Below are 70,777 nucleotides of genomic sequence, written 5' to 3'. Positions count from 1 at the left end.
CCGTCTCCTGGGCCAGCTGCCTGCCTGCTATCGGGCCTGCACAACCTCATCCTCCTCAGGGTTCTCTGCCTCCTGACTGCCAGCTCCAGCCTGCTGCTGGCCACATCACGTGTTCTTTGGGGCCTGTGTCTCTCAGCCCTGGCTTTATCCCATTTCAGACTTGCTTGGCTCTCTTACATATAGCTGATTTTAAAAAAAACAAACAAAAAAACAGACACTATGGTCACCCTTTCACACTGGCCACTGAGCCTTCCCTTTTTTTCCCCAGAACAAATCAAATATTTTCTGAGCACTTGCTCTGGGCAAAGCCTTTTGTCCAAATCTTGGGATTATCAGTAGTCTAAGACTTGGTTCCTGCTTTAAGCAACTCAGTGTCTAATTGGAAAGAAAACACACACATAGAAAACATGCCAAAAAAAAAAAAAAGCATAGTTTTAGCTGTGCAGGTCAAATCATAAGTCCTCATAACTTCTCTGGCCTTCCAGTGCCCTATATCACTGCTCCCTTCTGCTTACCACATTCCAGCGAGGGTTCAAAAGCCCTGTTCCTTCCACCTCAGGCACATGCCCTATATCACTCTGCTGCACTGTCCCTGGGCCATCTCACAGCCTCCTTAACCTCCTATCTGGTGGTGGGGGAGGGGGGGGCAGGGGAGGTTCAGTGACCTAGGTGGCACCCCTGGACCAAACACAGCAGGAATGGGATGATAAATGCCCCCAGCTTTCACCATGGGCAGTACACACCTGGGGGCAACCAAACCCCAAAACCTTTCTCATCTATAAAGTGAAGGATTTGGAGTAGACACCTCTCAGGTCCCTTCCAGCTCTAGAAGCACTTCGGTTTTTAGACAAGAAAAATAGATCTCAGGAAGTCCTGCCCAAGGTCACACAGCTGATTAATGGCACATGGGGCAAGAACCTTATGTCCGTTTTCCCAGAACCATATCTATAAAGTCACTTCAAATAAAAGTCCCATATCACAATGCTTGGCACTAAGCTAATAACCCTCATCCTCTGTCCAAAACACATGTCTCACAGTCTCAGAACCTTGTAGAAAAGAATGAACATTTGGAGGCAATTTTGGCTCCCAGAACCCTTGTCCAGACAAGAGCTTCAAGGAGACATAAACAGAATTGCGTCTTTTTATTGTGACCTGCATTAGGTATGATAAAATACCCTTTTCCACTTATCTCAGGGCTTCTCTATATAGAAGCTATTCTTTTTATTAGATGAAACTCTCATTTATATTCTGAGAGGCTGTTTGCCCAGTTTATATAAGGTAATCAAAATATCAGAAGGATGGTTTATAGAAGGAAAAATATCCGTGCCCATGTGTAATTTATGGAATGCATATGCATAAGTGTACTGGATGGATTTGCACATAAAGGTTTGGATAGAGACCACAACGTGATGAATGGAATGAAAATAGCCTCTTGCTAGTATATCGCCTGAACAGCAGGCCTTAAAGGGTGTGTTGGTTGATTAAGAGTGCTTTGATAACAAATTGGGTTTAAGTAAGAAATCATGATATTATGTGACCGAAAAAAGTGCTGAACCCGGAGATTTCTTTGGGCTTCTGTTTCTTCATTTGTAAAATAAAGAAAACTAAGTAAAATATTTGTGATGGGTTTTTAAGCTCTGAATCTGTAATCCATTGATTTTTATATGTCCCACCTGTTGTGCGAAGCAGTAAAGCAACAATCATACTGGGTTCGAATGCTAGCACCACAACTGAGTAACTGGGGTCTCTTCCAACACCAACAGCCAATTCTCTGATTCTCCAGACACCAACATTCAACAATTCAGTTCACTTCTGACACTGACTACCCAGAGTCAACACAGACCCCACAGATTAAAGGGTCAATCCTACAAGACTGCCCCCCACTTCAGAGGCCAAACTTAAGTCCTGGCCACCTGTACTTCCAACCCACTGGCTATCAATCGAGGGAGTTCCTATGTCCTCCCCACATACACACACACATACCTGAGGTTCAATAATTTGCTAGAATGGCTCACAGAACTCAGGAACCCTTTTTACTTACATTTACTGGATTGTTATAAAGGATGCAACTCAGGAACAGCCCAATAGAAGAGATGCACAGAGCCAGGTGTGGGAGGCGGAGCTTCCATGCTGTCTCCAGGTGCATCACCCTCTCAGCGCCTCCCCTTACTCACCCACTGGAGCTCTCCAAACATCAAACATCGTTATTCAAGTGTTTTTACACAGCTCCGTCTCGAGCCTCTCCCCTTTCTGGGTGGGACCGAAAGTTCCAGTCCTCTGATCCCTGGGTCTTTCAGATGACCAGCCTCATCCTAAGTCACCTCATTAGTATAAACTCAGGTGTGATCAAAAGGGGCTACTTATGAAGAACAAAAGGCATTCCTATCACTTGGGAAATTCCAAGGATTTTAGGGGCTCTGGGCCAGGAAGTGAGAACAAATACCACATATTTATTATACCACACTAACCATGTGGCCTCGGCAAAGTTTCTTAACCTGCCATGCCTCAGTGTCCTCAGCTGTGAAATGGGTATGAAAGCAATAGTACTTCCCTCAAAGAGAAGATTAAATCCTCACGATTTACTAGAAGTACTATTTAAATGAGTCAACCCATGTAAAGAGGAGTAGGGTGGTAGCTCGTACATAGTAAGCTCTATATAAAGTTTAGTTGTCATGATTGATCCTATTAATTAGAACTGAAAGATACAGGAGAAGGTCAGTCTGAAACAGAGAAAAGTCAGAAAGACTCAGGAAACGCAGTGCTGATTATGCGCGTAGAAAGCAATTCAAATTAACTGCTAACAAAGTGTTGCCACATAGAGGCCTTGCCAGGTTTTCATTAATACCTTGGTAGAGTCACCAGTAGTTGTTAGCACACTGATAACTTATAAGCAAACTGAAGGTTAAAGTTAGTGAAAATACTTTGTCCTCTTAAATAGTATTAAGCATAGCTTCTCGTTGTCTTGTTTATAACAGACTGGTAGGTTCTGCCAAGGACAAGAGAATTGTGCCTCCATTTATTATTCAATTGTGCCTAGACAGTGGGCACTCAACTGTGGGCTGCATTAAATGAAGTATAATGCACCGATTAAAGGAGGTGATGGTCCCACTGTACTCTGCTCTGTAGACGGACCTCTTCTGGACCGCTTCTATCTAGTTCTGAGCATCCTGTTCTAATATAATACAAACCTGGGGAAGTGAGGTGTGACCACTAGAGGGCAAGCTGATGAAAAAGGGTCTAGAGTAGGTGGACAAATGAGGGGCGTGTGCCTGGAAAATAAATGGATAGAGACATGATAGTAGCCTCCAAAAATTAGATTTAGTCTGTAAAGCTCCAGAAACCAACACCATGACCAACGGTAGCTATTTCGGGGAGGTTGGTTTAAAAAAACTCAGAGGGATTATAAAACCCATACAGAAAAGTGCACAAATATTAAATGTACACTTGAAGAATTTTCTCAAGGTCAACACACTGAATAACCACCACTCACGTCAAGAAACAGAACGTTAATGCCCCGAACTCCCCCTCCAGGCACTCTCCCCAAAAGGGTTAGAAATCACCAGATATCGAACACCAAAAATTTGTTGTGCTGCTTTCGAGCTTTTCATCCTCAAAGCACATGTTGTTCTACGCCTGACTTATTTTGTTCATCATTATGTCTATGAGGCTTACCTATGCTGTTGAACACTGCAAAGCTCATTCTCATTACGTACAGCAGTTTCCATCCTATCTGGATGGGCATTTGGACTATTTCTAATTCGGGGCTATTAGGAATAGTACCATTAGAAACAATCTCCTACATGTCGTTTACTGGACACACACACACACACACACACACACACACACACACATTTCCATTGGGTAAATACCTAAGAGTGGAATTTCTGGATCACAAGCTACATGTATTTTCAACATTAGTAGATGCTATCTCATGGTATCCCAAAGCAATTGTTTAAATTTTTACTCTTACTCTCAGTACATGAGGGTTCCGGTTGCTCTGCATCCTCACCGATACCCGAGGCTCGCTGGTCTTGTTCATTTTACTTGTTCGGTGAGTGTGTAGTTACAGCATGGCAGGTTTCATTCCATTTCCATGATGAGCAATAATGTTGAGCAGCAGCTCTCCCTCTGTTTAGTGGCCATTTTCCTATTTTCTTTTGTAAAGTGTCAGCACAAGTCTTTTGTCCACTTTTCTCCTGGGTTATCTTTTTCTTATTAATTGTAGCAGTTGCTTATATGTGCTAGAAAGGACTCCTCTGTTGAGTATGTTTTGCAATCATCTTCTCAAGGAGATAGATTCAGTCTGATACAAAGCATCTCCCTATCACTGGAAGAGTTCAAGGAGGGAGCAGGTAGGCACAAATCAGGGCTATTGGGGGAGAAAATCCTGCACTGGGTGGGTGGGCTAGATAATGATGCCCATATGTTATAACATTTTACAGTTCATCAAATCATTTACACAAATCATTACTTTGACTCTTTATACACCCTGGCAAAACAACAGTGACTCTGCTCATGTTCAAATACCTGTTTTATGTCTAAGATTGGCTTTCTAGGGGTTGCTCTAAGCCAACACAGTGGTCAGTCTGATTGAGCGAGTAAGGCCTCCACCTTTTCTTTCTGATGGAGCGAGAAGCATTACAGCCAGAGTTTAAGCCGTGTGCAAATCGGTCCCAGCCTTTACTTCCTGAGGTGCAATGCCTCACATTTGGCCAAGAACCAGCAGACTGCTAGGGCCTGCGCCAATCTCTCCTGAGCATGCATGTAGCTTCAGGCCTAGGCATCCTTCCAGACCAGCAAGAACATACAGGAGCTTATCAAAGCCCATTATGGCTGTCATGTTCCCCAAATCTCCCTGTTAAATTTCTGGCTGGTCTGTCTGTTGCTTGCCCTGACCAGTATCACGACCTCAGGCTATCTGACATGCTGCCCTTCCCTGGTGGCCACCAAGATCGCTGTTATTTTAACAATGCCCCAAGCAGGGATTTTTCCAAATTCTGCTCCCTATAAAGTGACCCACCCTCTGGCAGCAAGGCTACATACAGGTCCTCACAACCTGCCCTCGGAGAGCTGCTGCTCCATGCAGCTCAGAGGGATTCAGAAGAAAATGCCACAGACTCCCACCATTCTAACGAAGCTTTAGCAGGTTTTCTTGAATAAATGCTTCTCAATGTAGTGCATGCCTTTGGTCAACTTCCAGAGTTTTGAAATGGCTGTTTTTGACAATGCTTTCCATGTTATCATTGCCTTTTGAGGAGAGGATGTGCAGAGCTCCTACTCAGCCATTCCGAAGTCTCCTCCCATCCCTTGGAAGGAACTTCCTGGAAGGCCATGTAACACTTTATTTACACATCTTTGGCCAGAATTTAGGCACCTTGACAAGCACTGTCTGCAAGGGAGTATAAGAAATATAGTCTTTATTTGTGCAGAAGCATGCCCAGCCAAACTCACACACCTTCACAGATACACACACGTGTGTGTGCATGCACACATTAAGCAAAACAAAAAGTAAGTCCTGCTAATTTAAGAGAGGAGAGGAAATAAAGAATTGGTAGGCAATGAACAGCACCACACTATTATTTGTAGATTGGAAAAATAAATATTGTAAAGATGACAGCACCCCTGAACTAATCAATAAACCCAATACAATCTGAATGGAAATACTAGTGGTATAACCAAATGATACTAATATTAATCTGGAAAAAAAATGATATGATTGCTATGAAAAAAATTTAAAAAGATAAAAGATGTGATCAGTCCTACTAGGTAATAAAATAGCCAGGCCCTTTACAGCTTTCTTCTCTGCCATCAATAGGGCAGGAAAACAAGGAAAAATGTTTGCATCCATATGATGAAAGGCTAGTTCCCTTTACATAAAAATAAGTACAAAAAAGATGAACAGCATAATTTAACAATGATGTAATTTTTACTTTTTGTGTTTTAAAAAATGCTTTCACCATCCAAGTATCACACTTATTAGTAGAGAGTTAAACTAAATTGGGGTCAGGGAAAGACACTGGATGGAGAGGCCATATTTGCCAGTAATTTACTAGTCACAAAGTACAAAAAATAACCCAAATTTCCAAAAGACATAAAAGAGCTACATTAGTATGTACTCCTTAGAAGTTAAAATAATTATAAGGAAATTTTATGAACTACTTTGTATGTTTAAATTAGATAATTTAGATGAAGTCGACAAATTCCTAGAAAAACACAATTTACCAAAATAGACACAAGAAGAAATATAACATCTGAATTGACCTATGTTGATAAAAATATTAAATTACCAATAAAAAATAATTTTCCTACAAAGAAAGTCCAGGCAGCATCCCTGATGAATTCTATCAAACATTTAAAGAAGAAATACTATCAATCCTTTCCAAACTCTTTCAGAAAATAAAGGGGGAGAAAATACCTTTCCATGGCCAATAATATCCTGATACCAAACCCAGACAAAAACATCACAATAGACCTAGATCCAAGATATACAATAGACCACCATAGTGGCCATACATATTTATCCTACATATGCAAAGTTAGTTTTGGACCTGCAAAGAAATTAATACTCCATATTAATGGAATAAAACCCAAAAACTACATGTTTAACTCAATAGGCATAAAAAAGGCATCTGATAAAATCCAACACTTCATAAACAAACTAACAATAAACTAAGAATAGAAGGAAACATCCTCATTCTGCTAAAGGGAACCTGTGAAAAACCTACAGCTAACATCATACTTAATGGTCAAAGAATGAATGTTTTCCCTTAAAACTGGGAACAAGTCAAAAATGTCTTTTCTCACCATTTCTATTCAATATCATACAGCATATTGCACTAACCAGTACAGTAAGGCAAGAAAAGGAAATAAAAAGCACCCAGATTGGAAAGAAATAAATAAAACTGTCTTTATTTGCAAATGATATGATCCTGAAATAAAATATCCTATAGAAACTCAAAAACAAACAAACAAACAAAAACTACTAGAATAAGCAAGTTTAGCAAGATCACAGGATATAAGCTCAATACACAAAAATCAATTAAATTTCTAAATATTAACAATGAATAATCCAAATATAAAATAAAATAAAAATTCCATTCACAATAGTATCAAAAACAAATACTTAGAAATAAGTTTAAAACAAAAGAAGCAAAAGTCCTGCACACTAAAAACTACAAAACATTACTGAAGAAAATTAAAGGCAAAATTAAAGTGAATGGGAAAATAGAGCTTTTCAGGGATTGGAAGGCTCATTATTGTTAAGATGGCAGTTCTCCCCCAAATGACCTATAGATTCAACGAAATCTCTGTTAAAAATCTCAGAAATTGACAAGATGATTCTAACAATTATATGAAGTTTCAAGGACTCAGAATAGACAAAACAATTTTTGGAAAAAACAGTATTGGATGACTTACACTACCAATTTCAAAACTTACTAAATGGCTACAGTGATCAGCTACAGTGTTGTGTTGGTGTAAGGATACACAGATAAATCAATGGAACAGAGTAGAAGTGCCCAGAAATTACCCTTACATTAATGTTACACAGAGCTTAAACAATGGTCTTTTTCTTTTCTTTTTTTTCTTTTTTGCAAACACTCCCAATTTTGGATTAGAGATTAATTTTGGCCACAGGTGGCTTGAAAGAATCCATAGGAGGTAAAGTCACAGAGCTGGGATAAGAGTCAATGAATAGGCAGAGAATTAAAAAACAAACAAACAAAAAACTCTCAGAGAGTCTAGTAGACAAGTTGCTTAAATAAATTTTAAACCTTCAGGGAGAATACCAATTGACCCCAAAACATTTCCCTAAAAACTCTACAACTCTAAAAACAGCTTTTGGAAATGCAGTGCTTAAAAGCACCTTTGAGGGCGGACCGAGTGGCTCAGTTGGTTAATAGCTCGCTCGCTCAAGAGTGTGAGCTCTGAGCAACAGGGTCACCAGCTCAATTCCTGACCCAAGCTGAGCTGTCGCTGAGCTGCCAACAGGTGGCAGGATGGCTCAGCTATTGAAAAAAAAAAAAAAGCACCTTTGACCCAAAAATCCTATTCCAGGAAATTAATTGATCCTAAGGAAATAATTCAAATGAATGTTGTTGTTACAGTGTAATTTATAATAGTGACACATTTGAAACAAAGTCCAATGTTTAATAAATTATAGTACAGTAACTCAGTAAACTACTATATAGCCATTATACTTTGTAAATATGATATGTGAAGCAACATGGCAGTGTCTACAATGTAAAAATGAGTATCCATATGCATATCACTGAGAGAGTTCCCTGGGAGGAAACTCAAAGTGAAAATAATTATAATGTTGAATGTTAGGAATATGAGTGTGTTGATTTCTTTCTACCTTTCTTTTTAAACCAGTAAATGCACATATTTTACAGAGTGCCCAAGATTCCAAGGCCTAAATCCCCCATAAAACAGAGTCAGCATTTTAGGCAGCAGGTGGGATAAAGTCAGTCAGGTGGAGATGCTAATGTCATAATCCCAGCACGGGAATGGGAGCAGAACCACTGACCCCTGGATGAATGAACCACATCAAGCAAAAAGATGGAGATGCCCACAGGACAGTCTTTGCAATAAATTGTGATGATCTACTGGCTATCCATATACAAAAACAAAGGGAAAAAAATGAACTTAGACCATTATCATACTATCCCCCACCCCACCAAAAAAAGAGCTCAAAATAGACCATAGCATTCAATGTTTAGAGCTAAAACTCTGAAACCTGTGGAAGAAAAGAGGAGAATATCATTGTGACCTTGTGTTAAGCAAAGATTTCTTAGATATGTCTCCAAATGTATGGTCCAAAAAAAGAAGAAAAAGAAGATAGACCTCATCAAAATGTACTTTTGCTCTTCAAAAGACACCATTAAGAAAATGAAAAGACAAGCCTCAAACTGGGAAAAAATATTTACCAGTCATACAACTAATAAAGAATTTGTATCCGGAATATATAAAGAACTCTTTTAAATCAGTAATCAGAAGACAAACCAACCCAATTAGAAAATGGAGGAAAATATTTGAATAGACACTTCACAAAACAAGATCTATAAAGGGCTAATAAGCTCATGAAAAGATGATCAACATCATCAGTCATTAGGGAAATGCAATTTAAGAAATAAAACATATGTTCATAGCAGCCACACCTGGAAATAATCCATATGTTCCTCAATTAGTGAATGGAAAAATAAAATGTGGTATCTTCATACAATGGAATATTACAACAATAAAGAGGAATCAACTATCAATGCATTCACTATCTACACAGACCTCAAAAACATGCTAAGCAAAAGAAGCCAGGCACAAGAGACTACATATTGTGTAATTCCATTAATAGGAAATTTCAAGAAAAGGCAAAAAACTATAGAGACAGCAAACCATCAGTGGTTGCTTGGCACTGGGTAAAGGGTGGGGATTGACTGCAAACATGTCTGAGGGAACTTTTGGGGGATGATAGATGTGTTCTAAAACTGGATTGTGACGATGGTAACATAGCTCTCTAAATGTATCAAAAATCACTTACAGTGGATGCATTTTATGGTATGGAAATTATACCTCAACATAGCTGTTCAAAGTAGGTCTAAAAGAACAAATTTAAGTTGTCTAAAAATTTTACATAGAACACAGGCTAGAAATAAAATACTGTTTTATTTAGAAAAGACTCCACAGAAAGCTTCCCTGAATGTTCCATGGGGAATGATGTAATAAGTAATGCAAACGTGTAGAAGGAAAATGGGCATCTCCCGAAAGATATTGTATTTTAATGAATATAATGAAAAATTGGATTTCAAGATCAAGTGTGGGTAACAGAGGACTAAACAAAGGCAGCTGGCTTTCATTATTTAGGGTTTCTCAGAGTGTTTAAATATTTCTGTGTCTAATGACCCTCCAAGAAAGGGATCTAGACTGTAGACTTTCCCAAATTTCTCCAAAAACAGGTACACCACATAACACACTTCCATATATGAAATAACACTTTGCAGAGCAGAACCCAGGGGTAGAATCCCAAGTAGAATATTGACCAGAATTACCCAGTAATTTCCCAATTTCTTTTAACTCATTTGGCTGAGAACATCTCAAGATCAACAGCTCGAGGGGTGTCAACTATTTCCCAGCACAAATGCAGTTTACTCATCTGTTGCTCGGGCCTTAAGAACAGAGGTCCTATTTGACTTCCTTTCTACCTCTACATTCAGCACATCCATCCATCAGGAAATCTAGGTGGCTCTGCTTTTATAACACAGCCAGAATCTGACCTCTCTCTCAGCGCCCAGATACTGCTCTGATCCCAGATGCCTCTATTAGTTACTTAGCAGGGATCTAACAAAATACCCCAGAATTTAGTGGCTTAAAATTATAATAAACATTTATTATCTTTCTCAGTTTCTGGGGGTCAGGAATTCGGGAACATCTTGACTGAGCACTCAAGATGCAACCAAGGGCTACAGTCATCTTAAGGCTCAACTGGTGTGGGGGCTAAAGGGTCTTCTTCCAAGGTGGCTCACTCACATGGCTAGCAAGGTATGTTGCCTTTTGGAGACAGACTTCAGTGCCTGGTCACATGGGCCTCTCCAGAAGGCTTCTTGAGCATCCTATCCTTACAACATGGCAGCTGGTGGGCTTCCCTCCAGAGTGAGCAATCCAAGAGATGAAGACGGAAGCCGCAGTGTCTTTTATGACCTCGACTTGGAAGCTATGCCCTGTTGCTTCTGCAGCATCCTATTGGTCACACAGGGCAGGCATGATTTAGGGTGGAAGGGGACTGACTACACAAGGGCAGAAATACAGAAGGAGAGGGTCACTAGGGTCCATCTTAGAGACTGGCTACCACACTGCCATCACCCTCACGTGGGGTAATGTGATCGCTTCTTAACTGCATCCCTGTTTCTGTCTTCCTGGAGTCTATTCTCAGCATAGCAGCCAGCAACCCTCTGATATCATGTCGTTTCTCCCCTGTTTAAAACCCGGTAACAGCTTCCTACAGCCACGTAAAAGCCAGGCTTTACCATGGTTCCAAGGCCTCATCTGGCCCCCACGACCTTTCTGACTAATCTTCTTCCACTCCTGCCTCACTCACTCTCTCCTCATCCACTCTACTCCCGCACAAATGCTACACCTCAAATGCACAAGTGGACTTTTCCCCTGGCACCACTGCACTGGCCCTTTCCTCTGCCTGGGATGTTTTCCCCCGCAGATAACCACATGGCTGGTTCATTTAAATATGAGCTGCTCAAAAATATTTTTTCTGACCATTACCTATAAAATAAAATAGCACTCCTGCCATTTCCCGCTTTATAGTACTTAACACATGTCTCCTGGTTTCCTCCACTAGGATGTAAGCTCTGTGAGATCAAGAGGTTTGTTTTGCTTTTGATGAAGCCTTGGGATCCAGAATAGTGTCTGGCACATGAGAGGCACTCAGTAAATATTTGTTTAATGACTGTATAAGTGGGTTAATTAAAGTGGCTGACAGTTCCAACTCTGCCTGCAAAAATGCCCTGCTGATATTGTGCATTATGTCTACGAGAGAGAAGAGAAAGGAGGCAAGAGGAAACAGGCATGTGGATAGAGAGATGCAAGAAAGTGAAGCTATTAATAAATGAACAAGAAAGGGAGGCAAGGGGGCAAGTCAGGAAAATAGCTGTGTGACATGAGGTAGATCATTCAGATTTGTGAGTCTATGAAATCTAAGAAGAGGAACATTTAATTTCAAGAAAGAAAATGAGGTATCATTATGCAAACTCAGAGGAGAAAAAACAGTTAATCCATGCGTTAAAAGGAATACAGAAGCAAACACAAGTAGTTAAAAATATTCAAACACTGAAAAAAAATTGATGTTTAGGCAGCTATGGTGGAAGCTTATTGGGGCATGCCCTCCTCATGGGATGGATGTTCCGAGGCAGCACTCGATGGGTGGACAGGATCTCCCGGATCTTTTCCTGGCAAATCTTGTTTGCTGCTATCCCTGCTTCTAACTCCCGGCGTTCCTCTTCCTTCTGGGCTTCCCGGGCCTGCTGTTGGTAAGACATTTGCATCTGAAGTTGCTTTCTGTACTCCTGGGCTAACCCAGAGCGCCTAAAGTATTGGAAATGTCAAAGTATAAAGTTATGAAAGTAACCATTTGGATTTATTTTGGGCATTACAATTAAAATGTAATTTGTGAAGTCAAATTTAAATTCCCATTAAAATCAGGGTGAATGGGGGAAAATAGATTAAAAATTCAACAATGTGCTTATTATACAATAATAACTAAGAGAATCTTAGAACAAATGTTGATTTTTAGGGAGGGAATATTTCAAAAAATTTACCTCAATGTGGAATGAGTCCTTGGCCTTTCTCCATCCCCTTTCTCACTCCTCTTCAACAGCCTGACAGTTTTCTAGTCCTTTTTTTTGTTTAGTTGGTAAATAATATTAAAGAAAACAAAGTCATACCTTGCAAAATTCTCCTTCTCTTCACGATTAAGCTCTTTAAGACCTTCATTTATGTGTTCCTGTTCCATAGCACGTTGTTCCTGTTCTTTTGCTTTTCGTTGCACTAAGGAAGACAGAAATTTTTCGCTAAATGACTTTTTCAGACAAGACTTGCTGACATCTTTCTGGGCATCAATGCCACATTGTTTTTAGAAAGGCAGAGCTTTGAATTACTGGGCTGGAACTGAGACCAATAACGTAGAAGTAGTGATCACCATTGAGGACCACATAGGATTTAGGTCATACATGCTGCGATCTACACAGATTGTCTCTTAATCATTTTTCATGGAGAATCTGTGACCAGCTTTTTCCAAACTAGATTATCACTGTTAGGACAGTTCTCACCTTTCTGTTCTTGAGGACAAATAGTTCTATTGCTATTTATGTTAATGAGAGATTTTATACAAATATTGAAGAAAGCCTTAAAAGGCTTTTATAAATTAAATAAGAAAAACTGAACAATACCAGTAGGAAAAAAATGACAAAAAATAAAAATAAGAAAACCACAATAGAGTTCACAAAAGAATAAATACAACTGGTCAATATACATCTGAAATGTACCTATCCTTGGTCCCAAAATCTACTTATAGGAATTTATCTTAAATAATCAGATATGACCCAAAAAAATTATTTACAGAAATAATAACCTGCAATGATAAAGTAGTAGTAAAAGATTCAAAGCAATCTTTTAGTTGTATCAATTAGTTGTGTTTAGGTAAAATAAATTATGGTCCATTTTTATAATGGATTTTTAGGCAGCATTACAAATCTTATACTTGAAGAAAACTGACCAGGAAAAAATGTTTATGATAAGTGGAAAATTCAGAATGTAAAACAATATATACAACATGATCCTGATTTGTGAGAGGAAATTATATACAGAGTAAAAATACTGGAAGGATATATACAACGTTGTGAATAGTAGCTACTCCGGGGTTAGTGGAATTATGGTTGGTCTTGTTTCCTTGTTTATAAATGGTCCAAATACTTAAATTTTCTAAGTTTTCTCACCTATTTATCATAGGTAAATACAAAAATCTTTTATTAGTGTTCTTCTCATTTTCTTAAAACTCCATCTAATACTGACTTAATTTCAAACTGCTGTTTTAATTCCCAGAGTGGAGAATTAATCAATGGAACCATGAGGAGCTTTGTCTTACAAAGACAACTAGCGTGAAGTCTAATGGTACCCTAACAGTAAATCTGTCCGCCTACTGCCTCTCTGGTTCACTGGGCTGGACATGGAATGGAGTAAATCTGGAGGTGGCTGTTCATCCTACAAGTACTTCCTTTTGTAACCAAGCTCTGTTTGAAGCTGAGGGAATACAATGGTGTGCTAAGATGTCAGCAAGACGCAGTGAGAGCTTCAGAAAGAGGATTTATTATGAATAGGGGAACATAGAGGGCCTCTCAAGGAATGAGACATTTGAGCTGTCTTGAAGGATGTCTAGAATTTCTCAAGATCAAAAGCATCATAGGCAGAGAAAACTACCCAAGCAAAAGTATGCAGGTAGGGAGGTATGAAGACACCTGCGGAAAGAAAAGAGGAACAGATAAAAGGGTGGGGGTGAGAGGGAGAGATGTGTGTCTCTGTCCTACCTTCTCACTGTCCTTTATGACTAAGGCACACAGGCCATTCAAAGGACATACTGTTCCTTTAACTTTGAGAAAATCTCCCCCGCGACTGCTCAGAGTCTTCCAGTATATAAAACTCTTTATATGTTTATACTTCATGTATTCAATTAGATAAGTTCTGCAAAGCAGGTATCTTGCCTTAATCCTTTTTATATCCCTCATAGTGTTTCATACATAATACCCACTTAATAAATATTTTGATTGCTACTTAAATTAAGGCCCAACTAAGATATACTTCACTTCCTTACACTTTTCTTGAACTTGAAGTTTTCTTGACCGCATGACCTCATCCACAAGTTGTTTCCTCGCCTCCTTCTCAAGTTTCAGCTGCTTGTTTTTCTCGGCCAACTTCTTTTCCTTCTCTTCCTCTAATACTCTGTCCAGTTCTTTCTCCTGCGCTTTTTCTTCCTCACGCCGCTGTGCCAAATACTGATGATATATCTTCTGTTCTCTTACTGTATCTTCCTACATAAAATAAAAATTACTTCATGTTGTTAAAACTTTTAGATATGATAATGAGATTGGGGATGCTTAAAAACACTTTCAGAGCTACAATCTCAATGTTTTAGAACTACATACTGAAACATTTATAGATGAAATATTATGTTCAGGGTTTACTTCAAAACATTCAGGTGTGGTGGTAGGGAATGGATGGGGGTATAGACGAAACAGGAATGACCATTAGTTGATGGTTGTTGAAGCCAGATGAGGGACACACACAGGGTTTCATTGTACTATTCTTTGTTTATCTGTTTAAAATGTTTTAAAATACATTGTTGAATAAATTACTACAAACACTTTCTCAAAGTGTTTCTCAAAGCAGTTCCCAAATCATTTGCAATTATACAACTTTATTTTCATTTATTTTAATTTCGGTAGATAGAATCTTAATCTGATAAACAAAATAAGTCACTGCTACTATTATAGCTACTATGTCTCTGACTAGAGGATGAGTCACAGATACTTTATAACACTAATTCTCAATCTTAGCTAACTTAGGAAGCACCTGGGGACATTTAAAAAGTACTAAGGGCTGAGTCTCACCCCCAGAGATTCTTATCTAATGGGTAGTTTTTAACTTCCCCAGGTGATTTTAATGTGCAGCTAAGGCTGTGAACAGGGCTTTATAACAAAAGAATTTTCAGGTCCGGCCGAGTGGCGCATTGGTTAAGAGCTGGCTTGGGACGCCAGAGGGCCCCAGTTCAGAGCCCACATATGAGGGCCAGTGACACTGCTCTCTACAGCTAAGATGCTGAACAACAGCTCAACCTGGAGCTGGGAGGCCGTCAGTTGCTGGCGACGGGGTAGGCTGCAGCCCCTGCTGCAGTGGGTGGGGTGCCATGGGCTACCGTGTGTAGCCAGCAGCCAGCATGAGTGGCCAGCAGCTGCCTTGAGTGGCCGTTCAGAAGCTGGCTACTGATCTGCCTCGCCTGGGAAGAGCGCAATTATGGTGCCAATTTGGGCCAGTGAAGCAACGTCCTCCACAACTAGACTGAAGAACAAAACGACAGCAACTTGTTTGTTCCCCTTCCCCCAATTCCCCAATAAAAATCTTTAAAAAAAAAAAAATTTTCAGGTGGCTTCTCTGTCTTTCATGGTATTATATTTGTGTTGTTCCATCCAATCTCTGATCTGATCTCTTTTGGAAACATCATAGATCTGAGGAGGACTAGCAAGGTCTGAGGGTATAGCTGCACCCTCAGAATGGCTGGAATACATAGTCTCATATTTACTTAGGAATAAATTTAACAAGAAAAGGGCAAAACTTACACTCTGAAAACTAAGAAACATTATTGAAATAAAAAAGACCTAAGTAAATGGAAAGACATCCTACATTCATGGATCAATAGATAATATTGTTAAAATGGCAGCTGTCCCTAAACTGTCTACAGAATTCAAAACAATCTCAATCAAAATCCCAATTGGCTTCTTTGCAGAAATCGATAAACTGATCCCAAATTCATACTGAAAGGCAAGGGAGCCAGGATAGGCAAAACAGTTTGAAAAAAAAGAACAAAGTTAAAGGATTCACATTTCCTGATTTCAAACTTACTACAAAGCTATAGAGATCAAGACATATATTGGGTTATTGGAAAAGTCATGATGTATTTTTTCTGTTTTTCATTGCAAAAATACATCATGACTTTTCCGACAACCCAATAGATATGTGATGCTGCATAAGGATAGAAATATAAATTAATACAACTGAGTCCAGAAATAAACCCTCACATTTACTGTCAATTGATTTTTGATAAGGCTGCCAAAAGAATTCAATAGGGGGAGAAAAGTCTCTTCAACAAATGGTGCTGGGACAACTGGGTATCCACATGCAAAAAAATGAAGTTGGACCTCTACCTCACACCATATACAAACTTTAATTCAAAATGGATCAAAGGCCTAAGTGTAAGAGCTAAAACCATAAAACTTTAAGAAGAAAACATAGGACCACATTTTTGTGACCTTGGGGTAGGACGTGTTATTTTAGATATGACACAAAAAGCAAAAGCAACAAATGAAAATATAGGTAAATTGGACTTTATCAAAATTTAGAACTTTTGCACGTCAAGAGTCACCATCAAGAAAGTGAAAAGACAACCCACGGAATGAGAAAAAAATATTTACAAACCACTTAGGTAAGAGGACTTGTAGAACATATAAAAAACCTTACATCTCAATAATGAAAAGGCGAATAACTCAATTAAAAATTGGGCAAATGAGGGCCGGCCGAGTGGCGCAATGGTTAAGAATTGGCTTGGGATGCCGGAGGGCACTGGTTCGGATCCCACATATGAGGACCAGTGACTCTGCCCTCTACAGCTAAGATGCTGAACAACAGCTCAACCTGGAGCTGGGCTGCCGTGAGTCACCCGACAGCATAGGCTGCAGCCCCTGTGGCAGTGGGTTGCCATGGGCTACTGTATGTAGCCAGCAGCCAGCATGAGCGGCCAGCAGCTGCAGTGAGCGAATGTCTAGAAGCCGGTGACTGATCTGCCTCGCCCGGGAAAAAGCGCAATGATGGTGCCAACTTGGGCCAGTGAAGCAACGTCCTCCACAATTAGACTGAAGAACAAAACAACAGCAACTTGTCTGTTCCCCTTCCCCCAATTCCCCAGCACTGTTCCCATCCCCCCAATTCCCCAATTTAAAAAAAAAAATCTTAAAAAAAAAAATATTGGGTAAATGACTTCAATAGACTTCTCCAAGGAAGCTATACAACTGGTCAATAAGCACAGGAAAAGAGGCTCAACATCATTGGTCATTAGGGAAGTGCACATCAAAATCACAATGACATACCACTTCAGACACACTAGGATGGTTAAAATAAAAGACAGACAACAACAAGGGTTAACTGGCATGTAAAAAATCAGAACCCTCATATACTGAAAGTGAGAATGTAAAATGGTGAAGCCACTTAGGAAAACAATTGACAAATTACTCAAAAGCTTCAACACAGAAGTACCCTAGGACTCAGTTACCTTAGCTATGTGCCCAAGAGAAACAAAAACACATATCCAAATAAATATCTACACATGAATGTTACAGTAGCATTATTCATAATAGCCAAAAAGTAGAAACAATGTAAATGTCCATCAACTGACAAATGGATAAACAAAATTGTATATACACACAATGGAATATTATTCAGCCACAGAAAGGAATGAAGTGTCTGTCATACATGCTACAAGGTACATAAGCTTTGAAAACATTGTGCTAAGTGAAAAAAACCAGTCAAAAGGTCACATAATATATGATTTCATGATGCTTGTAATAGTGTGAATAATTTATAATAGAAATATATATTTGGTCTTTGCCCCCATTTCTGGCATTTAAAACCCTTGAAATTTCCTAAGTGATTAGAGCAAAAAAGGTGTCTTATGTTAATGAGGTGGCTTTTGGACCGCACCTAAAGTTGGAGGGCTGGTTGCCAGGGGAACCAGCCATGTATTTAGAGGGTTAGAACTTCAAGTCCTACTCCCTAACCTACCTCCTGAGAGGGGAGAGGGACTGGAGGTTGAATCAATCACAAGTGGCCAATGATCTAATCAACTGTCCTATGTAATGAAGCCTCCATAAAAATCTAAAAGGGGAAGGTTCAGAAAGCTTCCAGGTTGGGGAACACTCTCATGTTCCACCATGCCGGGCCCCAGACAACACAAGGACAGAAGCTCCTTTGTTTAGGACTTCACCCTATGTGTCTCTTCATCTTGCTGTTGATTCGTATCCTTTACTATCCTTTGTAATAAACCTGTGATCTAGTGAGTAAACAGGTTTCCTGAGTTCTGTGAGCTGCTCTAGCAAATTAATCAAACCCAATGAAGGGGTTTTGGGAACCTCTGATTTATGTTGGTCAGAAGCACAGGTAACAACCTGAACGTGCCATTGGCATCCTGAGTTGGAGAAGGTTGTTGGAAGCTCCAATTTGCAGCCAGTTAGTTGGTCAGAAGGACAGTTAATAACCTGGGCTTGCAATTGGTGCCTGAAGTAGAGGCTGGTCTTATAGGACTAAGCCCTTTACCTGTGGAATCTGATGCTATCTCTAGGTAAATAATGTCAGGCTTGAGCTGAATTGCAGGACACCCAGATGGTGTCCTAAGCATTCTTGTCATTGTGTGTGTGTGTGGGGGGGGAAACCCCCACCTCTACACATTGAAATTGGGTTCAGAACCCTTAATGCTCCACATCATATGTCATCAGAGAAACACAAATTAAAACAGCAGTGAGATACCACTGTATACCTATGAGAATGGCCAAAATCAGGAACACTGACAACACCAAATGCTGACAAAAATGTGGAGCAACAGGAACTCTTCGTTCTTTGGTGGTGGGGATGCAAAACGGTGCATCCACTTTGGAAGACAGTTTGGCAGATTCTTACAAAACTAAACATATGTTTACCGTATGACCCAGGAAACATGCTCCTTGGTATTTACCCAAATTCAAATCTTATGTCCTCACAAAACCTGGCACATGAAGTGTACAGCAACTTTATTCATAATCACCAAAACCTGGAACAACCAAGGATGTCTTTCAATAGGTGAATGGATAAATAAACGGTGGTTCATCCAGATAATGGCATATTATTCAGTGCTAAAAGGAAATGAGCTATCAAGCCATGAAAAGATGTGGAGGGAAACTAAATGCATATTACTTAGTGAAACAAACCAATCTGAAAAGGCTACATACTATATGATTCCAACTATAAGATATTTTGGAAAAGGCAAAATTATGGAGATAGTTTTAGGCCATTGGAACTACTCTGCAGCATGATATTGTCATGGCAGATACATGTCATTATACATGTGTCCAAACCCACAGAATGTACAACAGCAAGAGTGAACCTTAATGCAAACTATGGACTTTGGGTGATAATGATGTCAATGCAGGTTAATCAATTGTAATGAATGTCCCGCTCTGATGAGGGATGTTGATAATGGGGGAGGCTATCTGGGGGCACGGGGCATATGAGAAATTTCTGTATCTTTGCTCAATTTAACTGTGAACCTAAAACTGTTGCAAAAAAAGAAAGTCTGTAACAAATAGTACTGTAGGAAAAGCAACAACACCCTTCGGCGTTCAAAACAAATTTCAAAGGAACAGACAGTTAAATAAATACTGGAATGCATTTCTCTGCTCTCTTTGCCTTTTTATGAAGGCCAGTACATAACCTTCGAGGTCCAACTCAAATACCACTTTCTCAGTGATGTCTTCCCCAGCTTCCAGGGACACTTAATCACCCTGTTTCCTATGGTCCCATCCTGCTATCCCCGTACTAACACCATGTTATAGATTAGGGGTTCTCAAAATTCAATGAGCATCAGAGTCACCTGGGGGGTTTGTAAATTCTGATTCGGATTCTGGAGCCTACGAATTTCTGTTTCTACCATCCTCCCAGGTGCTGCTGATGCCATGTGTTCATGGACCACACTGAGAGCAGCACTGTCACGGTTCATTCTTTGTATGGCTGGCTCTCCCGTAAGACTGACAGCTCAACAGGGACTCTCATCCAGCACATAACAGGAACTGAATAAACAGCTTACTCTCTTGTGCTTCTTTTTATCGGCCTCCTCCTGTAAGTCTTGCAGGGCCCTTTGCACGAGCTTCATATTCAAGTCCTGCTCTTCCCTGAATTCCTGCTGAATATGGTCTATCTTCTCTTGGAGGGCTTTGTGCAAAGCGGTCCTGATTTCCTGTTTTGTCTTCTGTTTCTTTAATTTCTCCTGCTCGTTCTCAAGTTTCACCTGAACTTTGTCGTTTTCCTAAGGTAAAACAATAAAGAAGACAACGCATCGGTACAGTTGAACAAAACCAATAAATTAATGCATTTCGTTTAAGCAATGGGAATAAAAGGTTTCCTGGAAATACACACACCTGGATTTAGAGGGACTGTAAGAAATAAAACCCACCTTTTCATTGCTGAGTCAGCAACTAGGCTTTATAAAATCGCTGTGCGTGTATGTGTGTGTGATTATAAAGTAATTAATAGTTGTAGAGTTCAAAAGGCAGAAAAGTATCAAGAGAAATCACCTTTAAACCTAGTGCTCATCACTCACCACCACTCTCAATATTTCAGTGTACTGGCCTCCTGGACTTTTCTATGCAAAGCTGCACATCTAGATTTGGATACATTATTAAAGAGCAAGAAGAGTCCAAATATGGAAATGTGCACATCAGCTAAATATACAAACTTAATTTTAAGCATTTGGGTTTTTATAAGTATTCCCCACTTCTTCACATTTTCTTATCTTTCTGACGTTCCAGTCTGGCTTAACTGCCTGGCCAATCAAGCAGTTTTAACCAGAGCACCAATGCTGCTGGGTATTGTGGATTTGGTAGAAAATCTGGGTACAGTATAACGGAGGCAGTAGTCCTCCTGCCAGAGGCAGCAGAACTCTCCTGGAGGGATAAGCATTTACCTAGCTGGGACAGGAAAAAAGAATAAAAAACAAAATAGAAAAAATTTTTTAAAAGAACAAAAAAATAAATGTAGAAATAGCTAGCTAGCTGTGGTGTAATAGAAAGTAAATATTTGGTCTTTGTCCTGGTTCCTGGCACACAGCTCCTAAAACCTTTAGAATCTCCAAAGTGATAAGACTATTTTCTGTAATCTGAGATGAATGGTGGCTGGGGCTTCAGGACAGGGGCTGTTAACTAGACAGACCAAACCGCGTGATTAGAGATTTGGAACTTTCAGCTCCATCCCTCGACCTCCAGGAGAGGAGCTGGAGAGGGAATTCAATCACCAGTGGCCAATGATTCCATCAATCATGCCTACATAATGAAGCCTCCATAAAACCCCCAAATGATGGGGTTCAGGGAGCTTCTGAGTAGGTGAACACATTGAAGTATTGGGAACACGGTGTGTCCAGAGAGGGCATGGAAGCTCTGCATACCACCCCCGACACCTTGCCTTATGCATCTCTTCCGTTTGGCAGTTCCTGAGTTAGATCCTTTACAATAAATCAGTAATGGCAAATAAAGCATTTTCCTGAGTTCTATGAGTTGTTTTAGTGAATTAATGAACCTGGGGGGGGGGTCACAAGAACCTCTAACTTTGTAGCCAAGTTAGATGGAAGTGTAGGTAACCTGGGGACCCACTACTTGTGCCTGGCGTCTGAAGTAGGGGTAGTCCATGGGACTGAACCCCTAAACCTGTGGAGTCCGACGATATCTCTGGGTAGTCAGTGTCAGAATTGAATTGAGTTGTAGGGCACCTAGTGGATGGCCACACGAAATCAGAGAATTGTTTACTGTAAGAAAAACTCACACAGTTTGATGTCAGAATGTTGTAAAAATGGCTCACTAGGTACCTTACACCAGAGGATGGGTATATATAAGGCAGTTTGGGGGCCGCCATTTTTATTTTCTTTGGGAAGGGAAAATAGTTAGACATCTTCCACTAAACCCTTCAAAAGAAAACAGTCTCAAACCTAGAGAAGGCTTCTAGGACTGTGAAATATCTTACCTTTGACAATTCTTATGGTTCTAAATTTTAATACTGGGGATTTCCCAGGAAAATAATACCTTTTTCTTAAATTTAGTGGTAATAAAATATCAGTTGCTGAAAGCTTTATAGCCATATAAAATTGCTACTGGTTTGAGTGCCGTGGCACACTTCCAGTGACAGCTCTAATTTCTATACAGTAAGGGCAGCGATGCTGTTGAAACAAAATTATTCATGTTGGTGGCCAGAGGGGCACAGTAGCTGCTGATCGCACTTTTGCATAGGATTTAGAAACTGTACATTTCTGTATCAAAGAATGGGGGATGTTGCCAAATTGTCGCTAGACCTCTCAGTAGCACAGTCAAGGATTATCCCATTTCGTCCTCACAACAAAGACATTTTGCCTCATTTTTCATATTAAGAAACTGAGTCACAGTAATGAAGTAACTTGACCTAGACAATGGGATGGCACGGTTAGCTGGGCCTTGAAACCCAAGGCTCTGACCATGCTGCCCTGTGAACCAGCCCAGGCCATTAGGCAAACCGTACAGTAACAAGCCCGCAAGCTGCGTCCTACACCCACTGAGCTGCTCAGCCAAGGACAAACATTTTAAAAAGCCCACCACAAGGCGCGCCTCTTCTTCCTTCAGCTGCTGGGCTGCCCGCCTTTGCGCATGGATGCCCGTGATCTGGGCGTTCAGCCCCAGGCGTGTGCTCTCCACTAGCTCCTTCTGTCTCCTCGCCTCCTCGGCTTCCCGCTTTTCCTTGACCAATCGATCCTCCTCCCAGAGCTTTGAGAACATCTGCTCTTCCAACAGTTTTTGCCTTTTCAGCTCCTCGTTAAATGCAATCTGTGCCTTCCGCTCCTCGCACACCTTCTTCTGGTGGATACAAAACAATTCATCACGGAACTCGTCACAGCATTCCCTGAAAGGAGAATTTTAAAAAGGCAAAACCATGCCGTTCATAAGACACTGCTCTATTTAGGCACGTATCTGTAGTCAGTATCTGTAGCCAGACGCTGAAGTAAGTAAGGAAAGTTAAAGATCTGGACACACACCATCCGAGCAGAGGAAATACGAGAGGGGGCTGTGGGGAGGCAGGCACCGTGACTTCACAGACAAGATACAGGCACTGGAGTCAGACAGAGCAGGCTTTGAATCCTAGTTTTGATATTTCCTGTGTGACCTTGGATCAAAAACTTGACCTCTCCGAGCCTGTTTCTTTGTCTGTAAAATAACTATCTTTCAAGGTTCTGGTAAGGATCAGAGATAATGGACATAAATGCCTGGTAGATAATAGGAGATCAGTAAGTGGTAACTATGATTATTACTGTACAAGAAATAGAAGAGAGACGAGTCCCTACAATATTACAAGGGGATTAAGGCTTTGATAGGACGAGACCCCGCGTGCACATCCAAGGTAAGATCCAAAGGTATAGAGTCAGCATATCATAGTGAAGCTTCCCCATTGCAACTGGACTCACTCTTGGCAGAGCACACGTCCACTAAAGGGGTTTCCGCGAGAGTTGAGAAAACAGCCCTACTGTTGCCTTTTCATACCCATGCTTGTGTCACCATTCAAGTAGAAATGCTCCCTCAATAAGTGTTTAGACCTCATCCTTTCTTTCAGTCTTAGTAATTTAAATTCCTTCAAAAGTTCTTCATCAATTCCTTTTTTGTTTGTTTGTTTTTTTTGTTTTGTTTCGCTTTTCATTGAACCATTTTTAACTTAAGGGCTCTGATATTAACAATGTCTGCACTTTAGAATTATTTAGGGGTAATTTCAAAATCGTACTCCCTGATGAGACACATAAAGAGTTAACGGGAACGGGCTTGTGAGCTGGCAGGATGGGACAAAGAGTTAACAAGAGTGAACTTGTGGGCTAACAGAACGAACTTAAACATTAACCTCTTGGCTCTGAATCCCCTGGCCAGCACTGCACCTGCAGGCTGACAAGCACCTAACATTCATTATAGGTGGGAACAGAACAGTTCCCAATCACAACAGCAATCCCCTGCAAGCTAACAATCACCCATCATAGATGGAAACAGGACAGTTCCTAGCAGAAGACAACTGTAACAGCAGCCCCCCTGCAAGCTGACAAGCACTTTCCGTCCTGCTTAGAAAAATATAAAACCCCAGCACTCCTCATCAGGGCAGCTGTCCCTATTGGGCTCTGCCCTGGTAAAACTGCCCTTTGCCAGAACTCTCTCTCTCTGCCTTACTTGCAATAAAGCTCTCTTGCTCTCCCACTTTGTAGAGTCTCGTGGATTCTTTTCACATTCTGCAAATGACCAGGGGTTAATTCTACACCAATACACTCCCCACTTCTTCCCTCCCCTACTCCCAGACCAGACTAGTTAAATCAGAATATCTGGGGGTAGCACCCAAGTATCTGCAATTTTTTCTAGAGTGCCTAGGAGGCTCTGGCATGCAGCCAAGTGTGAGAACCTCTGATTGAAGGCAATGTTTATAAACATTCATTCTTCCTGGTTCTAAATCAAATTCAGCACCAAGAAGCTGAAGTTTGAAAATGGGCTCAATAAAGAATTTTTATTTTTTCAATAAAGAACTTTTGATGAAATTTTAGTTGTTAAGACTAAAAGAAAGGATGAGGTCTAAACACTTATTGCAAGAGTGGTTGATACCTCACAAATTGACATTTATAAATACTGTTGAGTACTGTTCACCATTTGGCGAGAATTAATCTCATTTTCCTGACTAAATAGGAATCACTTTGAGTGATGGCACTCAGGAACACATTTCAAGAATATATGCCCCACACTACCTACCCAATGCCCAATAAATAGTTGTTGTTTTATTTGATGTATAGCCATGCTTGTTAGCAACATAAATGATAACCAGCAGTTATCCAAAATCTGTGGAAGGCTAAAGAAGACAACAGAAACTGAAATTGCTAGGTTATCAAAAAACAAAACAAAACACTTTAACATTGAAAAATGAATTCATCTGTGTGAAATTCTATAAGAATTGACCAAGAGGGCCGGCCGATTGGCTCAGTTGCTTAAGAGTTGGCTTAAGAGCATGAGCTCTGAGCAACAGGGCTGCCGGTTCAATTCCCACATGGACCAATGACGCTGCGCCCAAGCTGAGCTGTTACTGAGTTGCCAACAGGTGGCAGGATGGCTCAGCTGGTGTAATAACAAGATTGCCTGCTTGATGGTGGGCTACACCCACCCGCAACTAAGGCTGAACTCGGCACCTTGAGCTGAGCTGCCGCCCAGATGGCTCAGTGGGTAGAGCGTGCACTCTTAACAACAAGGCTGCTGGTTCGACTCCCACATGGGATGGTGGCTACGTCCACCCACAACTAAGATTGAACACAGTACCTTGAGCTTAGAGGCCACAAGCTGCCAATGGGAAGCCAGATGGCAACTGGCGCCCTCCACAATGAAGATTGAAGAACAACAACTTGGCTGGTCCCCTTCCCCAATTCCCCAACACTGTTCCCCTCCCCTAATTCCCCAATAAAATCTTTTAAAAATTAATTAATTAATTAAAAAATAAATGAATAAAAATCTTTCATTGATGGATAAATGAATAAAAAAGATGTGATATATACACACACACATAATGCATTAAAAAAAAAAGAATTGACCATGATAACTTATTAACGTCCTTCCTAATCCTATGATTCATACTCTAGGAAAGTTATTCAAATAATGAAAATCTAAAGACTAAAAATAACTAGTATGAATTATGACATTTTTGCCTTTAAAAAAACCCAAAAACTCCCTTCCTAATTACAAAACTAATACATGTTCATTGCAGAAAAACTGGAAAATATAGAAAAATATGAAGACACTAAAAATACTTAATCACACTACTAAGAATTAAAGTCTATTAGCATGTTAGTATACTTTTTTCCAGTCTTGTGTGTGTGTGTGTTTACTAGAATTGGGGCCATTCTGCATAGCTATATATCTATATTAATAACTCCTTGTATCTTAATTTTTCTACCTAATGTTATATTGGGAATGTTTCCTCATGAAATATTCTTTAAAATAATTCCTAATTTCAAAACTTCATACTTTACTAAGCTGTGTAATATAGGATGGGGACTATAAATATATCATAGTTCATTTACACATTTTCCTATTTGATGAACATATATATTTATCTCTGACTTTTATTATAATGTTACAATGAATCTGCTTAAATGTAGCTCTTTCTGCTTATCTCTGATGATTCCCTTCCTTAATATAAAATCAGAATACAAAAACGTTGATTGCTAAGGCAGTTGGTGATCCATGTTGACAAGAAAGCCTGAATTAACATTATAGGAAGGTGCCCATATCAAGTATTTCTTTAGATCAGTAGGTCTTCAAACTTTTTTGATTATGTATGTATCCCTTTCAGTAAACAAATTCTAAGCATGTACAAATATGATTATTATTGATAAACTATGCAGTTATTACTATAACATTTTTTAAATAAATGCAAAAATAAAAATTAAAGAGATGAGATAAAAAAATGAACATCAAATATTTTCCCCCTACATCCTAATGATTTACCTACTCACTTGACCTTAGGAACCCTTGATTTAGGGATGCTCACTTTTTCTACAGATAGAACAGCTATCTATTTTAATGATAATAATCATTGATAAGAGGAAAACTTTTTGTTTGTGAGTGCTTTACATGGTACTTTCACACATAAAATCTTATTTCTTATATCTTCACAAATATAACTTAGATGTAGAAACAAGTATATGCAATTTGTATGCACCACTCACTGCAACAGCTTCCTTCTCCTTTGGGCCTTTATTAGGAGGACTTAGGGCAGTCTATGTAATTAATAGCAACTTCATGGCAGAGAGAGAGAGGAGATGGCAAAAGTTTTGTCTCTGAACCATGTTTTAATCCCTCCACATGAATGGTTTTGCGGCTTTCTCACACTTGTTGACCTTTGGATTTCTCACCTACTCAAATTTCGTGTGCTGTGAAAAATGAACTCTTGTATTCCTTCTGTATTCTACCAGACTTTAACTCAAAGTTTACATTTTACTTTACTTTGGACCATTCTGTTCCTGACTCTAGAGTAACATGATCCACAACCTGCTCCACCCGTACTTGGTGACCTGATAGTGTGATATTGGTTTTTTTGTTAAGCCAATCAATAATAATACCAATCCTTCTCAAATGCTTCCAAAAAAAAAATCAAAGGAAAAAGAAGACTTCCAAACTAATTTTACAAGGCCAGTGTTACCCTGGCATCAAAGCCAGACATGGACACAAGACAAGAAAATTACAGGCCTATATCCTTGATGAACAGAAATGCAAAAATCCTCAATAAAATACTAGCAAGTTGAATTTAATAGCACATTAAAAGGATCATAAACCATGATTGAGTGTGTTCCCTAGAATGCAAGGATGGTTCAACATATGCAATTCAATAAATGTGATACACCACATTAACAGAATGAAGGATAAAAATTATATGATCATCTTGATATAGAAAAGGCACTTGACAAATTCATGATAAAAACTTTCAACAAATTAGGCATATAAGTAATGTAGTTCGACACAGTGAAGGCCATATATGACAGGCCCACAGCTAACATCATGTTCAACAGTGTAAAGTTGAAGGCTTTTTTCCTCTAAAATCAGGAACAAGGGTGTCTACTTATTCCACTTTTTCCAACATAATACTAGAAGACCTAGCCAGAGAAATTAGGCAAGAAAAAGAAATAAAAGGCATCCAAAATGGAAAGGAAGAAGGAAAATTGGGGATTAGATGATCCTATCTATAGAAAACCCTAAAGATTCCAACAAAAAACTGTTATTAGTAATCAGTGATTCAGTTAAATTGCAGGATATGAAATCAACATACAGCAATCAGTTGCATTTCTATACCCTTAAAAAAACTATCTGAAAGAAAAAATTTTAAAACAATCACATTTGCAATAGCATCAAAAACAATAAAATACTTAGGACTAAATTTAACTGGAGGTTAAAAATCTGTACACTGGAAACTATAAGACAGTGAGGAAAGAAACTGAAGACACAAATAAATAGAAATATAACCTTTGTGTTTGCATTGAAAAAATTAAATTTATTAAAATGTCCATACTACCCAAAGTGACCTAAAGATTCAATACAATCTTTATCAAAATTTCAACAGCATTTTTCACAGAAATAGAAAAACAGTTCTAAAATTCAGATGAAACCACAAAAGACCCTGAATAGCCAAAACAATCTTGAGAAAGAAGAACAAAGATGGAGGCATCACAAACAATAGTTCAAACTATATTACAAAGCTATAGTAATCAAAACAGCATGGTACTAGCATAAAAACAGACACTGAAACAGAATAGAGGGCCCAGAAATAAACCCATACATATATAGGCAAATAATCTTTTACAAAGTGGGCAAAAACACAAAATGGGGAAAGGATCGTCTCTTCAACAAATATTCTTGGAAAAACTGGGTATCCACATACATTAAAAAAAAAAGAAATTGGACCCCTATATACAGCATTTACAAAAATTAACTCAAATTGGATTAAAGAATTACACATAAGACCTGGAACTGTAAAACACATAGAAGAAAACATAAGGGGGAAATGCTCCTTGACATTGGTCTTGACAATGATTTTTTGGATATGACACCAAAAACACAAAAAAACAAAAGCAAAAATAAGTGGGACTACAAACGAAAAAGCTTCTGCACAGCATAAGAAACCATCAACAAAATGAAAAGGTAACCTAAGGAATGGGAGAAAATATTTATAAACCATCTATCAGATAAGGGGTTAATATCTAAAATATATAAGAAACTCACACAACTCAATGGCAAGAGAACAAATAATCCAATCAAAAAGTGAGCAAAGGTCTTAAATAGATACTTTTCCAAGAAGACATACAAAGGGCCAACAAATACATGAAAAGACGCTCAACATCACTAATCACAAGGGAAATATAAATCAAAACCACAATGAGATATTACTTCATACCTGTTAGGATGGCTATTATCAAAAAGACAAGAGATGACAAATGTTGGCAATGAAGAAAAGGAAACCTGTACCCTGTTGGTGGGAATATAATTTAGTATAGCCATTATGAAAAACAGTATGGATGTTCTTCAAAAAGTTAAAAATAATGCTACCATATGATCCAGCAATTCCACTTCTGGGTATATAGCCAAAGGAAAAAAATTAGTATGCCAATATCTGCACTCCCATATTCACTCAGTATTATTTACAATAGCCAACACATGGAAATAGCCTAAGTGTCCACTGATGTATGAATGGATAAAGATAATTGTTTTACATAAATATAATCAAATATTATTCAGCATAAAAAATAAGGAAATCTTGTCATTTGAGACAACATTAACGAATGCGGAGGCCATTATGCTCAATGAAATAAGCCAGACAGAGAAAGACAAATATAGTATGATCTCACTTATACATGGAATCTAAAAAAAGTTGAACATACAGAAACAGAGTATAGAATGCTGGTTCCCAGAGCCTAGGGGTTGAGGGAAATGGGGGAGATGTTGGCCAAAGAACACAACCTTCCAGTTATAAGATGACTGAATAAGTTCTGGGGATCGAATATAGTATAGTATGGTGACCATAACGAATAATGCTGTATTGTATACTTGAAATTGGTTAGAAGAGTAAATCTTAAGTGTTCTTTCCACAAAACAAAACAAAAACCCCCATGCCTGCATTATTCAATGATGTACATATAGTTACCAAGACTTAAAGGTACAACTACTATGTATACCCTCTTAAGGCTATACTTTACTGTAAATTAGCATTCCTAACTCTTTTTTAATACACTAACTTCAGTTTCTGCGTGTGGGTTTTCTGACATCATTACCTGAATTGCTGGTCTAGTTTTTCAGCCACAAAAGCCTTTCTTTCTTTTTCTTTCTTCTCTTTTAATAATCTGGTTTTATTTTTCATTCTTTTTTTTTTCTCCTCAACTGTTTCTTCTTTCAATTGCATTTCGGTAAAATACCCATTTTCTTCTGATGCTAAAAGTTCACGTAGCCTGAAAAAAAATTAAAAAATAAAAATTAAAACTGTAATGCCACATATACCATTTTACTAATTGATTTTTATTTTGTTAAATTTGATTTCAGAAGTATGTTTAGTCATAAATTTTGTAAGAAGGAACAGATCATTGCAGTCTTCCATAAAATAAAACTAGTTGCCATTTAAAGCAATTAGAAGATTGACCCGTTCCATATTTTATTTGTTCACATACAGATGAGATATATAATGTATATCTTCAACAAAAAAAATGAGATTTTAATTAAAGTAACAAAATGTGAAAGTTATTTTTTTGCTATCATAATATAGGTTATCACAAGTGAGAGTATAAACAAGCAACAGCTATTGATTTGGTAGGAATATGAATATCTCAGCCATGATTCTTCCTCTTAAAATTCACTTGATTTTTGATTGGTCAGTCTCAAGTTGTGGTTTTGGAAACTATTTCACAGTCTGGGCATCGGGTTTGTGAGCCTTACTTATTTCGTCTTTCTTCCGTGTTGATGATAAACCCTTGCATGGCATCCTTGATTCTTGCTTTCACAAGATTATCCATAAACTTCCGGTCATTGTGTTGGTGCCACTCAGCTTTCAAGCGATCCCGCTCGATTGACTTAATGGAATCCAAAACAGCATGATGTTTCTGATAGTTGCGTTGGATTCTTTCCAGATGTTGCTCAGCCCCGCGGCCTTGAGGAGGCTTGGCTCTCTGAAAACAAATGACAGCTATCACGATAGACCTAAAATCAATAGCATATTTTCAATTAATCATGACCTCTACTAATACTCATTCATACTAAATAAAACTTGGTATATGGAACTACTACATCCTGCTACAACTGCAAACAGCTTAAGTGGCTACAGTGTAACTTGTTTGATTCTTTAAGCCTATACCTAAGATGTCGTTGAATCAGTCTCAAATATTTCTCAAGTGCCCATGGAGTAAAAGTTCATGGAATTATAAAGTAAAAAATGTGAATGGTACTCTAGAGATTATCTAGTCAAACAAGGGACAGACATTAAGTGATTTGCCCACGGTGCTTCAAATAGTTAGGGCAGACTTGAATACAACAAGAATTAAAGGTCTTCTAATTCTTAACCTTTATCTTGCCAGCCAGTATCCCATTGTTTCTCAGGATAAGCAACAGTTACCACCATAAAAATACTTTCAGTTAAGAGAGGCTGCTATCGAAGTACAGTTGACCCTTGAAAAACATGGGGTTAGGAACACCAACCCCCATGCAGTCAAAAGTCCATGTATAACTTTGACTCCCTCCAAAATTAAGTTGTTGCTCATTATCTGCAGATGATTGGTTCCAGGACCTGTCCTCCCAGATACCAAAATCTGCAGATGCTCGTCTGTATAAAACGGTGTAGGTCAATGCATACAGTTGGCCCTCTGCAACCCTGGACTCCCACCTATAAAACCAGTACAAGCATTTATTGAAAAAAATCCATAAGTGGACCCAAGCAATTCAAGCCTATGTTGCTCAAGGGTCAACTGCATATAGGATATATATAAAAAGAGTTGTGAGAAGAAAAGAAGGAAGGAAGGAAGGAAGGAAGGAAGGAAGGAAGGAAGGAAGGAAGGAAGGAAGGAAGGAAAGAAGGGAGGGAGAGAGGGATGGAGGGAGAGGGAGAGGGAGAGAGCGAGAGAGAGAAGGAAAAGATATGGGGAAAAAACCAACTGGTGGTAGAACTTTATTTCTATTTCTGTTGTGGCCAGAAGTTGACTGTAAGGGCTATGATCCTGACATTTTGGATAACTTGAAATTCTGTAAATATGTTCATTTTATATGAACATCTCCTAAGAAGCTGGAAATGCATACACCATTTTGAATGCATATTGATTACATTTAATAAAATCACATGGACTGTATCTTTTTCATTTCTGTATTACTAGCGTAATGCTTACCACTATCAGGTTCTCAGTGAGACAGAAGAGAAGAGAAGAGAAGAGAAGAGAAGAGAAGAGAAGAGAAGAGAAGAGAAGAGAAGAGAAGAGAAGACAAGACAAGACAAGACAAGACAAGACAAGACAAGAGGGGGAGGGGGAAGAGGAGGGGGAAGGGGAGGGGAGGGGAAAAGGGAAAAAGAAAAACAATGTGAAAAACAATGTTTCTGGGTGGGCTTGATGCAATTTCTCCTCTTCCTAGGGCCACCATGGAATCCATGGTCTTCCAGCCAGTTTTATCAAATCATCCTTAGGTGAGTAGTCAGATTCTGGGGTGCTGATTCACAGTAACAAAACTCTTAACTCATATGGCAGAGAGTCAATCTGATCATTTACACTCCAAATATCAATGTCAGGATTACCAGAATACTAGGGTTGGGTCTTGGTAAAGGAGTCTCCTGGGGAAAGAAAATCAACATTTGAAGATAGCTTGATAAAAAGATTCAGGGTTCAGGGTACACATATAAGTACTTAGATTTACTTGAACAAGATAAGGTAGGGCTGAGTTAGGGAGAGATGATGTTGGGGGTTGTATCATGGGAAGCAATTCATATCAAAATTATTTAGAATCTGGAGCCAGTTAATAAATTACTGTTCTCTAATATGTGTGGCATTTTATTAATTCAGGGACAACAAGGCAGAGCAGGGTCAAGAGTACACCTTGGGGGCCGGCCGAGTGGCGCGATGGTTAAGAACTGGCTTGGGATGCCAGAGGGCCCTGGTTCGGATCCCACATATGAGGGCCAGTGACACTGCTCTCTACAGCTAGGATGCTGAATAACAGCTCGACCTGGAGCTGAGCTGCCGTGGGTCGCCAGCGACGGAGTAGGCTGCAGTCCCCTGCTGCAGTGGGTTGCCATGGGCTATTGTGTGTAGCCAGCAGCCAGCGTGAGCGGCCGTCCAGAAGCCGGCGACTGATCCGCCTCGCCCAGGAAAAGCGTAATGATGGTGCCAACTTGGGCCAGTGAAGCAACATCCTCCACAACTAGACTGAAGAACAAAACGACAGCAACTTGTCTGTTCTCCTTCCCCCGATTCCCCAGCACTGTTCCCCTCCCCCAATTCCCCAATAAAATCTTAAAAAAAAAAAAAAGAGTGCACCTTGGGTGGAATAAACACAGGAACTCAGGCTCCTGGTAGACATACAGGCTGAGAACAGGAACCAAGCATCAAGGTTGTCTTATGAGGGCAAGAACCAGGCTCTGAGGTACATTTTGACTGAAGACGGGAATGGGGTTAGATGGTGGTGAGAAACAGCCTGAGCAGTAGCAAGGGGGAGGGGCAAGAAGCCCTGTAAGGCTTGGGGCATCCTGAGCAGGACTCTGTGGTCAGGAAGGACCCAGTCTCTAGATGAACAAGGTGTGACCTGGGGTTCTCTAACAAGGATGCCAATCCATGCACAGTCTTGACATTAGTCAAAATTGCACTGTTCAATAGAAACATAATGTAAAACAGATCTGTAATTTAACATTTTCTAGTAGCTGCATTTTAAAAAGTAAAAAGAAACAGGGAAAATTAATTTTAATAATATATTTTATTTAACCAATATATCCAAAACATTATCATCTCAACATGTGACTAGGCATATTTTAAGTGCTCAAAAGCCATGTGTGGACACTGAGCTCTAAACCATGCTAACGGCAGGAGAACAAAGAATTTTATAACTACCTTGTGTTTTCAAAGTCACCGAAGGCTTTTGTTACTGTAACATCTCAAATTGTCATTTCTAGCATTACAGTTTATAGTTAATGTCTTAAAGAACAATGTCTCACATCCGAGGTTTGATTCGGGCCTCTACTCCTTTACCCATGATCAAAATAAATGTCCTCCTAAAAAACTATTTTGAGAAGTAGGCAATTGGGTCTCTAGGAGGCATTCACCAAACAGCTGCTTGTTTCGCTTCTCCATTACTTCAGGTATTACATCTTTTATTGCTTCCTCCTGGAGGAGTTGTTTAGTGTCCAACTCTCATCTCAGGTGGCTTTTATTATTCCTCTCCCACCACAATTCTGTGACCTCTAACACCTACACTTCTTATTACACTGACATATGAGATGCACTAACTCTGACCTGTTCCTTCTTATTTTTCTATAACTTCAAAGTATTAAATAGGCCTGCTTCTCTGGTTTGGTGGTAATTTGGTGTAATAGAAATCCTTACTGGTTCCCAAAACAAATAATGGTACCTGACCAATGGCACCAGCCCCTGAGCTCTGTGTTTGGATGCCAAACCCAAAGGAGATCAATTTCTGTCCCTAATGAAGTCTGTCTGTAATGATCACCTTGACTCCTACAGTCTGTAGAAGCCTCCTGCGCACTGATTTCCAGACCCAGATCCTACAGTCCTTGGACCCAGAGAAGAGGGAGCAGGTTTATAAATTAACTGAGAATTGCTATGTGCACCATGGAGCATAAACATGCATCTTTCATTATCCCTGACCTTTTTTCCATGAAGGGCCATCACAGACAGTATAGCACATCATTATCTATGGTTAACCTGTAATGGTTTTATACATGAGCGAGTTGTTTCTGCAATTAGATGATACGCAACCTGAAGGCAGGAATCAACTTCTATTGCAGGGTAAACCTCCCAGGGTCATTGTATTCACCCTTGTATCTCCCACAGTGCTGTGCACACAGCGGGTGCTCAAGTAATAGCCTGTAATTGTCTAATTACACGTGGAGGTTTTCTAGCCCGTAGAAAGAAAGGAATCCAGGTACATGGACCAAGTGTCTGGGGGCTCTGAGCAGGACCCATCAAATTCTGCAGCAGGCAGCATTCCCCCAGCCTTACAGGCCACAAACTGTCCTATTTCCTTCCATCCAGGCCTGCAAGGACACTTGTTACAGTTGAGTTTGCACAGGAGGGGCTCAATAACCACTCACAACACCTCACAGCCCAACCCCACTTCCACAGATGGTTTTCCTAGGGGTGTAGGGCCAGCCCAAGATCATAAAACTGAAAGACTGCCAGCCCAGACCCCAGATTTCCTGCTGCATGGCCCAGAACCCTTTCTGTGACACACACTCCACATCGCATGGGGACAACCTTTCAGGTATTCTGGAGACTGAAACCCCACAAGAGCCCAAGTGGTGATTCTCCATATACAGAATCTAAATATTTATAAATGACACAAAGGATTGGAGGGAGTGGGAAAAGGATGGGAGCACGGGGGCGAGATAAGCAACCTCATCCATCCTTCCTCAAAAATCCAACCCACCGCATCAGGCCCCTGCTTCCCTTTAGAGCCCTGGCAGGGGGCCAGGCTGGGCTCAGCTAGGCCTGGAGTGCGGGAGGGTGCAGAAAGAGGTGGAATCCCGCACACACATCTCGTGCTTACCACGATCACCACTTTGGGAGTGGGGCCCTTAACCTCCCGTTGTACGATGCCAAACCGCTGGCTGTACATTTTCAAGTCCCCCTGGGATGGGGGCGGCGTCCGCCGGGGTTCCCCAACCGCTGCAACCTCTGGGACCAGCTTCCGCGACGCAGAAGTCTGGTTGCCATGGAGCGCCTCGCAGGGCTATAGGCAGGTCGGTGGAGCGGAAGTTGGTCCAGTCACCATGGTGACCATAGACGCTGGCACTCACGATTTCCTCTTGGAGCGGAGGAGCTGAGTCTGCACGGTCTTCACCCCGCCCTTGGCCAGGCCTCCGGCCGACCTCGCCCCCTTCCTCTAGGGTTCATCAGAACAGCAGAAAAAAAGCCTCCTTTAGCAGAAGTCGAAGATCTAATTACATTCCAACTGACTTTACTATTTATTTATATCCTGTAATCGGTCTAAAAACATGAGAAAGGTTAGTGGACATTTTGTGGCAAGGTTCAATGTTGTGGTGATCTCTAGGTTAATCTTGATGACGCAAATCACAGGACAACCTTGTATTTGTGTAGTTCTTCACAGTAATTTGCAAGGTATTTTTCACACATAAAACGTTTGAGCCTCATAAATATCTTATAGGGTTGACAGAATAACAGAGCAGGTATTATCCTATTACAGCTAAGAAAAGGCTGCGAGGGTCTAACTGCCTTGTCAGCCTACCCAACCAGTAATGATAAATCTGTTATTTATAAAATCTTACTGCACTGGGCAGAAACCAAGGCTTAGACTCAGGGTACCCCAGGGTGGGGGCAGATCAGATGGACTGGTAGTGCAGTGACACGACTGCCTGGGCACAACAAAAACCAAGTCTGGGTCAAGGGCCACACAGTGTACCAGGGTGAGGACATATGGTACAAAAGTGCAAGTGATCCAGCCCCGAGAACCTGGATCCCAGGCAGGGGACTTAGAAGGGGCCCTCAGAGCAAATGGAGACCACAGCTGTACTTACAGTCAAGAGCAAGGTGGTAGTTAATACCTAAAAGCCAATTAAAAATGACACTTTGGTACTCTTATTCTAAATCCGAGGCAAACATAGAACACTAGTATAGAGCACAGAAAACATTCAGTACCTAGTCAGTCACTGTCGTGTAACAATAATCAAAGTACAACTATTGTACACACCATCTTAAGGCCGCGATTTACTGTAAATTAGCATTCCTTAATCATTTGTAATCCACCCACTTCGGATTTTGTATATGATACGTTTCTAGCTTTGGATTCCATTTCCTGAATTGCTGGATCAGCTTTTCAGCCACAAAATAATGTCTCTTTCTTCTGTTTTAATAATCTTTTAATAATTCTGATTTTTTGTCTTTTTTCTCCTATGCTTCTTCTTTCAATTGCAGTTCAGTAAAATACTCATTTTCATTTACTGCTAAGAGTTTACGTAGCCTGAAACAAAGAAAGAAAGAAAGAAATTAGATGGTCGTCTGGGTTCCCTGAATGGAGTCATGAGGGCCAGTTTCCTTGATCTCCGAGTTCCAGGGGTGCCTGGCCTACCGGTTGGTCTGGGTGGAGCCACCCCAGACACCACACCCCTGGGGAGGAAGGAAGGCAACTGAAACGCCCTCAAGCAGGCGCGGTGTTTGGGAAGAGTAGCTGAGATTAAGGGGCGCGCTTATTAGATTAATAGGGCACCCCCAAGGTCATACAGCCTGGAGGGTACTGTCGAAATGAGTTTTGGTGACGGGAAACCGCCCCTTCGCGATACCCGGCTGCCCTGCGTCAGTCCTGAGCTCATGCCGCGCCCTCAACCTGGGCGAGGCCCATAATTTAACTCCGGCTAGGTTTTGCCTGCTTCACCACTATACGAAGGGGAGCCGACTTCCCTTCGGGCCCCACACCGGAAGACATCTGGAACCCGAGACCACGCCCCTGGAACGCGCAGGCCAGGGGTGAGGGGCTGTCTCCCGAGCCCAGGCGGGATGACCAGCGGCCCCGGCGCCCTCTCGTGGGCCTATTCCGAGGGCGGTGGGGCCGGGCTCTGCGCTGGGTAAGCCTGGGCCTTCAGCCAAACCGAGGCCAGCCCCCCTCGGAGGCCTTAAAGTGATTTGCCCAAGGTCCTTGGGCAGAACTTGACCGTTATCTTGCCACCCACTATCCCACTTTCTCAGATGCAGTCAACACTGTTACCATCATTGACATTCCCAAAAGAAACACTAAATATATGAATCAGTAAATGGGACAATAAATCATTTAAAAATAATTTTAAAATAGAACAGCTTCGAGACAGAAACTATTTATATTATTTCCAATTCCTATTGTGCCCCAGCAAGGTTCACACAAGGGTTGTCCTCCAGATAGTTCCCTGAATTCTACATTTTCACCATTAAATTCCATGACAGAGTTAGAAATCCATTCACCATTTGTAATACATATTCATGTATTTAATAAAATTGCATGGACTATATTTTTCTCATTCCTGTATCCCAATATTAAGTTCAGTGTCTACTATGGGCCAGGTTCTCCATACGAATGACCAAAAAAAGAGCTGAGACCAACATTTTTACTGGGTGGGCTTGACACAATTTTTGTGCTTGCTGGAGTCACCATGAAATCCATGGTCTTCAGCTTTGCATTTCCAGCAACATAGCTTTATCAAGTTATCCTCACATGAGTAGTGAGACCCTTGGGAGCAGATTCACAGCAGAGTGGTTTTATACTTTCATACTGTCGCCTTGACTAGTCTATTTCCCAGGACTCCCTTCCCCATACACTTCTGGTTAGGATGGGCCACAAGAAACATTGTACGTAATAATTGGAGGGCAGAAATGAAGCAGCAGCACGCTGTCTTTACACTTGGAAGGCTGGTGCAGGGGCACCTGGCACTGTTACAGTTCACACGCTGTCATTCATCTGCTGGCCCGCCTTGTCGGTGGTGCAGCCGCTCCACCTTCCCCAGGGTCTTCCTTCAGCTTCTCTGATTCCTAGGCCAGATGCCTATTTAACTCTGTGGTGAAGGGCACCAGCTTCTTCTGCAGGACACCCACATCATCGAAGTTGGAGGTGGTGTGACACTGACATGCGTTCCAGGCCATCCTCGGGGGTTCCAGCTTGTGCTTGTGGGCGCCAATGTGTCCTCCGTCTCCCACACATTACATCCTTCTTCCTTTCCCGACTGCCTGCCCTGCAGACTTCAAGCTCCAGCATTAGATGCAAAGACAACAGCCTTACAGACTGTTTAACCAGCTCCCACAATTGCATATGGTCAAATCCCTATAATAAATCCCTTAAATAATATACATATATACATATACATACATATATATATATAAAATCTTTATATTAGTGGTGTTGCTTTTCTAATTGTACCCTGATATACATGGTAACCAGACTCTTATATCATGAGTCAGAATACCAATCATATAAATTTCACTTAGGACGTCACTGTCAAAATTACCAGAATACTAGGGTTGGGTGGTTCGATCTTGTGGGGAGCAAAACAACAGCAAAAAATTATCCAGTCAACTCTGGCTGAAGTGAGTAGGATGAGGCAAAACAAGGGGCTGAGGGGGGAGGGTGCAGAAATAGCTAATCTACATCTGAATTATGTAAAGTTGCAGGGCTAGAAACTAGAGTAAAGCAAGGGAGGCACATGGGCTACAAAATTTAAGGAGGCACACACTCAGTCCCCCCTGCAAAGCTGGCTAAGTAATGAATCACAGGTCTAATCACTTTTAGCACTATGCAAAGAATTGGAAAGTGAGACAGGGCTGAGACAAGACTAGCCCTTTGACAGGACTTGAAGCAGAAAATCAAGACTCCTAGTAGACAGGGCTGAGTACAGAAACCAAGCACAAAGTCATCAAGGGGCAGGGGATGCAAGTTATCAGGAAAGATGAGCCAGGCGTTGACAGTTTTACTTCTAAAGTCTGCTTTGGCTGAGGGGAGGGAGTGAGGTAAACAAGCAAAATGGACAGTGGCATTTAGGGTTTTAGGAATCCTATGCAACATCCGAGGCCTGGAAAGAACCCAGTATCTGGATACACAGATGCTCTGACAAGGTGACCTTGTCCACATAGCCCTGGCACTCCTTAAACCATGCTAGAGGCAACACTGTAGAGATTTGTTATAAGGCTTAAAGTAATCCAGCTTGTTTTCAGGGTCACTGGAAACTTGCTACTATACTATTATTATACGTTATTGAATATAGGATTACAGTTCACAGGTTAGTGGCTTAAAGAACAAGTCTTTAACAAACCGGGTTTGATTCTAGGCTCTATCAATACTAGCTGCTTGACACTGGACAAGTTATTTGAGTCGCAGTTTTCCCATCTGCAAAATGGGCAAAATCACTGTCTTCCTAAAAAGGCTGTCTGGAGGATTAAATTGGATCCATAAGGAAGAATTCACCAAACAGCAGTTCCTTTCCTTATTTATTCACATTACATTTTCAATTGCTGTCTCCCAGTTACTTAAGAGACACTGCCAGGTCTCACACAAAAGCCCCTGAATATTTAAGAAGATGGCTTGTTGAGGTTGTTTTATGGTGGCTCTAGTTCTATTCCCCAGTCTCAATCCCAGCTCCTCCACCCCTAATATCCAAACTTCTCATCACACTCCGGCTTCTGGGATTTCCACCACTTGGAGCAGACACCAACTTCCTTCTCTTTCTCTTCCTTCCCTGCTCACTTCATCTATAAGCTCAAAGTACTGAACAGGCGTGGCCCTCTGGCTTGGTGGTAGGTTTTTGCAGTTCCTACGGACTCCTACACAAGCCCTGGCAATCGCGCTATGGTCCAGCCTCTGAGTACGTCAGTGTTGTCTCTCATAAAGCCGGTCTGAAAATATCACCTTGAATCCTAGTCTGCAGAAGCCTCCAGTCTACTGGTTTCTAGTTCCAGGTTTTTTAAGGTCCTTGGACCTAGAGGAGAGGGAGCAGTTGTATGTTGAATGAGGCTCGCTATGTGCAAAATGGAGCATCACAAAACCATGTCCTACTAATTTGTGTCGGCCATCCATTTCTGATTACTTATCCCTTCTCTCTCTTCCCTCTTCTAAAATCGCCCATTACAAACAACATAGCACATCGTTACCTTCTGTTATACGTAATGATTTCATCCATAGGGAAACTGTTTCCCCAGGTAGATTTTAAGCTCCCTGAAGGCAGGAGTCCTGTTTCCTGAAGGGTAAACCTTCCACGGTCATTGTATTCACCGCTGTTATCTCCCACACTGCAGTGTATCCAGCAGGGATTCGATCAGTATGAGATCTGACAATTAAGTTCGCGAACTTGCCACCGTGCACTTACATTGGCAGCACTGCACAAACAGCTCAATGAGGTTTCATAACCTTTGCATATCAGTGTTTAACAGCTGTGTTTATGTTGACATGTGGTGATGTCTTGCTGAGTGGCGTTCATTATTGTTGCATGTTTTTGTGTGCCGTCGCGAGAATGTTTGAGCTTGAATTAGAGCAATGAACAGACATTAGATTTCTTATTAAACTTGGCAAAAGTAGAAGTGAAATCAGGGACATGTTAATCCAAGTTTATGGGGATAATACCATGAAGAAAACGGCAGTGTACAAATGGATTAAACGTTTTTTTGAGGGAAGAGAATGTGTCACTGATAGAGACGTCAGGGTGGCCAGCAACGAGCAGAACTGACGAAAACATTGCAAAAATTCGTTGAATTGTGCGTCAAAATCGTTGGCTGACTGTGAGAAGCATAGCAGACCAAGTAAACATCAATAGAGAAACAGTTAGGAAAATCTTAACTGAAAATCTTGGCATGAGAAAGGTGTGTGCAAAAATGAGCTCACCGATGAACAAAAGCAAAGGGGAGTCGAAGTTTGCCAAGACCTTTTGGAGAGGCAAGACGATGTTTTGGGCCATGTTTTCACTGGTGATGAAACATGGGTGTATCAATAGGACCCTGAAACAAAGCGTCAAAGTGCACAATGGAAGTCAGCCCATTCTCCACGACCAGAAAAGATCCGTCAGTCCAAATCAAGAGTCAAAACGATGTTGCTATCCTTTTTTGATATGAGGCATTATTCATTATGAATTTGTACCAATTGGACAAACAGTGAACCAAGTTTACTATTTGGAAGTGCTGAAAAGTCTGTGTGAAAAAGTTAGACGAAAACAACCTGAACTTTTCGCCAACAATTCATGGCTCTTGCATCACGACAATGCACGAGCTCACACGGCACTGTCTGTGAGGGAGTTTTCAGCCAGTAAACAAATAACTGTGTTGGAACACCCTCCGTACTCACCTGATCTGGCCCCCAATGACTTCTTTCTTTACCTGAAGATAAAGGAAATACTGAAAGGGAAACATTTTGATGACATTCAAGACATCAAGGGTAATATGATGACAGCTCTGATGGCCATTCCAGAAAAAAAAAAAAAGTTCCAAAATTGCTCTGAAGGGTGGCCTAGGCGCTGGTGTCGGTGCATAGCTTCCCAAGGGGTGTACTTCAAAGGTGACCATAGTGATATTCAGCAATGAGGTATGTATCACTTTTTCTAGGATGAGTTTGCGAACTTAATTGTCAGAGCTCATACCTCTGTAATCGCCCAAGTGCAGATGGAGGGATTTCTGGCCTACAGAAACTAGTCTGCAGGAACCAAGGAACCCAGGTGCTGAAGCCAAGAGTTTATGTTGCCTGTGTCTAAGGCTCTGTAGGGCCTGTCAATATTCTGCAAGCAGCAGCATTTCCTTGTCCTCCTCCCATCATCCCAATCCTCACAGGCACCTATCCTTTATCTTATTGCCAAGCTTGCAGGGACAGTTCTGCACAGCAGCTGGAATTGTCAATAACCTCTCAACAGGCTCAGGAAAGGCTCAAGAAACACAGCCTAACCCCCTCCACAGAGGACGCTCCAGAAGGCACAGGACTAGACCAAAAGACCACACAGCTGCAAGTGGACCCAGATCGGAGCCATCTCAAGACCCAGATATCCTGCCCACCCACCACTGCCCAGCCCACCTGGTCATCTCTTGGACACTCCAAAGGCATTAAAGACCCCAAATGATGATTCTTTAAGAATTTATATATTAATTCTGACCCCTGCTGGTTTTTCTTAGGGAGGTGGGGACCAAGCTTTCCTTCCTTTCTCTGTCTAATCTCATCACACTGCACCAAGTCCTCTCCCTCGACTCCCCCCGACCCTCCCCGCAACAGCTCCCTACCGGAGAGCATCCTGACCGGGACTTCAGGGAATCTCTTAGGGTCCTACACGTACCTCCTCAGTGGTCACTATCAGTGCAATGCTGTGGGGCCTTTACCTCCCACCACAGCATGCCAAATTGCTGGCTGTACTTTCAAAACTCAGGGCCCACATCTGACCGGCACCCACCCCACCCCAACCCCTCACTGTGTGGGGCACACCTTGGCAACCAGACTGCTGTGTCCCGGAGGCGGGTTCCACCCAGGCTGAAAATCTCCGTGATCTGGGGAAGAATTAACATTATGGGTCAACATGACCAGTGGGGCTAAAGCAGGGTCAGTCAGGGCAGGGTGATGTGTCCCCCAGCACTGACCACTGGCGTGCCAACCCCTGCTGCCTCCTCCTCTGGGGCCGAATCAGAGGCTGAGTCATCCTTGCTCTTCTCCTCCTCAGGGTCAGGTGGCTCTTGCTTCACAAGTGGCAGGCCTGGGTCTAATGCCTGGGGAAGGTGGGAAACGGGCAACAGTCAGAAAGGCAGGGTTGGCCTGAGGGGAGGGTCTCTACTAGCCAACCTGTCACTGTGCTGACAAATCTCACTTGTCACACTTCAGCACAGAAAAACCATTTGTCTACAAACCTTTCCCATTCCTTACAGGTTTCCATTTTTCTGTTAGCTGGGCGGCAATGCAGGCAAAGCTAGTTGCCTGGGGAAGGCAGGGTAATTCTGTGGAGAGGCTGCAATCAGCACACCTATTGCTCTGCTCAAAGAACCACCATCTTGGCTCAGGCTCACCATCACTCTGTTCACAGATCACCCATCACTGACCCCCACCTTGCTGGGGCAGCCAGGCAGCAATACAGGAGAAGTCAGGATGGCTGTGCCCGGTGTCCAGTCTTCCTGGGCATCCACCTTCTCTTGCTTCACCTGGGGTAAGGCCACAACCCAACTCAGGCCAGGGCACTGCGCCTCCTGTGTGAAGGAGGATTGCAGTAGACTTGGTCCCAGCTTACTGGCACAAGGCTGGGTATGGCTGAGAAGGGCAGGATAAGATGGGGCCCTCACCTGCAATAGGGCTTCTGTGGAAGCTGGGGCAGGTCCAGGTACCTGCACAGGACTGCTTGCACCCTCCCGTAAGAACACAAGGTCAGTGCCAGGCGGGGGCAACACAAAACCACTGCCTGCTTCCTGCTTCATTGGAATCTGGGCATGTTCTGGTGGGGCTGTGGACATGGCCAAGGGGGGCTTCAGGGCATGGCCCAGAAGGGACCGTCGAGTAGAGCCAGGCCTCTTTCGACGAGAGTAAGATGGGGGTGGCCCCGCTCCATCCTCAGGCCCTACCCAGACACTTGGCAGCAGACGCTTCTGTAAGGAAAGGGTGGAAGTTATGGCCAGCTGGTACAATGCTCCGACCACACCACCCTGCCCTGATCAACATGCCTGCTGATCCCCCATTCCTACCCGCACAGAATCTGCTTATTTATGAGCTCCTCATCACTGAGCCTGCCAGTCACCTGTTAGCAATGTGCCACCCAGATTACCTCAGTACGATGTCTGCTAATGCTTGGCCAAGCCCATCTGGGGGGCGCACTGGCCTGTCCCACCTACCTACCAGACCTGCCCACCACTCCCAGGCACTGGAGGACCTGGCCCAACTTATCCCGCCCATCTGATCCTTCCTGCCCCACCCACCATGGCAAACTGCAGGCATTGGCGCCAACGACACTTTTGGCGCTTCTGGTTGCTGCCCCCGAATTTGGGCTTGTCGCAGCAGAAGTCACAGTGGCCACAGTCCATCCGCCGCAGGCAGGCTGCACAGGCCCCACACTTGCGATTCTGCCGGCGGTTTGTGTAGGGCTGCTGGGGAACAAGGGGAACGGGGCAGGGAGGATGCTGTCACTAGGACTATTATAGCACTGTTCCGTTGTTCCTCCACTAGCCTGAGCAGAGGACACTGGTTGCACCCTAGTCTTAGCCTGACTCCCACTAGTCTCAGTGTCTGCTAGTCCCACATCAGGCACTATCACTGTACCGGATGGCTCAACACTGTTAAGACTGTGGCTGCTTCAACACAGTATCCATCACTATCTGCTAGTCCCCCACTAGCTACCAAACAGTGTCTTACACCCCACCTCCAGCAGGATTTTGCTGGTCCTCTATTAGCTCCCATCACCACACTTGCCATATGTCTACTCATCCTATGTAAACTCCGGTCACTGTGCCAGCTCCTCTTTTTAGTCCCACCAGAGTGTTGGTTCATTTGCCATTAGGTACCATCAGGGTACCTGTTGATCCAATATTAGGCCCTCCCCCATTGTCTGCTCATTCATACTAGTACCCATTACTGTGCCTTGCTGTTCCCCTATTAGGCCCACTGTAGCATCTGCTTCTTTGGGCTTAACCAAGTGCCCTGGGCGAGTCTAGAATTGTCCAGGTATGATGGGGCCACTCACTAGCTCGTCCTCGTCTACACAGTAATAGATGAACTCGGCAGGTGGCGAGGGGGCCAGGGCTGTGGGGTGCTGCAGAGGCAAATGGGTTGGGGTCAGGGTAGGTACTGGGCAGGATTAGGGTTGTGCCTTCCCCCTGCCCACTAGGGCCTCACCAGCTCTGGGGACTCTGGAGGCTGCAATGGGGGAGGCGGAGGCGGAGGCAGAGTCTGGGTTCGGGGACGCCACCGGGAAGCCACCTTGGAGTCACAGCCTCCCCTGCGGCGGCTACGTTTACCCTAGGACAAAGCCGAAAGGGTGGTTAGGCTTGGTGGCACCAGGCAGACATAGGACCCTCCCGCCCAGGAATGCAGAAAGCATGCGTGGGACAGACAGGCAGAGTGTGGGATGGGGCACTCACAGCAGGGGGAGCCACAGCTAGGGGAGGGCGTCGTTGGCATCGCTGATGGTGGCGACGGAGGCGATGGGCAAGGTGCTGGCAGACGGGGGCAGGTAGGTGGGGCCAGAGAGGTGAGCGTGGGGTGGGGAAGAAAAGAAGACATGAGGCGGGCAAGGCCAAGTTGGGAGAAAGCAGCAGCAGCAACAAGTTTTAACAGCGGAATAAGCTCTGCCACAGCCCTGGCCCCACCAGCACTGGCCCCTCCAGCCTAACTCACCCGTAGGCAGCGCCGCTGGACACACTTCCACTGGCGCCTGAGACCAGGGCGGGGAGGGCGAAGGCAGACTCGGCAATGGCCACAGTCCTCCCGGGTCTGACAGCCCCGGCATACTCCACACCCTCGGCTCTGTGGGGCGTGAGGGGCAGAGGCATGATGCACGGGGCCAGGGCTATGAGGGCCAGGGGCCAGGGTGAGCCTTGGGCCCACTCCACCTGCCCAACTCACCTTTTCCACAATCCGGAGGCACCGTCTCTGCTCACATTTGCAGAACAACCCCGAGGCCACATCATGGGGCAGCTGCAGAAGGCAGGTGGAGCAGGCCCCGCAGTCCTCAGTTACCTGGCAGGCTGTACACTCCCCGCAGCCCACACGCTGCCAGGAATGGGTGAGGCAAGGTCACAGGCCCAAGCAGACTGACTCCAGGAGCACTGCCCCTCAAGTGTCTGCTGACCCTACATTAGCTCCCATCATTGTGACTGCTAGTCCCCCATTTGCCTCATTGCTGTATCTGATAATTACTGATTAGCTACCATCACTGAGGACTTCCCGATGTCTACTGGTCCACTGTTAACCTCATCTCTGTGTCTACTAACACCCCATTAATTCCCATTACTGTCTCCTGACTGCAGCCAGTTCCCTACAAAATGACTCTGACATCCTGTGGTCCATCACCATTCCTTCAGACCCTCCACTAGCCCCCATCACATCCTGCTCCCACCGCACACTTGTGAGGAAGAGGCAGGCCGTGCTTACCTTAAACATCCTCTGTTCCCGGTTGAAAGCAATTCTCTGTGCTGGGTGGAAGGAGGGGTTAAGAAGAGAAGTGGAAAGGAAACATCAGATTCCGACCTCATCCACTGCCTCTGCCCTGACAGCCACCATTCAACCTCCAGCCCTACACCAGTGTCCTGGCCTGACAGCAGGCCTGCTCCAGCTCCTGTCTCCCAGTGCCCAGGAGCCACTCACCTCGGCAGTCCTTGCACAGTGTTTTGAGTCGCTGCCTTCGGGTACCATCCCCTGAGAAGCTGATCCCACAGTTCTCACAGTACCTGGAATGGGAAACATGGGTGTAGGACCCTGAGTGTACCCCCAACCACAATCCTCACCCACTTGGTTCACTTTAGACCAACACTCACCCAGGCGCAGGGAGAGAAGCTGGGGCTGTGTCAGCGTCAGCGTCAGCGTTGGTCTCAACCCTTGGGGCCTCTTTCTTGTCCTCACTCCTCTGGGATACAACGTGACATTTCGGAGCCTTGACTGGCCTCGACGGCTTCTTCCGCTTCTTGCTAGGGAGAGCAACAGACCGGGTCTGGAGATGAGAGCAAGGGCGGGAAGAATGTAGGTCAGTGGGAGGGTGTTAGGTGGCTCAGCCACCCCTGCGCCTAGGTACCCCACATTGTGTAGTACCTTGGGGGCTGGATAGCAAAGGATTCCTTGTTTGAAGTCGAAGAGGGTGAGGTCGCACGCAGGGCCCAGGTATCGGGTCAGCTCAACTTTGCTTCGGATCCTGTCTCCTGTGGGGCTGTGGGTGGGCCAGGATGGGTTGGTACCCAAGTGGAGCCACTGCCTCTCCACCCACACAACTCTCCCACTGGGTTAGTGAACAGGTCCACAGGACTGGTGGGATATAGGAGGCAGCCTGGGATAGGCGTGTGAGCCCTGACCAGGCCCTACCCCAACTAACCCCAAATAGCAACAATATTAAAGGTATATAAATACCAGCAGGTGTACGAACATTAATAAACAGTATAAATGTAAATCGACGTGTGTACTTATAGCATACTAATAGTGTTCCGTATCATTGAAAATAAACACAAAAATGAACACAACTATGTTAAATACGTGTAAATGTATTAGCTTTGCATACTAAATATATAGACAACTTAACATAAGAAACGTTTAAAAGCATACATATAAAAATGCACACATAAACATACAAACAAATGTGTAAACAAATAAATGTGTAACTACATACAAAATAAAGTATAAGTAACTAACATTGGGAGACAATACTACACAGGTCTCTTGTACTTTTGCATGTCTTGCAAGAGAGGCACGAACTATCCTTTGCTACTAGCTATTTTTTCAAGGATGTTTATACAGCAAACAACCTTGGAAGATAAGAGAAAGGGTCTCCTTCCAGAGCAAAGGGAAGACATCTTTACTGTCCTAACATTATAAAAGATTGGATTCCTTAAGCTCAGGGTTCCCTTCCCACAATACAACCCAGTTACAGGTACAGGTATGCTAGTTAGCCCTCTTCATGTGACCCTGCGGGAATTGGCATTCTGGGAACCCATACAAAAATTATGAAATTTTGGATACTGTTATTGCTATGAGTAATAAACTGTCTTTCATCTCTGACCCAGGAGTCTCATATCTCCTACCAGCATTCACAAAACTGACATGCTCACTTGTTCTCTCGAACTAAGTAGGCTAAAAATCTCAGATCCTTTACAATTCTTGATAATTGCACTTACATTTATAAATGTCGAACGTTTTATACAAGTTGTAAGTATGTGAATAAATGTATGATTAAATATAAATGTAATTGTATTTGTAATTTTATTACATTCCTCCGGGAAAACAGCAACTTAGACACAAAAAAAGTTTAGGAAAAGTGTAGAAAATTTAACTAGCATATCACTAGTGTATCTTTTTTTTTATTATTAGTTTCAGGTATACAAAGCAATATAATAGACATTTACACCCCTCACAAAGTGATAACCTCCCTCCCCAAGCTACTACCCCTGACATCTTATGTAACTGTTACAATACCATTGACTATCTTCCTTATGCTATAATCCACCTCCCATGATTATATGTGCATATATACTTATAGTTGACATATAGTATCATTCTACTTTAGCTTCACTTGTACAGCACATTGGCCAGGCATCTACACAGTCTATGAAGTGATCCCCTTGGTAAGTCCAGTACCCATGCAGCACTTTACATAATCTTTACAACATTGTTGATTATATTCCCCATACTGTGTTACTGTATTTCATATCCCCATGACTATATTGTGTCTACTTATTTGCTTTCTAATCCCTTCATCTTCTGCCCCATCCCCTCCCATCCCCTCCCTCACTAGTATATCTTAATATAACTTAAATCCTTAAGTGTAAATTGTTTATAAACATGCATGTTTATGTATGTATAGTCGAATTTAATTATTCATGGTAGTTATGTTCTATAAAGTCACCTGGAACACTGAATTAGTGAATACAGAACCACTGTTCCTAGTGGAACTACAGGTTAGGTTCCTACAAGCCTCTAGTCACAATATTTTTGTAAACTAATCCTATGTAACCTTGTTTTTTGTGTGTTTCTGTTTAAAGATCCTATTTAATATCTTCTTACAAATAATTAACTGTATGGCTTTGATTGATTTGAAGCCAGGAGCTTTGGAGGCAATCTGCATTATACAGGTTTCTTTGCCAATGTCATAAAACAAGCCAGTGTCACCAGCACTGGAAATCTACTCTTCTACGCAATCCTTTTCCCATATAGCACTTTGCAGGTATTTTTAAAAATCTTCAGCACGTTTGATCTGCAGAACCTGCCTTGCAAGCAAATTTAACATTTTTAACAACGTGTCACCTTTTGAAACATGTGAGACAGCCGCACTAGCATAACAGGTTTAACATTTTCTTCACCCTGGGTAAGTAACGTCCTTGGCTTTCAGCCTCACAATGCTGTCCACTACACTTTATATTTGGTCATTATCATCTCACAGATCCATTAAGTTAGTCACTTTCCCAACTTTTCCTTAGCCTCATCACATCAAGTACTACGGATTTCGTTTGCACTTTCTGGAGCAGCCGCATGTACGAATTGAAAAATTTCCTCTTTCTTTTCTAGATGTACCACATTTTTTTATTAATTAACACTGAACTCACACCCAACAGCACTACAACTCACACCTGAATGAAGTTTATGAGTATTTAACATGTATTTTCTCCTTACGACACATCACAGACTTCTTACACTTAGAACACTAGACAGCACTTCAGCACTATGTTTTGGGACCACTGTAAACAGCAAAATCACCATCACCAATAAAAATTACAAAAATTCAAAAAGCATGGTACTACGTAGACAATGAAAAGGACTTGTTTATAGTACAAGTGCTGAAATACCGCTTCGTTCAACCTAAGCTGGGGTGTGTGCACCAGGCGACTTAACATTTTTTTGCTGCTCTGTGCATGTCCACAAATGACCACGAAAACACAGCTGAGTAATGACTTTGGGGGTACAAACAGATTTTAGTGAGTAGGCAAATTTGCAAATACACAACCTGCAAATAACGAGGACCAACTTTATATGCATAATTTTAGCTCCACCCATAAATTTAACCACGCCCCGATTTCACCCTACCTAACCAGGCTCAGCCCTACCCGACTGTCCACAACCCACCCAGTACCTCTGGTAATAGGTGTCTGAGCGTCCACAGGTAGCACCTGACTTGCGAAAAACCTCACGGCGCTTCCAGCCAGGGCCCAGGGCTGGGCAGTCCAGCCACTCCTCAGCCATGGGGGCCACAGGAAGGAGCAGCAGCCTGCAACATGTAGGGGCAATGGGAGAAACAGAGGCTCTAGGAGGTGACATGCTATGCCCCAGGCCACACAAACCACTGGTATCTATTAATACTTGCACAAGACCTGGGACCTGCCACAGGCAAATGGCCAATATAAAGAAGAGAAAACCCCCATTCCCACCCAACTCTTCCCTGCGCTAGGCCCAGGAGCTCGACATTCCTCACCCTCTTGACCTGATGGCCCCATCCTCAACCCAAGGGTCCTCTTCCTCACAGTCCCTTACTCCTCCCCACCCTCAGCCCGAGGGGCCATCACTTCCGCCCACCGGCAACCTAGGAGACTTGCAGTCTTTCCCCTCATTCTCGCTGTCCTTGGCCCACGAGACAGTCTCTGTCTTTCACCTATTGGTACTCTACTCCTCCCCTTCGTCCCCAAGACCTCCATACTCCCCATCCTCAGCCCGAGAGGCCCCCATTCCTCCCGTCCTCAGACTGAAATCCCAGCACTGTCAATATTCAGACTCCCACTCACTCCCTTCCCTGACCCAGGAGTCCCTAATTTCTCTTTCGGTCTTTCAACCCTCCCATTCCTTCCCTGTCTGATGTCCTTTTCTCCTGCTACCTCACATTATTACATCGGTTTCCTCTGTGTCCTCTGCCACAGAGTCCCCAACTCCTCCATACCCCTGACCTAAATAGCCCCTCATTCCTTCTGTTTCTCAGCTTGAAACCCTCCCCCCTTCCTTCCCCTCTGTCAGTGTTCTGAGCCACAGTTCCTTCCCAATCTCAGCCCCTGAAGCTCTCTATTCCTCTCCTTGGCAGCTAAAAAGTTCTCTACACCTTCCCTTCAGCGTCCTCATCCTCCATTCCTCTCACGAGCCTGAGAGATCCTGATTTCTCCCCTCAACATTCTCAACCCTCCATTCCTCTGTCCTTGTCCCAGACCCAAAACATCCCTGTCAGTGTTCTGACCCCCTATTTCTCCTCGTCTTCCGTAACAGCCCCGTCCCTCCCTTTCAGAATCCCAATGCCCCGATTTCTCTCCGTCATCAGCCTGAGGGCCCCTCATTTCTTCCCCTCAGTGTTTTGAACACCCATTTCTCTCCTTAACTCGAAAGGCCCCCATGTCTCCCCTAAGCGTTCAAATCCTGCCTCACTCCTTTCCGTCCTCGTCCAGGATCCCGACACTTCCACTGTCAGCGTCCTGAGCCCCATTTCTCTCCGTCCTCCGTCTAAAATCTACCCATTCCTCCCCCTTCACTATTCCGACGCCGCCATTCCTCCCACTCATCGGCCAGAGGGCCCGCTCCGTCAGTGTTCTGAGCCTCAATTCTTCCCCATCCTCCGCCTGAGCGCTCTCCACTTCCACCCCCACGACTGTCTCACCAGCTCGGCTTCGGGCCGGTAGCTTCCGCCGCTCTAGATCCGCGGACCCATGACGAGGGTCCCGCCTGAACCTCCCGCTTGGCCCTGTTTCTCTTCTTCCTCCTCTGCAGCAGCTTCCTCTGAAACGGTAGCTGTCGCCGCCGCGGCCGTTCGTTGCCCCCGAAACCGGAAATCCGGGGCCCGCCTATCGGGTTCCGCTCCCACGGAGACGCCTGCGCGCTAATGACCGCCTCCACTTGCCCTTAATAGGGAGGACCCCGCGCCTGCGTACTGAGTCCCGCAGCTGCGCGCGCCCCTTGCCGGGATGTGCTGCGCTTGCGCGCTGAAGTCCAACTAGGGCTCGTGTCCCTATCGGAGATCCGCAACGCCTGCGCTTCTTGCTTAGCCCACCAGGACGTTTGCCCCACTCCGCCTACCTTACTTGCGCCTGCGCCCTCCGGGCGCAACCTAAGGGGGCCTAGAGGGTTGGGGTTGGCCCATGGAATAAGCGGTCTTGTATGAAGCATTAATTATGCCTTTGATAGTTATGTCAGTCACAAAGTGACAATCATGCTAGGGCATGTGAAAGGCATACCCAGTGAACGCCTTAACCAGATAACTCCAGACGCAGGGTGGAGTGTAACCATCTGGACGGCTTTATCGGACTGCAGGTGGGTGCACCGCACCCAGGCTTGAGCATAAAAACAGTGCTCTCTGAAGGCTCATCATTCAGGCCTCAACTGACAGCCGCATCTGCACTCGTCCCAGACGGAGCGCGTAAAGTCTTGCCTCCTGACCGTCTCACCAGCCCAGCCTGACACCCGACAATACGCACCCCAGCGACTCTCGCTGAACACCGGGCTCTCATCCTTTCGTAAGACGCTGTTCACCTTGCCTAACCCTATTGCTTGCAAACCCGTGTGACCCTCTTGTGTGAAACCGCTGTACCTCGACTATTGGAGGCTATCCTCTGGTGGGAGCCTTAGTCGAAGCCTGTGGTAAACCTAGTCAGCACGCGCCGGACAAGTGGCTCGGTTGGTTAAGAGCTCACTGAAGAGCGCGAGCTCTGAGCAACAGGGTCACCGGTTTGATTCCCGGTCTGAGCTGAGCTGCCGCTGAGCTGCCAACAGGTGGCAAGATGGCTCAGCTAAGAAGAAAAAACAACAACAAAAAACTAGTCAGTAGGACTACATCCATGGCTTTATTCTAATAAAGTCTGACATTATAGAAAGACACAAACGTGTGTGAGACTGCAACTTTGATAGTCACGTCCAGCTCATGATAGGTCTCCACAAGGAGTAACCGGGAGGGAGGCACGGCGAAGGCTGGTTTTGTGCTGGAGCCCTACTCTTGCCGAGGTCACCCGCGGATGCTCTCCAGTCCCTGCGAACGTCTCCCCAGGACTATCCGTGTCCCGCTCTCTCCTCCCCGCTGAACAGCTGCAGGAGAGTGCAGAGCCAAGTAACACTGTGCTGGCCCCAGCTCCTTGAGCAGGAACTGGGGACGGAGGCAGTGCCACGCTGCAGGTAAACAGAAGGCTAGGTCCATGCAACTGATGAGGGCAGGTCCATCCCAGAAAGCCAGGCTGTGGGCCCCACTGGACCCAACAACCAGATTAGGTGGGGGTGGGGTTCCTGGCACAAAGTCAGTGGGCTCCTGCTGCATACACATCCCCAAAGGGGTTTGCAGGGAAAGAGGTTCATCATTGAGTACACCTTTGGCCTGGAGAATATTAACACTCACACAGGAGTAGTAAATTGATTAGCCACACACTAAATGAACGCTGACTGTATACCCACTGTCTCAAAATCAGGCTGTGAGTGGTAAGTCATTGGGCTCTTCCCTCAGCAGGTCATATCCCCACAGCTCAAGGGGGAAACCTGCACCAAGTGGATGCCAGCTGTATGCTCACAGCCTACACATGTACTGCAGCCCCTCATGAGTATAGGTGTGCCACGGCCCATCTACCCCAGGGGTTTGGGAATGCAGTTGCAACTGGGTCAAGTTTGGAGACGATCAGTTGTTATCTTTCTTGGCTTTTCAAAATTTTATTAACAAAACCAGGAAGGAGGGAAACATGGTTGATCAGCCTCTACAGTCCCACCTAGGTACAGAAAATGGAAAGAGACAGGGACAGACAAAGACAGGAGGAAATTCTGAGACCTTCTGGTAAGAGTTGGTGGGAAGTCAAATGGTGGGTGGACACAAGGGGAAACTCAGGGACCATTAAAAAAACACACAAATGAAGGATTCCGGCAAGCTCCCCCGCCTGAAATGCAGGGTGTGAGGACATCTGGGCCCGTGAGGCTCAGCGGTCAGCACTGGAGCGCAGGTCGGTAGTGAGTGGGTCATGCTGGATCGTTTGGTGCAACATCAGGGCGAGTAATCCTGCCCGGTTTGTCATGGCTGTGCGTACATTGCGCTCCTGCTCAAACAGCTCGTCCAGCTTGTACCACTGCCAGGGGAGCAGAGGAGCCATGAGAAGGAGCTCGGAAGATCCACCTCACCCTGGCCACGTCCAGCATCAAAACCTACCACGCGCACGCGCTCCAGGTCCACTTCAGCACGCCGTAACTTCTCCCAGCAGTAATGGCGGTTGCACTGGCGCTTAGGCAGGCGGCAGAAGTCACCTGTGAGCTCAAAGACATCACGTACAAGGGGGCACCCGCATACCTCGTCAGCTGGCACCTGCAGGGAGACGGAGTGGAGATGAATGAGGAGTGCTGAGTCAGGAAGAAAATAAGAATGGGGAGTGGTCAAGGAGGGAGATGGGAAGGAATGGAGAGTTCAAGGGAGAGTGGAGAAGAATGGAGGAGAGGAACAGAGGATGAAAAGGCAGGGAAAAGGGGAGGAAAAGGAGGCGACGAGACAGGACAACAGGAGGTGAATGCAGGGTGATGAGGCCGGGAAAGTGCAGGTTATGGAAGTGGTCAGGTGGGAAAAGGACGTGGGGGGAGGAACGGATGAATGTTGAGCAGTGAGGAAGGCAGGAGGGACAGAATGGGGGAGTTGAGGGAACTTCTTACTTTGGGGTCCCGTGAGTGCTCGGGGCACAGCACCTGGAGCCGCTTACAGTATGTCTTGCTCTGAGGATTGTAGACATCACAGAAGAGCCGTGTGGCCCTGCGGGGTGGGAGAGCGTGTAGTCGGGGAGAGGAAGAGGGGACCTGCTTACCCTTGCACATGCCACATCCGGCCCCAACATCCCACTTCCAGCCCCAGCTGTAACGTCCAAGCCCTGACCCTACATGCAGGGTACCCACACTCACCCTTCAATGCGTGTGGGGTACATGGACCCAAAGGACGTCTGGCTCTCATACTGGAAGGAGGAACACAAACGGAGGGAACTGTGGATGTGCGCTGCATGCCCTCCCAAGACAACACATCTGCCCCCACAGACCCAGTAAGAGTCCCGCACCGTCTGCCCCCCTCAGGCTGACACCCTGACCTTGGCATAGCAGCGCTCCATGTGGCGCAAGGCAACACGCGGGTTGATAGGGTGCCCGCAGGAGACACAGAAGATCTGCAGGTCCGTGTCGTCGCTGTCACCCTCATTGCTCTGCATGGGGCGGAAGGAATGATGAGGCCAGGCAGGACCGGTACTGGGCCCTGCGCTGCTGTGCCCACGCCTGCTCACCTCCTCATCCTCACGCACAGCCTGCTGCTTGGCACGCGCAATGATGGATTCGAGCTCATGGAATCGGCGCTCCATTTCCTGAAGGCGGGTGCGGGCACTCTGCTGCTCACGGCGGATGCGTTCAAGCAGCTTCTTGCCATGCTCCTCAGCAATGCAGGGGCTCTGCTGCCACTGCTGGATACGCTGGGGAAGGATCTCGTAGATGCGGCTGCAGGGAGCAGTGGGTTGAGTGCACATGGGAAGGTGTCAAGCAAAAGATGAGCAACTGGGGTAAGCCAACAATGACAGAATGAATGGGTGACCGGATGGTGAAAGGTAAGCAAGTAGATGACTAAAGAGTAGATGGATGAGCAGATACATGATTGGATGGTGAATGGATGGAGGATGGATAGGTGGGTGGTTGACTGAATGGTGGACAGGTAACTGACTAGCAGACATAAAAAGGGATCTGGTCAAGCCCTACCCTATACTCCCTTATTCCCTTGAAGCCTCTGAGAATGACTCACTTGGCTGCCAGCTTCATGCCACAGTCGTCTGAGCAATACTTTGAGCCAGGCTGGGCAGGGCGCACACAGCCAGGTCCCAGGCACTGTGGGAGTGATGCAGGGTCCTTGATATCTGTGCGCTCTGGGTGTTTCCACTTGTCCTTGTGCTTCTGCTTCTGCCGATGCCGCTTGTATCTCTCTTCCTTCTACGGGACAAGGCAGGTCAGGACGGTAGAAGCCAGTCCAGACCCCAGCCTCCCCCTGCATCCCACCCCTTTCTGGCTCTCGCCCCATTCAGTTCCTGCTCTCTGCCTTCCCACATTCATTTCACCCGCTCCATCACCTTCTTCTCAGATTTCTTCTCCCGACGCTTCACATGCTTCACTTTCACTGCCCTCTTCCGTAGTGCAGGGTCCAGGAATGGGGACTCTTCTGTGTCACTCATCCAGGGCTGCAAGTGAGGCATACACTGATCCACCTGCCCCACTCGTGACTACCCGACCACCTTACTCAGGTCCCAAAACAGCCTTCCATACCCTCTGCCTCCTCTCCTCATTATGGATACTCTGCTTCTGTAACCTCCACCCTTCCACCATGGGACGCGCTGCCTGCTCACCAGGCCGTGGTCATCAAAGGCCCCCGCACAGAAGTCCTGGTATAGGTCAGGGTCCAGGGGTAGGTCCTCATCTGAGAGTGGCTCAGGTGTGGCTGTAGCCTCAGGTGGCTCCTTGACTGCTGATGATGCCACTGCCCCCTCGTCCTCACGGATGCGTCCCAGCTTCTGTGATGGCTGTGGCTGCTGCTGGGTGGGCAGTGGCCGGCGAGGCCTTGGCAGGGACTCTGAGGGCATCACTGGCGAGAGCTGCAGGGCAGAATCTCAGGACTGGCCCTGAATAACCTGCCCGCATGCCCCACCCCGCCCTGGGGGGGCTGGACTCACCGAGGAAGGGAAGTACTTGTACGATTCCTGTGCCGGCAGGAGAAGGCCCGGGTCAGCCCCAGGTGGATGGAGGGTGGCCCTGCCCTAGCCCTTCCCACAAGTGCCTGGCCCCACCAACCAGCCCTAACTTGCCTCCCCAGGCACACCTGCTCCCCCACCCGACCCCGTATCACTAGGACATGCTCAGCCCTGCTCCACCTGCCCTGACATGCCTGACTACCTAGAAACATCTGGCTCTAACCTGACTTCCTGGTTCTGGGGGGGCTCCCCTGCTAGTCCAGCACACCCGGCCAAGCCCCATTCATCTGGATAGGCCAGGCTCCTTTCCACCTGTCTGTATGCAGTTAGGCCCCACCCCACCTAACCCACCCATCCTAGGCTCAATGAGCTCTTCCTGAACACACTGGCCCCCTAACCTGACCCTGCCCAGCTCTACCCATGCTCACCCGGGCCCGAAGCTGGCACTGACGCAGCCGGCACTTCTGCCGGATCTTGTTGGGGCCCCCAAACTTCTTCATGTCCCGGCAGAAGTCGCAGTGGCCACAGTCCTCAGTACGTCGGCAGGCCTCGCACTCGCCACACATGCGGGCTGACCGTTTGATCTGCTGCTGCTGCTGGTGATGCTGAGGGAAGGGGTCCAGAACACCAATCAGGAACCCAAGTAGGGCCTGAGATGGAATCACCTTACTTATCCCTGCCACCGCAGCCACTCACCTGGCTGGGTGTGGCCACCAAGGGCTGTGGAGAGGATTTGTGGGGCGAAGCAGAGCCCCGAGCAAGCATGGCCCCAACCCCTGTCCCTGACCCCGCCCGGCGCTGCAGGTCTGGATCCGGGGCAGGCCTCTTGCGCCCTCCACCCTCATCCCGGGGCTCACTGCCGTCTCGCTCATTGCTGTCCCGTTCCCGTGACTTCTTGTGCCGATAACGGATCTCCAGCTTGGGGTCTTTCTCTGTAGGGCAGAGGGTGAGGCCAGGGTAGGTTGACTGAGGGATTTGGATCGTCCCAGAACTCTTTTTCCCCCTTCTCTCCTTTCCTGTCTCACCCATAGGGTCTCTCCCCCTACTCCAGAGCAGAGCTGCGCACTCGAGTAACCCCCTATTACGGCTCACCACAGACGCATCGCTCTGCCCACACACGTATCACTATTCCCGGTGACCCACACCCATTATGGCTCCTCCTCCTCCCTCAAAGCCCTACCTGCTTACCCTGTCCACTCCACGCCCCCCTCACCTCGGCACTCCCGACAGTACCACTCCCGGATGGCCTTGGCCATCTTCTCAGTGATCCGGATGCAGTCCCCATGGAACCACTCATTGCAGTTGTCACACCCACTGCAGAGGATGGGGCGAGTGGTGCAAATGTGAGGGGCAGGACCCACTGGCCTCACCCAACCTTGCCAGGTGTCAGCCCCGCCCACCTTTCCCTGGCTCACATCATGAAGCAGTTGATGTCTGGTTTGCGGCAGATGCAGTAGATGGGCGCATTCTCCCCATTCTCCGACTTGCTGTCCTCCCCAGCATCTGGAGGTTCAGGGTCTGAACCATCCCCCTCCTGTGGGATTCCCCCCAATTATGGCTCCTTAGAGAACCCCCATCATGGCATCTCCTCCCTCCATTACAATCCACCGTGGCTCACCACAGACCCCAACTCTCTGCCAATAGAATTCCAGTCATGGCTCCTCATAAGTCCCTCCACAGACTCCCCATCGATCGCCCCTGACACCCCATTACTCTGCTTATAAACCCCCATCTCTCTGCTCCAAACCTCCCATACTTACCTCACTGACACTCCATCAATCTATCCGCACGTGCATAAGAGCTCGTTACAAACACCCTATTGCTCACCACATATTGCCCCTATTGTGGCTCCTCACAGACCGCCCCCATAACGAGTTCTCACAAACATGTAATTTAGCCACAGACTTCCCATCACGGTTCCCCACAGACCCCGCATTATTAACCCCACAGACACCCCCGCCCCCATCACGGTTCCCCATGGACCCCTTGATACAGAGTCACCACGGTGCACTGCACACTACCCAATACGACTCATCGCAAACTCCTTAGCACTCTGGCCAAAGAATCCCCCATTCGGACTCCCAAGGAACTACCATCAGGGATCCTCACTAAACTTTCATTACGGACCCCCATGATGGCTCATTACAAAATTCCCACATGGCTCACATGTCAGAAAAAAAAAAAAACCCAGACCATCCGACACCCATCATTCTTCCCATAGAACCCTGTTAAGGTTCCCCACAGGCCCCCTCAATTCTGCCCAGACTCCAGTTACGGTTTAGCACAGACCCCCCATGCATCTGCCAACAGACCTCACCATTTACCAATCCCATTAACCTCTAACGCCAACACCCCCCCCTTGAGCCCCGTACTCACCATCTATCGACTCTCCGTGCACCCCTTCGCGGTCCCCGCCAGCGACCCGCGAATCTAAACCATTCTACGGTGTCCGCGGCGGTTGCAAAGGTGCCCACAACTACTTCCGCTTCTGATCGCGCCTCCCGGACACCGTACTCCTATTGCGCAGGCCCAGCGCATCGGCTCCGTGACAAGTGGTCGGCCGCCTAGAGCCCAGACTGTCTCTCAGGCGCCGCCATTTTGACTACCGAGGCCGTATGGCGGCCGAGTCCATACGTTCGCAGGAAACATGGCCGCGCCAGAATCCTGCTTTCTGGTGGGCGCCGCCACCTTGTCGGACGAGTCCGTACGTGACCGCTTGTACGGGCTCAAAGTTGGAGGCAATATGGCCGCGCCTACTGCGCGACTTCCATGCAGACGCCATCATCCTGGAATGTGATTCCGTAAGATGGCCGAGTCCGTACGTTCCCAGGCAGCACATGGCAGCGACCTATTCGCGGCTTCCACGGGATGCCGCTATCTTGAAGGTCGATTCCGTACGCCGGTAGCTTTTACTGCAGAGAAGTTCACAGGGAAAGCAGCCGCTCCTGAAAAACTACCTGGATCCAGTCGCACTCATGTCTCCATTTAATCACTTTTCACTTTTCCCTACCGCATGTGTTAATGGAGCTCCGGCAGAATGTCTTGCGCTGAGAAGGAAAGCGGTCCCACTGTTAATGTCTTCTGCATCACTTCCCACCACGCTTTCCTGCTCTCATTACGTGCAGTTCCTTAACCAGGCCTGGCACGGTTCAGCCGCTGGACCTTTGCAAGATCACCTCTCACCCTGCAAAATTAGTCCCGAGCAACGATGGAAGGCCATAAACGATGGTGGCCTGGTGAGAAGTGGTCGGACCAAAGTAGATTTTGAAATCAGAGGCAACCGGCTTCATCAAGTCCTCCCCTCACCCCACCACCATCAGAATGTAGATTTGCCTGGCTCCTGGTGATGTCCATTTTGGTTCTCATTTCATACATCTCCCACAATCTCTTCAATAAGTTAAATTAAGTTTTTTAAATTTAAATTGTGTACAATAAAGAAAATCTGTACAGGTTAGAGAGCTAGACCTCTCCTCAGGGTGGTGCTCCAAACTGGGTGACCGTGAAGGTTAAAAGCAAGACAACATGTCTGCGTTATTATATATGCCCCGCTTATAAGCACACTCCTCACCCTCCTAACACCACCTCCAAACTCACTAGACGTGGGAATCGTGGTCATAGGAAATGTCCATATTCAAAGTCAGGACTTTATTTTGGATTGAGGAGTCTGGGAAAGACAGGATTTTTTACCATTGGCTGACACTTTTTCTGGGTTTCTTGGTTCTGAATGTATTATAGTAGCAACTTATTTGCTACTGAGGATTCTGTTGCTAGTGCTTAGGAGGTCCGATTTTTTACCCCCACCTTTCCTAAACATTTTTCTTCATGGGCCCCTCCACACTGCCACAGACACCTAGACACAGCAGCCACAACATAGGTTCTGTAATCTTCTCCTCTTAAAAGAGGTTTTCAGTATTTTCAAAGAACTAATTCTTTGTTTCATTTCATTAAATCCACTTTAATCTTTACTATGACTTCCTCCTGCTTTGGGTTTAATTTGCTTCCCTTTTATTTAAGTTGCAAAGCTAGATTATTGATTTAGTGGAATGGAATTTTGAAAGAGAAACTAGATAAATGAGCAATCAAAACTCAGTTTCCAGTAAAGCACACAATACAATAGGTAGTAATGTGTCAATTCCAGGAAGCACACCTCCTATGTGATAGAATATTCACCCTCATGGTTGGGTAAGGGGATAAGAGACCCCAACTGGCTCTAAGATCCAAAGTGCATTATAAACTTTCCTAGCTCTTCTTTTATCCTCCCATGCATACCTCTGGGAAATTGGGCTATTATCTTATTTGCTTTCAGTAGCAAATTAAAAGCAGGCTGAGGGTGGGTGGCTCAAATATGCTGCTTTTACCACTTGAGCATGCACGCTGAACCTGGGCAGTTGTGCATATTGTTGACAATGACCATGTGTATCAAAGTTCTATCATTGGCAATAAATACCATCAATTGTTTTATTTGAAGTGACGGTCTCTCTTGGATCTTTTTTTTTTTAATGTCTGCCAAGTAACAAATCTGAATAACTATAGTTGTTCTTCCAGATAAAAATGGTGTTCCATGAAAAAAAGTAGCTAGTTCAGCTCACAACTTAAACCATCATAGAATTACGTTTCCTCAAAACAACCCTTCCACTGTAGTATGCAATAGTGATTCATGCTTCTCATTTCATCACACATAATATTAACATGATAGATGTCTTGGGAGCTGCTCAGTCACCTCGGGATCAGGGCAGCTGGGCTCTGAACCCGGGTGGCCATGACCTGCTTCATCCTCATCCAGAATAGGGTGGGCAAGACATGCTTGGCCAAATGGTACATGCAGTTTGATGATGATGATAAGAAACAGAAATTGATTGAGGAGTTGAACACCATGGTCACTGTCCAGGATGCCAAACACACCAACTTCCATGATGAGACAGGTAAAGTGTCTCATCAGGAAAGAGCTTGTGAGTTAGCAGGAAAGAGATTAAAAATTAACTGCTGGGCTCTGAACCCCCCAGCAGCTAGGGTTCCCAAGGGAAACCAACTGTAATGCCACCACCCTGCAAGCTGACAGGCACCCTACATCCATCATAGATGGGAACAGAATGGTTCCCAGAAGAAGACAATTACAATGGCAAACCCCTGCAAGCTTACAGGCACCCTACATCCTGCATAGAAAAATATAAACCCCTTGCTGCAGCTATAGACTCTAGACCCTGCCCAGCTGACTCTCCTTCCTCTTTTACTTTAATAAATCTTCTTTCGTATTTCTATGTGCCTCATGAATTCCTTCACAACCGGCAAGCTAGCAAGCATGACACCGTTGTCCTGTGATGCCTCAGGGCACGTGAATGGAGTCCCCAATAAACTTGTGGTCCCCACCTGGAAAAAAAAAAGATAGATGTATTTTCAAGGGTTGAGATTTAATAAAATTAGCAATTGTTTATTGCTTCATCAAAGCTATTCTTAAGTGGGACTGAATTTCTTTTGTGTGTGGTGAGCTATATGGTTAATACTAGTATAGTTTAGAGCAACTGCCAAGATTTGTGCTAATGTGCCTGCAGTCCATGTTAATAACTAACCGACTTTGATGTCTATGAAATATGTTTTTAGCGGTTATAAAATGTTTTCATCCATTTTCGTTAGAAATTGAGGTTTTAAGGGTTAAAATCTCAGTATTAATAGGAATAACTTTGCTGTGTTCTAGATGGGCCCCTGCAACACCTCAAAAGAGTTGTCTTTTATGTTAACTTGCATAGGAACCATTCTAAAATAAGTGATAAAAACTTTTACAGTATATTGTATGGGTAAACAATAGTTGTAAATTAAATGAATAGTTGGGGTTATGGGACAACTGTTTGATTCTTTCAGGCTCCCTAGCTAACTCCACTTTTCAGTTTTTGCATTCCCTCATGCATCATAGTGCATTTAAGTTGAACTTAAATTAGATGAAGGAACTTAAGAGCTGACAGTATTAAAAGGAGACATCTCACACTATTGCCAAGTATTGATCAAGTCACTTCAATAAAATGCCAAGTTGGTATCTGCCTCCTTTCACAGCGAGCTCTCAAGAAACAAAGACTTTAAATATCATTGACTGCCACTTGGAGATATTATTGGAAAGGACATCAAATAAAAGACACTTTAAAGCTTCATTGGAAGGGAACTTATCAGGCGTCTAACCACAAATGGACATCTACCTCTGTCTCTGACATTCACCTCCATCTGCAATAGACATCAAAGATTTCTCTAGGATAAGGAGCTGCTGACATCAGAGGTAGACAGCTATCCCAAGAAATCCACAAGGCCTGTATACCTAAGAATTGACGTTAAACTCAGAAACTATTTTGTTTGTCTTCACCTGTCTGCTAATAGTATCAGTCATAATAATAATTAGACCTGTTCTTTGGGTTTTCCTATATAGTCCAACTGTTTATGACTACTGAAGATGCATAAGGTAACAGTTAATACTCCTTTTGTGGCTTATGTAAATGTTATACTAGATGCAAAATACAGAAATATGAGCCAACATCCGAACTCAGATCATGATAGTTCCCACCTACTTCCTCTAAAAGCACAAAGGCCTGCTCCTCTGACTTTGTGGTAGACTTTTCCTCTTACTGCTGGTTGCCACACAAGCCCTGGAAACCAACCTCTGGTCCAGCCCCTAAGTTGGTCAGTTTCTATCCCTCCTAAAGCTGGTCTGTAAATATCACCTGGAATCCTATGGTTTGCTGATGTTGAGGAAATGACATCTGTTACTACCTCCAGTGGAGCAGTCCCCCCACAAGGAGGATAGCAAATAGCATAACAATGCCTGTCACCAGGAGTAGCAGTGTTAGGATGTCAACCCACTCTATAGTGGGTGTTTGTGGGTATTGGAGTCTCCAAGAAAGACACGACTCACACAGGCACTGGATGGAACAATGCCATACTCACACAGAGAAGGGACAAAGCAAGATCAGCTTCAGTAGTGGGCATTGGTCCCCCATGGCTAGTGGTACCCTTACTATCTTGTGTGGGAATATATTTCCTTGTTTCAGACTCAGTGTGTACTCCTTTGTTCTGCTTAAAGCATGTGCATCATGTGACACCTGGCCAACCTCACTATTATATCTCTCCAGAAATGGAGCCCTTCGCCTGCAGCATAAGAGGGGCGCACATAGCTCATCACTCACATAAGGATAGACATAGATCTCATTTCTGTTGAATATTCAGATATAATGAAGAGTGAAATTGCTAGGTTAAATCGTATCCCTATGTGTAACTGTTTGAAGAAATTGCCAGACTGTTTTCCTAAGCGACTGTGCCGTTTTACACCCCCACCAGCAGTGTATGAGGGTTCTAATTTTTCCATATCCTCTTCAACATTTGTTATCTGTCTTTCATATTGCAGCCATGCTAATGGGTGTGAAGTGGTATCTCATTGTGGTTTTGATTTGCATTTCCCTGATGGGTAATGATTTTGAACATCTTTCCATGGCTTTATTGGCCATTTTTATATCTTCTTTGGAGAAATATCCAATCAGGTTCTTCGCCTATTTGTTCATTATTTACTTGTAATAGTTCTAAAAATATTCTAGATGCATATCTTTTATCAGATATAGAATTTGCAAACATTTTCTCTCATTCTGTAGGTCATCTTTCCACTTTCTTGATGGTTTCTTTGACATACAAAAGTTTTAAATTTTAAAGAGGTCCAGTTTATTTTTTTTCTTTTGTCACTTGTGCTTTTAGTGTCATATCTAAGAAACCATTGCCAAATCCAAGGTCACAAAGATTCACATCTATGTTTCCTTCTAAGAGTTTTTATAGCTTAAGCACTTATATTTAGGTCTTTGCTTCATTCTAAGTTAAACAGTCCATTTTAAGTTTTCTGTATGGTATGAAGTAGGGGTCCAGCTTCATTTTTATCCATGTAAGTATCCAGTCATCCCAGCACTATTTGTTGACTATTCTTTCCGCAGTGAATAGTTATGGCACCCTTGTCAAAAATCAGTTGACAATAAATATGAGGGTTCATTTCTGGATTCTCAATTCTATTCCATGGATCTGCATGTCTATCCTATGCCTGTACTACATATCTATATATCTTGATTACCGTAGCTTTGTAGTAAGCTTTGACATCAGGAAGTGTGAGTCCTCCAACTTTGTTTTTAAATATTGTTTTGGCTACTCTGAGTTCCTTAAATTTCCATACAAATTTTATCATCAAATTGTCTAATTTTGCAGAGAAGTCAGTTGGGATTTTTATAGGGGTTGTGTTGAATCTGTGGATCAATTTGCCATGGTAACAATATTAAGTGTTCCAATCCATAAACATGGGATGTCACCCTTTCCCCTTAACATGAGCCCTGACTGCAGGTCCAGCTGGGCTAGGCTGGGCCTAGGAGTGGGGGCAGTTTGACAAGTTTCTAGAGTCTAGGGCCCAGGTCACTAACGCCTTTCTTTCCTCTTCCTCCTCCCACTCCCGTCTCCCCTCCCCTCCGAACCCTTACTTGCTACCTTTACCACCATCGCCAAGTAAAGAGTGTGCGGCCTTTCACCTCCTCTTGTCTCACAAAGCCAGAAAGTTGTCTTTATATTTTGGAGGTCTCTGGTACTCGCAGCCGCCACCACATACGTAGGATCCGACAAATCGCAGGGACAAGTGAGGACTGCTTCAAGGTGCAGCGCTCCAATCACCGTGGGCTACCCAGTCCCAGAGGAGGGTGATAGGGTGTGTTGCCTTCTGTCAGAGGTGGGCTGCATCACCATGGGGACCGATGACACGGAAACTAGCTACTTCCTCTTGGCCTCTAAACGCTAAAGTCTGCGCGATTCTCTCTTCCACTCAGGCCACTCTCACTCGATGTTGTCCGGGTTCTGTCTGGAAGGCAAATTAAGTCCAGAAAGTCTTTCCTCTTGGAAAAGTCAAAGTCTGATTGCAACTCTAATTTATACAGCTAATTGCATCTTTTAATAGGTATAAAGGCCTGGTTAGATTTCACCTGGTTACAAGGGTGCAATTAGGGCTTTCTTAGCACATCCGGAAGATTTCTATTATTTTGCTATTTATTGTACTGTCTTAAATGGGAGGTGGGGCAGGCTGGAATGCTCCTCTCGGAGCAGGTGGGAAAGAGGGGGGTCGGGGTGGCGGTCACGGTGTATATCGCCCCCCTTCCCTCCCCCACCCTCCGCCCCCTGAGTGCCGCAGCAGCTGCGTCCCTGCCCCGTTTTGGGTCTCCTCCGCTGTGCGTACTTAACTCCACGATGACACAGGCAGGAGGGGCCCCAATCAGAGACCTTGGGCACTCCACGAGCTCAGCATCCTCAAAAGAGCGCCCCCTCCCAAAGTCGGGTCCCACGTGGGGTCCATCGGCCCAGTGGAGATGTGTCCAACGTCTGAATCCGCTTCTCGGTGGATGGGTTTCCATAACCGAAATCCTGCAACCCTGGGCAGGAGGAGGTTGCGGGAGGGGCTTCGGCTCAGCGACAGGAGACTCCGCTGTCCCGGACCCGGGTCCAGTCCCAGCGAGACCCTGCAGTCGCTGCCCACGGCCAGGGTGGCTCTCAGCGGAGACCCAGGGCCCCGGTGGGGGCCGCGCACCTTCCTGTGCTAGGATCTGCAGCCGGCCACTGGCTGCCCTTCACCCTCACCAGGAATCCCAAGTCAGCGTATGGCGAGTTTAGCTAAACTCCGCCAAGGGTTTTGCTGCCTCTGCATTTATTTTGTTTGGCCAAGAGGCTTGCAAGGCCCTTAAACTGACACTAGCGCCTTCACGCAAGCATGACAAGACCCGCTTGTCAACCAAAGCCACCAGAGTGGATTGGGTGGGGGATTAAGAAAGAAAGACACAGAAGCAAAGTTGGGATCGGGAGGTCCACTGTTCGCTGATGGCAGGCAGTGGCCCAGTTTATTTTTTACACCAAGCTTATACTGAGGGAGCAGTTCCCTCTTTGTAAAGGGGGGTATGGGGAAACAATTTCCCATTAGCAAGATTATGTTTAGCAAGTAGAAACTGTCAACAGGATTGCATTCCGTTATGTAAGTCTCAGGAGCGTCTGTGGTTTTGGCTGTTCCTCTTTCTTTAATGGTACAGTGGGGGTGAAACATTCCCCAAGCTGCTCAGCCAGACATGAAGGCTTGCCAGCTTAACAGCTTACAGCCTTGCAGCCCCTGACTGCTCACAGTTTGCTCCCCACACAAGCGCATGCCTAAAATGGCAGCCACAGACACAAGCAAATGTAAATTCCTGACCTAAGTTCCCCAACAGCTCTTGTAATCACATCTCCCTTGCCTCCCAGCGCGTAAATGCCTTATGCACCTCTTAGATAAGACACCGTGGAGTTTACCAAATCCCTGCTCTTCTGGTTTGAGTTGACCAATGCAATCCTAGACCGGAAAACCCAAAGCACTTTACCCAGGGTCCCTACTAAGGGCATGTAGCACCGGCCCTGCCTGTCTGTCTGCACTCTGTCTTGACCTCTCCTGTGGCCCCTGGAGAAATGTAGTGTACTTCTGAAGCAGAGCCTGCTCGGGACCCCCAAAGTAGAGGTCTCGCAATGTTGCGCCAATGTTGCTGGCCTCACCTTTCCTTGACCTACAGTTTAACGATAGATCATCCCCCTGCAGCTAGAGCTGGTCATGTCCCATGTCCCAGTTCCTTGCTTTAGAAAATTACCCTGAAATGTACAATTAATACCCTTTGGTTTATTGATCACAATCTCTATGGTCTAGCATTCTTTCCAGGCTATGCCCATCATTGTTCCTGGGTTGCTGATGCTGCCAGAGAGCCACATTGCCAGAGGGAAGGCTCCATGCAGACCCCTGGAACCTTCACGTAGCCTCTGGAGGAACGCCCAGATTGTCCCCTTAAATACCCTAAGCCGGTCTGACAACCTTTAAGGCAGTTTTTGAAGGTGTTAACCTGCTGCCTTCTCAGATCACCCGTGCTCTGACAATAAACGCTTATCCTAGTGCCCAGCTCCTATGTCGGAGGCAGCACGAGCCCCGGACTCGGTTGCCCTCCAGTTTCACTTCCTCCAGGATCTATAAGTAATAAACTTCTTCAATCCAGTTTCTCTTCTGGTCTGTTGTTGAAGGGCAGAGGGTGGGTGGTGGGTGAGTGTTGCACCCCGTGTGGCAAAGGCAGTGGAGAATGAGAGGGGTTAAAGAAACACAAGAGTCAAGTATAGAGTTAAAGTGGGGCCAAGGGGCTGCAGCTTCTCTAGGACTGAGCCCCGAATCGGGCCAACGCGTAGCTTTTATTGAGAAACTTTTCAAGGACGTGAAACTGGTTTATTCTAAAGTCTGTGTGCTACGTGCCCTATGGCTGTTTTCCATTAACCTACCCCATCGTATTCCAACACGTACTGTGCCTTCATACACTCACACACAACCCCCAGGATGGCGTCACTGTACTGCGACCATAAAGATAAGGGAGATGAGCGATATCATTCCATCAGGTCTTGGCATTCCGAAACACCCCCTTGAGGAAGCTTTACTGATATCATTCCACCAGGTCTCTGCATTCTGAGACACTTCCTCGTGACCTCATTAGGTTAGGGGTTGGTATGTGGGGGATGGTAGAGGACGTAGCTGTAAGGCAACAGGTGAGGGTAGGTGGGTGGCTCACCGACCATCTGACACCCTGTGCTCCATTTTACAAATGTTATTTTAACAAAGTCATAAGATGGTGGCATGAGACAGGGGCCTAGAACCAAGCCACTCTCATCCCCCTCAGGGACTCAACCCTCTGCCCCCACGTGGGAAGAGGCAGGTCACACATTTGGGCCCAGCTGGCTCAGGTCCAGGGGCAGGTGGAAGGAGGAATGTCCCCAGATGGGGACAGGGTTGGCCTCACGGAAGCCATGATGGGCATTGTGAGCTTCAGAGAATGGTGACACAACGGGGAGCAGGAGGCTGAGAAAACATTCCTCAATGGCCCATCAAGGACAGGTGTCACCTGGTTCTCTGGGGAAGGCAACCTGAGATCATTTCCTTCGGGACCTGACTGCGGGGACCTGACTGCGTCAGCCCTCATCCTTCCTACGTTCTGTGGGTCTCCAGTACATACTAGGAGGGGAAGGGGTATCCCTTCACATAGTGGGAGACCTGCTAGAGGCTGCTGTGTGATTATTTGTCACCGAGCAGCTGCTGACTCAAATGCTCCCATGTACTGATCCTTTGAAGTCATAAGGGAGTGTCTTGGAATGCTGAGACCCGAGGGAATAATCTCAGTAAAGCTTCAGTCTCGGAATGCTGAGTCCATCCATAGGGATCACAGGTATGGGTGAAAACACAACTTGTATTTAAACACAATGAGTTTCGATAAAGCAGTTGTCAGACACATCGAATCATCAAACTGGGATGAGATATCCAAATTTACTTCTTTGTGGCAGCGAAGAATAATAGCTTTGCTCCCGTCAGATTCGGGGCTCAGTCCACAGAGGCTTGAGAACCCTGGCCCACATAAACTCAATACTTAGCTCTTGTATTTCTTAACCCTTTGCCACCCCTCCTCGCGATCCCCAGCCCCTGTCGCGCAGGAACACGACAATTATTGCCATTCTCTTTCAGGCACTGCCTTTCACACAACAAATGAATTAAAGTTATCACCACTTGCCAAATTGTCTTTTTCTTGCACTGTGATATGACTCTCCCCCTGCTGTGTCCCCTGACTTACATTTCTTCTGATGATTTAGGAAGATAAAACAAGTGTTTGCAATTTTCAGAATGTTTATGTTATGCTACCAATGTTATGTTGTGCTATTTTAAAAACAGTAATTGTTCCAACTTCTTTTTGATCTCAAGCATAGCAGGGAATTGTGTGAAAGCAAATCAAAGAACCAAAAAAAAAATTATTCTTGTGTAATTTCTTTGAAATAGTTTGGAATAGTTTTTAGTATTTTACCTTAATATGGACAGTGCTTTTGTTTGCATTTCAAAAAACAAATGTAGCTATAAAACATTGTATTTTTTGTTCTTAAATATATTATTTCAAGTAATCCTATATGAATTTATAATACCAGGTCAGACAATTAATTTCACAAGCTCATCCTAGAAAAAGTGATACATACCTCATTGCTGAATATAATCATAGTCACCTTCAAAGTACTCTCCTTAGGAAGCTATGCACCAACACCAGGGCCTAGGCCACCATTAAAAGCAATTTTGGAACTCTTTGTCTGGAATGCCCATCAAAGCTGTCGTCGTATTACCTTTGATGTCCTGAATGTCATCCAAATGGCTTCCTTTCAATATTTCCTTTATCTTTGGGTAAAGAAAGAAGTCATTGGGGCCCAGATCAGGTGAGTAGGGAGGGTGTTCCAATACAGTTATTTGTTTACTGGCTGAAAACTCCCTCATAGTGCAGTGGTACACTGTCATAATGCAGGAGCCATTAATTGTTGGCAAAAAGTTCAGGTCGTTTTTTGTCTAACTTTCTTATGCAGCCTTTTCAGCACTTCCAAATAGTAAACTTGGTTAACTGTTTGTCCAGTTGGTACAAATTCATAATGAATAATCCCTCTGATATCAAAAAAGGTTAGCAACACTGTTGCAACAAGTTCTCGAACTTAATTGTCAGATGTCGCATATGTGTTTATACTCTTTTGTGTTCATTGAGAAATCATTCGTAACACTACCAAGAGGAATGGCAAATATAAAGGTTACTGTTTTCATTTGAATAAATGTTTTCCTTTAATCTAACAGAAGTGATAGAAGAGGGAAGTCCCTGATTTTTTTCTACCACTATAGCATTTCAAGATTACTTACTGTCTTTCTTAATAAGGTCATTGATTTTAATCTCAGCACTATTTAAGCAGCTGCCTCAATCCCAGGAAGAATCTTTGGGCCAGACCCGTCTTTTTAGGATGTTTAGAACTCTTTGTTGGAAGATGTTAATAATTATACTATTTATCAGGGTGAGCAACACTAGAAGTGTTATGTTAAAACTTGCATAGATTGTGTAAAACAATACAAATAAGAATTGCAGACATGAAGAGCTTTACCCAGTTGCTGAGCAAAACAATCACTGGAGTGCATATTACTAAAAGCTAGACCTAGTCACTGACCCCATTCTGAGGTCCAACAGGCACTTTGCTAATTGGCTTTAGATACATCCCTCAGTCTGGCAATGGGGACAATGTAAGTCGTTCTTGGTGGGAGGACAG

At 44.4% G+C, this 70,777-nt stretch overlaps 3 protein-coding genes across 32 annotated transcripts; all 3 read right to left on the bottom strand.

Annotated features, from left to right (window-relative positions):
* Positions 1–11,679: 11,679 nt before the first annotated feature.
* On the bottom strand, positions 11,680–35,675 carry CFAP53 (cilia and flagella associated protein 53). Of its 2 annotated transcripts, none has more exons than XM_019627579.1 (8): positions 35,385–35,675; positions 30,570–30,799; positions 29,915–30,088; positions 22,686–22,989; positions 20,159–20,377; positions 14,369–14,585; positions 12,447–12,549; positions 11,680–12,087 (listed from the first exon to the last, which is right to left on the bottom strand). In XM_019627579.1, exons 1-8 carry the CDS (start codon positions 35,451–35,453, stop codon positions 11,859–11,861), a joined length of 1,545 nt encoding a protein of 514 aa, XP_019483124.1. In that variant the 5' UTR covers positions 35,454–35,675; the 3' UTR covers positions 11,680–11,858. The 2 variants fall into 2 exon arrangements, with proteins under 2 accessions (XP_019483124.1, XP_019483125.1); XM_019627580.1 differs by having other exon boundaries at positions 11,883–12,026.
* A 98-nt stretch (positions 35,676–35,773) lies between these two features.
* Positions 35,774–51,917, bottom strand: MBD1 (methyl-CpG binding domain protein 1). Of its 27 annotated transcripts, none has more exons than XM_019627563.1 (18): positions 51,577–51,759; positions 50,077–50,211; positions 47,055–47,169; positions 46,784–46,956; positions 46,614–46,696; positions 46,401–46,441; positions 45,873–46,019; positions 45,645–45,773; positions 45,389–45,463; positions 45,144–45,266; positions 44,992–45,060; positions 44,231–44,398; positions 43,604–43,903; positions 43,373–43,510; positions 42,914–43,039; positions 42,762–42,823; positions 40,218–40,287; positions 36,801–36,815 (listed from the first exon to the last, which is right to left on the bottom strand). In XM_019627563.1, exons 2-17 carry the CDS (start codon positions 50,184–50,186, stop codon positions 40,248–40,250), a joined length of 1,899 nt encoding a protein of 632 aa, XP_019483108.1. In that variant the 5' UTR covers positions 50,187–50,211; positions 51,577–51,759; the 3' UTR covers positions 36,801–36,815; positions 40,218–40,247. The 27 variants fall into 27 exon arrangements, with proteins under 27 accessions (XP_019483102.1, XP_019483114.1, XP_019483108.1 ...); XM_019627562.1 differs by lacking the exon at positions 36,801–36,815 and adding an exon at positions 38,480–38,550; XM_019627561.1 differs by lacking the exon at positions 36,801–36,815 and adding an exon at positions 38,520–38,557.
* Positions 51,918–52,727: 810 nt separating this feature from the next.
* Positions 52,728–59,318, bottom strand: CXXC1 (CXXC finger protein 1). Of its 3 annotated transcripts, XM_019627576.1 has the most exons (15): positions 59,012–59,314; positions 58,051–58,169; positions 57,849–57,949; positions 57,332–57,567; positions 57,064–57,240; positions 56,618–56,644; positions 56,294–56,539; positions 56,021–56,128; positions 55,699–55,883; positions 55,193–55,400; positions 55,004–55,114; positions 54,825–54,874; positions 54,582–54,678; positions 54,091–54,243; positions 52,728–54,010 (listed from the first exon to the last, which is right to left on the bottom strand). In XM_019627576.1, exons 1-15 carry the CDS (start codon positions 59,012–59,014, stop codon positions 53,864–53,866), a joined length of 1,968 nt encoding a protein of 655 aa, XP_019483121.1. In that variant the 5' UTR covers positions 59,015–59,314; the 3' UTR covers positions 52,728–53,863. The 3 variants fall into 3 exon arrangements, with proteins under 3 accessions (XP_019483121.1, XP_019483122.1, XP_019483123.1); XM_019627577.1 differs by lacking the exon at positions 56,618–56,644 and having other exon boundaries at positions 59,012–59,318; XM_019627578.1 differs by lacking the exon at positions 59,012–59,314 and having other exon boundaries at positions 57,493–57,567; positions 58,051–58,146.
* Between the last annotated feature and the right edge of the window lie 11,459 nt (positions 59,319–70,777).

Source organism: Hipposideros armiger, unplaced genomic scaffold, assembly GCF_001890085.2.
Source record: "Hipposideros armiger isolate ML-2016 unplaced genomic scaffold, ASM189008v1 scaffold_736, whole genome shotgun sequence".
Lineage (NCBI taxonomy): Eukaryota > Metazoa > Chordata > Mammalia > Chiroptera > Hipposideridae > Hipposideros > Hipposideros armiger.
This window is presented reverse-complemented; position numbering and strand designations above follow the sequence as displayed.

Coding starts and splice junctions, on each gene's coding strand:
- CFAP53 (XM_019627579.1), bottom strand. CDS start 35,453: ATGTACAGCCAGCGGTTTGGCATCGTACAACGGGAGGTTAAGGGCCCC. Junction 22,990..29,914: donor AAACTAGACCAGCAATTCAG/GTAATGATGTCA, acceptor TTCTCCTTTCAG/GGAATGCTGTGACGAGTTCC. Junction 20,378..22,685: donor AAGAAGAGGCGCGCCTTGTG/GTGGGCTTTTTA, acceptor GTTTTACCTTAG/GAAAACGACAAAGTTCAGGT.
- CXXC1 (XM_019627576.1), bottom strand. Junction 57,241..57,331: donor TGGTGGCCACACCCAGCCAG/GTGAGTGGCTGC, acceptor CCCTTCCCTCAG/CATCACCAGCAGCAGCAGCA. Junction 55,115..55,192: donor CTGTGCGTGAGGATGAGGAG/GTGAGCAGGCGT, acceptor CGCCCCATGCAG/AGCAATGAGGGTGACAGCGA.
- MBD1 (XM_019627546.1), bottom strand. CDS start 50,186: ATGGCTGAGGAGTGGCTGGACTGCCCAGCCCTGGGCCCTGGCTGGAAG. Junction 45,464..45,644: donor TCCAGCGGCGCTGCCTACGG/GTGAGTTAGGCT, acceptor CCCGTCTGCCAG/CACCTTGCCCATCGCCTCCG. Junction 38,558..42,761: donor ACAGCAGTCTGGTTGCCAAG/GTGTGCCCCACA, acceptor TGGAGCTTGAAG/TCTGCAGGGCAGGCAGTCGG.